Raw genomic sequence first — 72,089 nt, forward strand, 5'->3', positions numbered from 1 at the left:
TGCTGTGTGGAATTATGTGTGGAATGATGTGTGGAATGATGTGTGGAATGATGCGTGGATTGATGTGTGGAATGATGTATGAAAAGTTGTGGAATGATGTGTGGAATGATGTCTCTATTATGTGTGGAATAAAGTGTGGAATGTTGAGTGGAATGTGATGGAATGATGTGTGGAATGATGAGTTGAATGATGTATGGAATGATGTGTGGAATAATGTGTGGAATGATGTGTGGAATGATGTGTGGAATGATGTTTGAATGAGGTATGGAATGATGTGTCAATGATGTGTGGAATGACGTGTGTAATGATGTGTGGAATGTTATGGAATGATGTTTGGAATGAGGTGTGGAATGATGTTTATATGAAATGTGGAATGAGGTGTGGAATGATGTGTGGAATGTTGTGTGCAATGATGTGTGGAATGCTGTGTGGAATGATGTGTGGAATGATGTATTGAATGATGTGTGGAATGAGGTGTGGAATGAGGTGTGGAATGATGTGTGGAATGATGTGTATAATGATGCGTGGATTGATGTGTGGAATGATGTATGAAAAGTTGTGGAATGATGTGTGGAATGATGTCTCTATTATGTGTGGAATAATGTGTGGAATGTTGAGTGGAATGTGATGGAATGATGTGTGGAATGATGAGTTGAATGATGTATGGAATGATGTGTGTAATAATGTGTGGAATGATGTGTGGAATGAGGTGTGGAATGATGTGTAAATTAAATGTGGAATGAGATGTGGAATGATGTGTGGAATGTTGTATGCAATGATGTGTGGAATGCTGTGTGGAATGATGTGTGGAATGATGTGTGGAATGATGTGTGGAATGATGTTTGGAATGAGGTATGGAATGATGTGTGGAATGATGTGTGGAATGATGTGTGGAATGATGTTTGGAGTGAGGTATGGAATGATGTGTCATTGATGTGCGGAATGATGTGTGTAATGATGTGTGGAATGTTATGGAATGATGTGTGGAATGAGGTGTGGAATGATGTGTAAATGATATGTGGAATGATGTTTGGAATGATGTGTGGAATGATGTGTGGAATGAGGTGAAGAATGAGGTATGGACTGATGTGTGGAATGAAGTGTGGAATGTTGTGGCATGATGTGTGGAATGATGTGTGGAATGAGGTGTGGAATGAGGTGTGGAATGAGGTGTGGAATGAGGTGTGGAATGAGGTGTGGAATGATGTGTGGAATGATGTGTGGAATGATGCGTGGAATGAGGTGTGGAATCATATGTGGAATGAGGTGTGGAATTATGTGTGGACTGATGTGTGAAATGCTGTGTGGAATGAGATTTGGAATGATGCATGGAATGATATGTGGAATGAGGAGTGGATGATATTTGGAATGTTGTATGGAATGATGTGTTGAATGAAGTGTGGAATGAGGTGTGGAATGAGGAGTGGATGATATTTGGAATGTTGTATGGAATGATGTGTTGAATGAAGTGTGGAATAATGTGTGGAATGTTGAGTCGAATGTGATGGAATGATGTGTGGAATGATGAGTTGAATGATGTATGGAATGATGTGTGTAATAATGTGTGGAATGATGTGTGGAATGATGTGTGGAATGATGTTTGGAATGAGGTATGGAATGATGTGTCAATGATGTGTGGAATGACGTGTGTAATGATGTGTGGAATGTTATGGAATGATGTGTGGAATGAGGTGTGGAATGATGTGTAAATGAAATGTGGAATGAGATGTGGAATGATGTGTGGAATGTTGTGTGCAATGATGTGTGGAATGCTGTGTGGAATGATGTGTGGAATGATTTGTGGAATGATGTGTGGAATGATGTTTGGAATGAGGTATGGAATGATGTGTGGAATGATGTGTGGAATGATGTGTGGAATTATGTTTGGAGTGAGGTATGGAATGATGTGTCATTGATGTGCGGAATGATGTGTGTAATGATGTGTGGAATGTTATGGAATGATGTGTGGAATGAGGTGTGGAATGATGTGTAAATGATATGTGGAATGATGTTTGGAATGATGTGTGGAATGATGTGTGGAATGAGGTGAAGAATGAGGTATGGACTGATGTGTGGAATGAAGTGTGGAATGTTGTGGAATGATGTGTGGAATGATGTGTGGAATGAGGTGTGGAATGAGGTGTGGAATGAGGTGTGGAATGAGGTGTGGAATGAGTTGTGGAATGATGTGTGGAATGATGTGTGGAATGATGCGTGGAATGAGGTGTGGAATCATATGTGGAATGAGGTGTGGAATTATGTGTGGACTGATGTGTGAAATGCTGTGTGGAATGAGATTTGGAATGATGCGTGGAATGATATGTGGAATGAGGAGTGGATGATATTTGGAATGTTGTATGGAATGATGTGTTGAATGAAGTGTGGAATGAGGTGTGGAATGAGGAGTGGATGATATTTGGAATGTTGTATGGAATGATGTGTTGAATGAAGTGTGGAATGAGGTGTGGAATGATGTGTGCAATGATGTGTGGAATGTTGTGTGGAATGATGTGTGGAATGATGTGTGGAATGCTATGTGGAATGATGTATTGAATGATGTGTGGAATGAGGTGAGGAATGATGTGTGGAATGAAGTGTGGAAAGATGTGTGGAATGATGTGTCGAATGACATTTGGAATGATATATGGAATGATGTGTGGAATGATGTATGGAATGTTGCGTGGAATGTTATGTGGAATGTGATTTAGAATGAAAATTGGAATGATATGTGGAATGATGTGTGGAATGATGTGTGGAATGAGTTCTTCAATGACGTGTGGAATGAGGGATGGAATGACGTGTGGATTGATGTGTGGAATGATGTGTTGAATGTTGTGGAATGATTTGTGGAATGAGGTGTGTGGAATGATGTGTGTAATGAGGTTTTCAAGGAAGTGTGGAATGAGGGATGGAATGAAGTTTGGATTATGTGTGGAATTATGTGTTGAATGTTGTGGAATGATACGTGGAATGATGTGTGGAATGGCGTGTGGAATGATGTGTGGAATGATATGTGCAATGATGTATGCAATGATGTGTGGAATGTGGTGTGGAATGAAGTCTGGAATGAGGTGTGGAATGATGTGTGGATTATGTGTGGAATGATGTGTGGAATGATGTGTTGAATGAGTTGTGGAATGAGGTGTGGAATGATGCGTGGAATGATGAGTGGAATGAGGTGTGGAATGTTGTTTGGAATAATGTGTGGAATGATGTGTGGAATGATGTCTGGAATGATGTGTTGAATGAGTTGTGGAATGATGTGTGGAATGATGCGTGGAATGATGAGTGGAATGATGTGTCGAATGACATTTGGAATGATATATGGAATGACGTGTGGAATGATGTGTGGAATGTTGCATGGAATGTTATGTGGAATGTGATGCAGAATGAAAATTGGAATGATGTGTGGTATGATGTGTGGAATGATGTGTGGAATGAGTTCTTCAATGACGTGTGGAATGAGGGATGGAATGATGTGTGAATTGATGTGTGGAATGATGTGTTGAATGTTGTGGAATGATTTGTGGAATGAGGTGTGGAATGATATGTGGAATGATGTGTGGAATGATGTGTGGAATGAGTTCTTCAATGACGTGTGGAATGAGGGATGGAATGATGTGTGGATTGATGTGTGGAATGATGTGTTGAATGTTGTGGAATGATTTGTGGAATGAGGTGTGTGGAATGATGTGTGTAATGAGGTTTTCAAGGAAGTGTGGAATGAGGGATGGAATGAAGTTTGGATTATGTGTGGAATTATGTGTTGAATGTTGTGGAATGATACGTGGAATGATGTGTGGAATGGCGTGTGGAATGATGTGTGGAATGATATGTGCAATGATGTATGCAATGATGTGTGGAATGTGGTGTGGAATGAAGTCTGGAATGAGGTGTGGAATGATGTGTGGATTATGTGTGGAATGATGTGTGGAATGATGTGTTGAATGAGTTGTGGAATGAGGTGTGGAATGATGCGTGGAATGATGAGTGGAATGAGGTGTGGAATGTTGTTTGGAATAATGTGTGGAATGATGTGTGGAATGATGTGTGGAATGATGTCTGGAATGATGTGTGGAATGATGTGTGGAATGATGTATGGAATGACGTGCGGAATGATGTGTGGAATGATGTGTGGAATTAGATGTGGAATGATGCGTGGAATGATATGTGGAATGAGGTGTGGAATGAGGTATGCAATGATGTGTGGAATGATGTGTGGAATGATGTATGGAATGACGTGCGGAATGATGTGTGGAATGATGTGTGGAATTAGATGTGGAATGATGCGTGGAATGATATGTGGAATGAGGTGTGGAATGAGGTATGCAATGATGTGTCAATGATGTGTGGAATGATGTGTTGAATGATGTATGGAATGAGGTGTGGAATAATGTTTGGAATGATGTGTGGAATGATGTGTGGAATTATCTGTGGAATGATGTGTTGAATGAGTTGTGGAATGAGGTGTGGAATGATGCGTGGAATGATGAGTGGAATGAGGTGTTTAAATGACGTGTGGAATGATTTGTGGAATGATGTATGGAATGATGTTTGGAATGATGTGTGCAATGATGTGTGGAATGATGTGTGGAATGAGGTGTGGAATGAGGTGTGGAATGAGATGTGAATTGATGTGAAGAATGATGTGTGTAATGCTGTGTGGAATGACACGTGGAATTAAGTGTGGAATGATGTGTGGAATGAGGTGTGGAATGAGGTGTGGAATGATATTTGGAATGCTGTGTGGAATGATGTGTGGAATGATGTGTGGAATGACGTGAGGAATGAGGTGTGGAATGATGTGTGGAATGATGTGTGGAATGAGATGTGGAATGATGCGTGGAATGATATGAGGAATGAGGATTGGATGTTTTTTGAATGTTGTGTGGAATGATGTGTGGAATGCTGTGTGGAATGATGTGTGGAATGAGGTGTGGAATGAGGTGTGGTATGATGTGTGCAATGATGTTTGGAATGCTGTGTGGAATTATGCGTGGAATGATGTGTGGAATGATGTGTGGAATGATGCGTGGATTGATGTGTGGAATGATGTATGAAAAGTTGTGGAATGATGTGTGGAATGATGTCTCTATTATGTGTGGAATAAAGTGTGGAATGTTGAGTGGAATGTGATGGAATGATGTGTGGAATGATGAATTGAATGATGTATGGAATGATGTGTGGAATAATGTGTGGAATGATGTGTGGAATGATGTGTGGAATGATGTTTGAATGAGGTATGGAATGATGTGTCAATGATGTGTGGAATGACGTGTGTAATGATGTGTGGAATGTTATGGAATGATGTTTGGAATGAGGTGTGGAATGATGTGTATATGAAATGTGGAATGAGGTGTGGAATGATGTGTGGAATGTTGTGTGCAATGATGTGTGGAATGCTGTGTGGAATGATGTGTGGAATGATGTATTGAATGATGTGTGGAATGAGGTGTGGAATGAGGTGTGGAATGATGTGTGGAATGATGTGTATAATGATGCGTGGATTGATGTGTGGAATGATGTATGAAAAGTTGTGGAATGATGTGTGGAATGATGTCTCTATTATGTGTGGAATAATGTGTGGAATGTTGAGTGGAATGTGATGGAATGATGTGTGGAATGATGAGTTGAATGATGTATGGAATGATGTGTGTAATAATGTGTGGAATGATGTGTGGAATGATGTGTGGAATGAGGAGTGGATGATATTTGGAATGTTGTATGGAATGATGTGTTGAATGAAGTGTGGAATGAGGTGTGGAATGATGTGTGCAATGATGTGTGGAATGTTGTGTGGAATGATGTGTGGAATGATGTGTGGAATGCTATGTGGAATGATGTATTGAATGATGTGTGGAATGAGGTGAGGAATGATGTGTGGAATGAAGTGTGGAAAGATGTGTGGAATGATGTGTCGAATGACATTTGGAATGATATATGGAATGATGTGTGGAATGATGTATGGAATGTTGCGTGGAATGTTATGTGGAATGTGATTTAGAATGAAAATTGGAATGATATGTGGAATGATGTGTGGAATGATGTGTGGAATGAGTTCTTCAATGACGTGTGGAATGAGGGATGGAATGATGTGTGGATTGATGTGTGGAATGATGTGTTGAATGTTGTGGAATGATTTGTGGAATGAGGTATGGAATGATGTGTCAATGATGTGTGGAATGACGTGTGTAATGATGTGTGGAATGTTATGGAATGATGTGTGGAATGAGGTGTGGAATGATGTGTAAATGAAATGTGGAATGAGATGTGGAATGATGTGTGGAATGTTGTGTGCAATGATGTGTGGAATGCTGTGTGGAATGATGTGTGGAATGATGTGTGGAATGATGTGTGGAATGATGTTTGGAATGAGGTATGGAATGATGTGTGGAATGATGTGTGGAATGATGTGTGGAATGATGTTTGGAGTGAGGTATGGAATGATGTGTCATTGATGTGCGGAATGATGTGTGTAATGATGTGTGGAATGTTATGGAATGATGTGTGGAATGAGGTGTGGAATGATGTGTAAATGATATGTGGAATGATGTTTGGAATGATGTGTGGAATGATGTGTGGAATGAGGTGAAGAATGAGGTATGGACTGATGTGTGGAATGAAGTGTGGAATGTTGTGGAATGATGTGTGGAATGAGGTGTGGAATGAGGTGTGGAATGAGGTGTGGAATGAGGTGTGGAATGAGGTGTGGAATGATGTGTGGAATGATGTGTGGAATGATGCGTGGAATGAGGTGTGGAATCATATGTGGAATGAGGTGTGGAATTATGTGTGGACTGATGTGTGAAATGCTGTGTGGAATGAGATTTGGAATGATGCGTGGAATGATATGTGGAATGAGGAGTGGATGATATTTGGAATGTTGTATGGAATGATGTGTTGAATGAAGTGTGGAATGAGGTGTGGAATGATGTGTGCAATGATGTGTGGAATGTTGTGTGGAATGATGTGTGGAATGATGTGTGGAATGCTATGTGGAATGATGTATTGAATGATGTGTGGAATGAGGTGAGGAATGATGTGTGGAATGAAGTGTGGAAAGATGTGTGGAATGATGTGTCGAATGACATTTGGAATGATATATGGAATGATGTGTGGAATGATGTATGGAATGTTGCGTGGAATGTTATGTGGAATGTGATTTAGAATGAAAATTGGAATGATATGTGGAATGATGTGTGGAATGATGTGTGGAATGAGTTCTTCAATGACGTGTGGAATGAGGGATGGAATGATGTGTGGATTGATGTGTGGAATGATGTGTTGAATGTTGTGGAATGATTTGTGGAATGAGGTGTGTGGAATGATGTGTGTAATGAGGTTTTCAAGGAAGTGTGGAATGAGGGATGGAATGAAGTTTGGATTATGTGTGGAATTATGTGTTGAATGTTGTGGAATGATACGTGGAATGATGTGTGGAATGGCGTGTGGAATGATGTGTGGAATGATATGTGCAATGATGTATGCAATGATGTGTGGAATGTGGTGTGGAATGAAGTCTGGAATGAGGTGTGGAATGATGTGTGGATTATGTGTGGAATGATGTGTGGAATGATGTGTTGAATGAGTTGTGGAATGAGGTGTGGAATGATGCGTGGAATGATGAGTGGAATGAGGTGTGGAATGTTGTTTGGAATAATGTGTGGAATGATGTGTGGAATGATGTCTGGAATGATGTGTTGAATGAGTTGTGGAATGATGTGTGGAATGATGCGTGGAATGATGAGTGGAATGATGTGTCGAATGACATTTGGAATGATATATGGAATGACGTGTGGAATGATGTGTGGAATGTTGCATGGAATGTTATGTGGAATGTGATGTAGAATGAAAATTGGAATGATGTGTGGTATGATGTGTGGAATGATGTGTGGAATGAGTTCTTCAATGACGTGTGGAATGAGGGATGGAATGATGTGTGAATTGATGTGTGGAATGATGTATTGAATGTTGTGGAATGATTTGTGGAATGAGGTGTGGAATGGGGTGTGGAATGATGTGTGTGGAATGATGTGTGTAATGAGGTTTTCAAGGAAGTGTGGAATGAGGGATGGAATGAAGTTTGGATTATGTGTGGAATTATGTGTTGAATGTTGTGGAATGATATGTGCAATGATGTGTGGAATGGCGTGTGGAATGATGTGTGGAATGATATGTGCAATGATGTATGCAATGATGTGTGGAATGTGGTGTGGAATGAGGTCTGGAATGAGGTGTGGAATGATGTGTGGAATTATGTGTGGAATGATGTGTGGAATGATGTGTTGAATGAGTTGTGGAATGAGGTGTGGAATGATGCGTGGAATGATGAGTGGAATGAGGTGTGGAATGTTGTTTGGAATAATGTGTGGAATGATGTGTGGAATGATGTGTGCAATGATGTCTGGAATGATTTGTTGAATGAGTTGTGGAATGAGGTGTGGAATGATCTGTGGAATGATGTATGGAATGATGTTTGGAATGATGTGTGCAATGATGTGTGGAATGATGTGTGGAATGAGGTGTGGAATGAGGTGTGGAATGAGGTGTGAAATGATGTGAAGAATGATGTGTGCAATGCTGTGTGGAATGACGCGTGGAATTACGTGTGGAATGATGTGTGGAATGAGGTGTGGAATGAGGTGTGGAATGATATTTGGAATGCTGTGTGGAATGATGCGTGGAATGATGTGTGGAATGACGTGTGGAATGAGGTGTGGAATGATGTGTGGAATGATGTCTGGAATGAGATGTGGAATGATGCGTGGAATGATATGAGGAATGATGATTGGATGATATTTGGAATGTTGTGTGGAATGATGTGTGGAATGCTGTGTGGAATGATGTGTGGAATGAGGTGTGGAATGAGGTGTGGAATGATGTGTGCAATGATGTGTTGAATGCTGTGTGGAATGCTGTGTGGAATGATGTGTGGAATGATGTGTGGAATGAGATGTGGAATGATGCGTGGAATGATATGAGGAATGAGGATTGGATGATATTTTGAATGTTGTGTGGAATGATGTGTGGAATGCTGTGTGGAATGATGTGTGGAATGAGGTGTGGAATGATTTGTGGAATGATGTATTGAATGATGTGTGGAATGATGTGTGGAATGAGGTGTGGAATGATGTGTGGAAAGATGTGTGGAATGATGTATGAAATGTTGTGGAATGATGTGTGGAATGATGTGTGGAATGATGTCTCTATGATGTGTGGAATAATGTGTGGAATGTTGAGTGGAATGTGATGGAATGATGTGTGGAATGAGGTCTGCAATGATGTGTCAATGATGTGTGGAATGATGTGTTGAATGATGTATGGAATGATGTGTGGAATAATGTGTGCAATGATGTGTGGAATGATGTGTGGAATGATGTTTTTAATGAGGTATGGAATGATGTGTCAATGATGTGTGGAATGATGTGTGTAATGATTTGTGGAATGTTATGGAATGATGTGTGGAATGATGTGTGGAATGTTGTGTGCAATGATGTGTGGAATGCTGTGTGGAATGATATGTGGAATGCTGTGTGGAATGATGTGTGGAATGATGTATGGAATGACGTGCGGAATGATGTGTGGAATGATGTGTGGAATTAGATGTGGAATGATGCGTGGAATGATAAGTGGAATGAGGTGTGGAATGAGTTACGAAATGATGTGTCAATGATGTGTGGAATGATGTGTTGAATGATGTATGGAATGAGGTGTGGAATAATGTGTGGAATGATGTGTGGAATGATGTGTGTCATGATGTGTGGAATGTTATGGAATGATGTGTGGAATGAGGTGTGGAATGATGTGTAAATGATATGTGTAATGATGTTTGGAATGATGTGTGGAATTATGTGTGGAATGAGGTGAAGAATGAGGTATGGACTGATGTGTGGAATGAAGTGTGGAATGAGGTATGGAATGAGGTATGCAATGATGTGTCAATGATGTGTGGAATTATGTGTTGAATGATGTATGAAATGAGGTGTGGAATAATATGTGGAATGATGTGTGGAATGATGTGTGGAATGAAGTTTGGAATGAAGTATGGAATGATGTGTCAATGATGTGTGGAATGATGTGTGTAATGACGTGTGGAATGTTATGGAATGATTTGTGGAATGAGGTGTGGAATGATGTGTAAATGATATGTGGATGATGTTGGAATGATGTGTGGATTGATGTGTGGAATGATGTGTTGAATGTTGTGGAATGATTTGTGTAATGAGGTGTGGAATGAGGCGTGGAATGATGTCTGGAATGATGTGTGTAATGAGGTTTCCAGGAGGTGTGGAATGAGGGATGGAATGAAGTTTGGATTGATGTGTGGAATTATGTGTTGAATGTTGTGGAATGATACGTGGAATGAGGTGTGGAATGGCGTGTGGAATGATGTGTGGAATGATATGTGCAATGATGTATGCAATGATGTGTGGAATGAGGTGTGGAATGAGGTCTGGAATGAGCTGTGGAATGAGGGATGGACTGATGTGTGGAATGATATGTGGAATGATATGTGGAATGATGTGTGGAATGATGTATGGAATGATGTGTGGAATGATGCGTGGAATGATATGTGGAATGAGGTGTGGAATGTTGTTTGGAATAATGTGTGGAATGATGTGTGGAATGATGTGTGGAATGATGTGTGGAATGAGGTGTTTAAATGATGTGTGGAATGATTTGTGGAATTATGTATGGAATGATGTTTGGAATGATGTGTGCAATGATGTGTGGAATGATGTATGGAATGAGGTGTGGAATGAGGTGTGGAATGAGGTGTGGAATGATGTGTAAAATGATGCGTGGATTGATGTGTGGAATGTTGCATGAAAAGTTGTGTAATGATGTGTGGAATGATGTCTCTATTATGTGTGGAATAATGTGTGGAATGTTGAGTGGAATGTGATGGAATGATGTGTGGAATGATGAGTTGATTGATGTATGGAATGATGTGTGGAATAATGTGTGGAATGATGTGTGGAATGATGTGTGGAATGAGGTGTGGAATGAGGTGTGGAATGATGTGTGCAATGATGTGTGGAATGCTGTGTGGAATTATGTGTGGAATGATGTTTGGAATGATGTGTGGAATGATATGTGGAATGATGTATTGAATGATGTGTGGAATGATGTGTGGAATGAGGTGTGGAATGATGTGTGGACTGATGTGTGGAATGATGCGTGGATTGATGTGTGGAATGATGTATGAAAAGTTGTGGAATGATGTGTGGAATGATGTCTCTATGATGTGTGGAATAATGTGTGGAATGTTGAGTGGAATGTGATGGAATGATGTGTGGAATGATGAGTTGAATGATGTATGGAATGATGTGTGGAATAATGTGTGGAATGATGTGTGGAATGATGTGTGGAATGATGTTTGGAATGAGTTATGGAATAATGTGTCAATGATGTGTGGAATGATGTGTGGAATGTTGTTTGGAATGAGTTATGGAATGATGTGTCAATGATGTGTGGAATGATGTATTGAATGATGTGTGGAATGAGGTGAGAAATGATGTGTGGAATGAAGTGTGGAAAATGTGTGGAATGATGTGTCGAATGACATTTGGAATGATATATGGAATGATGTGTGGAATGATGTATGGAATGTTGCGTGGAATGTTATTTGGAATGTGATTTAGAATGAAAATTGGAATGATATGTGGAATGATGTGTGGAATGATGTGTGGAATGAGTTTTTCAATGACGTGTGGAATGAGGGATGGAATGATGTGTGGATTGATGTGTGGAATGATGTGTTGAATGTTGTGGAATGATTTGTGGAATGAGGTGTGTGGAATGATATGTGTAATGAGGTTTTCAAGCAAGTGTGGAATGAGGGATGGAATGAAGTTTGGATTATGTGTGGAATTATGTGTTGAATGATGTGTGGAATGATGTGTTGAATGAGTTGTGGAATGAGGTGTGGAATGATGCGTGGAATGATGAGTGGAATGAGGTGTGGAATGTTGTTTGGAATAATGTGTGGAATGATGTGTGGAATGATGTGTGGAATGATGTCTGGAATGATGTGTTGAATGAGTTGTGGAATGAGGTGTGGAATGATGCGTGGAATGATGAGTGGAATGAGGTGTTTAAATGACGTGTGGAATGTTTTGTGGAATGATGTATGGAATGATGTTTGGAATGATGTGTGCAATGATGTGTGGAATGATGTGTGGAATGAGGTGTGGAATGAGGTGTGGAATGAGGTGTGAATTGATGTGAAGAATGATGTGTGTAATGCTGTGTGGAATGACGCGTGGAATTACGTGTGGAAGGATGTGTGGAATGAGGTGTGGAATGAGGTGTGGAATGATATTTGGAATGCTGTGTGGAATGATGTGTGGAATGATGTGTGGAATGACGTGTGGAATGAGGTGTGGAATGAGGTGTGGAATGTTGTGTGCAATGATGTGTTGAATGCTGTGTGGAATGCTGTGTGGAATGATGTGTGGAATGAAGTGTGGAATGATATGTGGAATGATGCATTGAATGATGTGTGGAATGATGTGTGGAATGAGGTGTGGAATGATGTGTGGAATGATGTGTGGAATGATGTGTGGATTGATGTGTGGAATGATGTGTGAAATGTTGTGGAATGATGTGTGCAATGAGGTGTGAAATGATGTATGGAATGATGTGTGGAATGATGTGTGGAATGATGTCTCAATGATGTGTGGAATAATGTGTGGAATGTTGAGTGGAATGTTAAGGAATGATGTGTGGAATGAGGTATGCAATGATGTGTCAATGATGTGTGGAATGATGTGTTGAATGATGTATGGAATGACGTGTGGAATAATGTGTGGAATGATGTGTGGAATGATGTGAAGAATGAGGTATGGACTGATGTGTGGAATGAAGTGTGGAATGTTGTGGAATGATGTGTGGAATGATGTGTGGAATGAGGTGTGGAATGAAGTGTGGAATGAGGTGTGGAATGAGGTGTGGAATGAGGTGTGGAATGATGTGTGGAATGATGTGTGGAATGATGCGTGGAATGAGGTGTGGAATGATATGTGTAATGAGGTGTGGAATTATGTGTGGACTGATGTGTGAAATGCTGTGTGGAATGAGATTTGGAATGATGCGTGGAATGATATGTGGAATGAGGAGTGGATGATATTTGGAATGTTGTATGGAATGATGTGTTGAATGAAGTGTGGAATGAGGTGTGGAATGATGTGTGCAATGATGTGTGGAATGTTGTGTGGAATGATGTGTGGAATGATGTGTGGAATGCTATGTGGAATGATGTATTGAATGATGTGTGGAATGAGGTGAGGAATGATGTGTGGAATGAAGTGTGGAAAGATGTGTGGAAAGATGTGTCGAATGACATTTGGAATGATATATGGAATGATGTGTGTAATGATGTGTGGAATGTTATGGAATGATGTGTGGAATGAGCTGTGGAATGATGTGTAAATGATATGTGGAATAATGTTTGGAATGATGTGTGGAATGATGTGTGGAATGAGGTGAAGAATGAGGTATGGACTGATGTGTGGAATGAAGTGTGGAATGTTGTGAAATGATGTGTGGAATGATGTGTGGAATGAGGTGTGGAATGAGGTGTGGAATGAGGTGTGGAATGAGGTGTGGAATGAGGAGTGGAATGACATGTGGAATGATGTGTGGAATGATGCGTGGAATGAGGTGTGGAATGATATGTGGAATGAGGTGTGGAATTATGTGTGGATTGATGTGTGAAATGCTGTGTGGAATGAGATTTGGAATGATGCGTGGAATGATGTGTGGAATGATGTGTGGAATGATGTGTTGAATGAGTTGTGGAATGAGGTGTGGAATGATGCGTGGAATGATGTGTGGAATGAGGTGTTTAAATGACGTGTAGAATGATTTGTGGAATGATGTATGGAATGATGTTTGGAATGATGTCTGCAATGATGTTTGGAATGATGTTTGAAATGATGTGTGGAATGATGTGTGGAATGAGGTGTGGAATGAGGTCTGGAATGAGGTGTGAATTGATGTGAAGTATGATGTGTTTAATGCTGTGTGGAATGACGCGTGGAATTACGTGTGGAATGATGTGTAATGATTTGTGGAATGAGGTGTGGAATGATATTTGGAATGCTGTGTGGAATGATGTGTGGAATGATGTGTGGAATGACGTGTGGAATGACGTGTGGAATGATGTGTGGAATGATGTGTGGAATGAGATTTGGAATGATGCGTGGAATGATATGTGGAATGAGGAGTGGATGATATTTGGAATGTTGTGTGGAATGATGTGTTGAATGATGTGTGGAATGAGGTGTGGAATGATGTGTGCAATGATGTGTGGAATGTTGTGTGGAATGATGTGTGGAATGATGTGTGGAATGGTATGTGGAATGATGTATTGAATGATGTGTGGAATGAGGTGAGGAATGATGTGTGGAATGAAGTGTGGAAAGATGTGTGGAATGATGTGTCGAATGACATTTGGAATGATATATGGAATGATGTGTGGAATGATGTGTGGAATGTTGCGTGGAATGTTATGTGGAATGTGATGTTGAATGAAAATTTAAATGATGTGTGGAATGATGTGTGGAATGATGTGTGGAATGAGTTGTTCAATGACGTGTGGAATGAGGGATGGAATGATGTGTGGATTGATGTGTGGAATGATGTGTTGAATGTTGTGGAATGATTTGTGGAATGAGGTGTGGAATGGGGTGTGGAATGATGTATGGAATGATGTGTGTAATGAGGTTTTCAAGGAGGTGTGGAATGAGGGATGGAATGAAGTTTGGATTGATGTGTGGAATTATGTGTTGAATGTTGTGGAATGATACGTGGAATGTTGTGTGGAATGATATGTGCAATGATGTATGCAATGATGTGTGGAATGAGGTGTGGAATGAGGTCTGGAATGAGGTGTGGAATGATGTGTGGAATGATGTGTGGAATGATGTGTGGAATGATGTGTTGAATGAGTTGTGGAATGAGGTGTGGAATGATGCGTGGAATGATGAGTGGAATGAGGTGTGGAATGATGTTTGGAATAATGTGTGGAATGATGTGTGGAGTGACGTATGGAATGATGTGTGGAATGATGTGTTGAATGAGTTGTGGAATGAGGTGTGGAATGATGCGTGGAATGATGAGTGGAATGAGGTGTTTAAATGATGTGTGGAATGATTTGTGGAATGATGTATGGAATGATGTTTGGAATGATGTGTGCAATGATGTGTGGAATGATGTGTGGAATGAGGTGTGGAATGAGGTGTGGAATGAGGTGTGAATTGATGTGAAGAATGATGTGTGTAATGCTGTGTGGAATGACGCGTGGAATTACGTGAGGAATGATGTGTGGAATGAGGTGTGGAATGAGGTGTGGAATGATATTTGGAATGCCGTGTGGACTGATGTGTGGAATGATGTGTGGAATGACGTGTGGAATGAGGTGTGGAATGATGTGTGGAATGATGTCTGGAATGAGATGTGGAATTATGCGTGGAATGATATGAGGAATGATGATTGGATGATATTTGGAATGTTGTGTGGAATGATGTGTGGAATGCTGTGTGGAATGATGTGTGGAATGAGGTGTGGAATGAGGTGTGGAATGATGTGTGCAATGATGTGTGGAATGCTGTGTAGAATGTTGTGTGGAATGATGTGTGGAATGATGTGTGGAATGATATGTCGAATGATGTATTGAATGATGTGTGGAATGATGTGTGGAATGAGGTGTGGAATGATGTGTGGAATGATGTGTGGAATGATGTGAGGATTGATGTGTGGAATGATGTGTGAAATGTTGTGGAATTATGTGTGGAATGAGGTGTGAAATGATGTGTGGAATGATGTGTGTAATGATGTGTGGAATGATGTCTCAATGATGTGTGGAATAACGTGTGGAATGTTGAGTGGAATGTTAAGGAATGATGTGTGGAATGAGGTAGGCAATGATGTGTCAATGATGTGTGGAAAGATGTGTTGAATGATGTATGGAATGACGTGTGGAATAATGTGTGGAATGATGTGTGGAATGATGTGTGGAATGATGTTTGGAATGAGGTATGCAATGATGTGTCAATGATGTGTGGAATGATGTGTGTAATGATGTGTGGAATGTTATGGAATGATGTGTGGAATGAGGTGTGGAATGATGTGTAAATGAAATGTGGAATGAGGTGTGGAATGATGTGTGGCATGTTGCGTGCAATGATGTGTGGAATGCTGTGTGGAATGATGTGTGGAATGCTGTGTGGAATGATGTGTGGAATGATGTATGGAATGACGTGCGAAATGAAGTGTGGAATGATGTGTGGAATTTGATGTGGAATGATGCGTGGAATGATATGTGGAATGAGGTATGGAATGAGGTATGCAATGATGTGTCAATGATGTGTGGAATGATGTGTTGAATGATGTATGAAATGAGGTGTGGAATAATGTGTGGAATGATGTGTGGAATGATGTGTGGAATGATGTTTGGAATGAGGTATGGAATGATGTGTCAATGATGTGTGGAATGATGTGTTTAATGATGTGTGGAATGTTATGGAATGATGTGTGGAATGAAGTGTGGAATTGTTGTAGAGAGTAGATATATATAGACTTAGGCATTAGGCACCTGCTGGATATTTAAAACTCACATAAGCTTAAATGGACACACACATAAAATGGCTGCCCAGGCATGATGGGAAACCAGGTAGTCAAGCTGTGAACTGTTGAACGTTCACTGACCGAGCAATAACCCTGTGAGGCCCACTGTAGGAATGCCTGGGAAGACAGAGATAAGAAGGAAACCATCTCCTGTGAACAAGGCCATAAACCAATTAATTCCCCAGGAAGAAAGATAAGAGGGAAACCATTTGCTGTAAACAAGGCTACAAACCAATTATTTCTCCCAGATGAAAGAACTAGGGAGAGAACATATAAAGTCATCAATCAGCCCAAATTGACAATGGTTCCCTGGTTACTAGGAGAATTCTATTGGATTAAAAGAACCTATATGTAATCTATAATCGTTATGATTGGCTTGTGTCCAGCCGTGATGGGCTGTGTAACTGTAGGAAACCGTTTTGTAACTGTTGGAAAACATATAAAGGTACATGTAACTCTTTGTTCTGTGAAGAGAAACCTGGATACGGTCCTGAGTTTTTCCTTCCCGCTGAGCGTAATAAAAGCTGCTTCAGCATTGGAACCGACCCTGAGTGTTGAGTGATTCTTCTAAGAAAACACTAACGCTAACAATGGCGTAGTCGACGGGATTTCCCGGAGTCGCTGGACGCCCTTGGAAAAAAACCCGGGTGAGTATAAAAAACAAGTATAAAGGGTGCGGAAGGTGGAAGCTGGTTGATCGACATGAGGAGACGGTCTCATATCTCAAACGCCTAGCCTGAGCCTGAATTAAGAGGACTTTTGTCCCACGTGACGGCCAGGAACCAAGTAGGCGTAGGGAACACACTTAGACCGTGGGATCGTGATACCGAGAGACATCTTCCGGACCCAGTAGTGTAATTTGAAATACCCCGGGATAGAACCATGCGGTGTACAGCGGCTAACGGAATCCAAACCTGTGAATCCAAAACAGCGGTGGTAGGTAGTCGTTAAGGATACGTAGAGCACTGCGGGAATTGCTTAAACGCGTTTTTAAGAATTGTATAAGTTTGTGTAACAGCAGAACTTGTGACCTGACAGTAGCCAAGAGACAGTTTACTACAAGTCGCGCTAGAAAGAAAGCGGACCGCTGAGAGTAGATTCCTAACGATACCAGTCCTACCCAGGAATGGCCATGAAAACAAGTAAACTCGAGTGGGGACCAGAAGGGTCGCTTACCCGCCACCTGGCGGAAAAACAAAAGAAGCTAATTGAAAAAATGATTAAAGCAGGGTGGAATCCTCAGGAATTAGTTATGTGAGGAATTATTTAGATAAAACTACGAATTCCCTGAAAGGTCATGGATCCAAAAATAGAGCCGGCCAAAACAAGAAGAGAGACTGTTGTAAATGTCTGATCGTTGAGTGAGAAGTGTCTGTGTGATTTTTGACTGCAGAATGAATTTTTGTTTTATGTTTTCATGTTCCGAAAGCCTGGTTGGAAGAGGAATGCAAGTGTCTGTTTATTTTAGAAACAGAGTGAAAGTCTTTTTTTTAAACCCTTTGTAATGTTGTCCTGTATGTGGGAAGTTTTAAGACATTTAAGTTAGAAACGCAGGTGTGGATTTATTCGGATGATAAGTTACGGAGCTAGGAGAATAAACAAATAAAGAATAGGTTTGTTGAGCAAAATATTTATTTGACATGCTCACTTACTTGCCGAAAGAAAACATGCAATGATTAATTGGGTTGAAAGACATAAATTTAGTCTCGGAATGAGATAAAGAATGCTTTAAAAAAAAAGAGCTTCTAAAAAAAAAAGTTTTAAATAAAGATTGAAATTACAAAGTTTGAATTGGGATTTTGAGATATTCAGAGAAGGCACAGGAAATACTGAGGTGGATTTAAAAAAAAAGATTAAATTAAATCTGATCAGGTCAAACTCCTGGGCAAGTGGCGAGCTATCTGCGAAGGTGTAAAAGGAACTTTTGGAAAATGTTAAAAAACAGCAAGCTTTAGTAACGGCTTTGAAACTGGAGCATTTTGAGATAACGAAAGGCAGCACTCAAACTCTCAAAGCTGGTCTCCATTCCAGTTATGGAGAAAAAGAAAAAGATAAAGACGCCACTTTGAAAGTAAACAAATTAACAACTTTATGGAGTTACGAACCCTCCGTGTAAAATACAAAACCTAATTTGAAGAAAGAAAAAAAAAAAGATGTAACGGACTAAATGGAAAAAGACATAACTTACTAAATACTAGTTGATGTTTGCTGTGAAAAAGATATTGGTTGAATTAGAAGAGAAAAAAAAATAATTGGAATAAGTAAAAAACACTCTACATGGATTCGAATTTTCAAAAGTTTCAATGCAGTTTGAAAAGATTTCTAAAATGGACAGTGTTTATCAAAAATGTCCCGAACAGTCTAAACAAGCAGGAGGGTTTTGAAGATAACGAGGAGAAAGAGAGAAATAAAAAAAAAAAAACAGAATTGAATTTCAGTAAACAAAATCGCTATTGTATGTGTGGTCTTGTTTAAAAACAATTAAAAAAAAAAATTCTTTGGCAAGTACTTGAATTAGAAGTTAAGAAAACATTGGAGTTTACTCTAATGATTTATGCTGTTTTTAACGGATTCCTAATTTCGAAGCCAGTTTTGAAGGCACAAAGACTTTTTTTTCAGATGATTACGTGAAGTCACGTAATGACATCAGGTCTTCTTACAAACCTGGAAAGGAGTTAACCCTTTCCATTGACAGCCGTTTTATACTGAACATTATTAATTTGGATTTCTTAATAGGAAAAAAAAAACTCACCTAACAGGAAACAAAAATAAAAACAGAACTAGCTTATGTAATAATACTTGCCTGATACAATAAAGAAATAGATATTCAATAAAACAAATTGAAGAGTTAAAAGCTAAGATAAACAGGCTGGAAGAGATAACGGGACTAGACGGATAGTGCAGTGCGCAGCCATAGCACCATCACCTCTGGCAATAGAGCCAATGTACCCCACAGTGGGTAGGTGTAGTCCACAAACCCAACCTAACGGTAAAGCAGACAGCGATGTTTGGAGGAATAGCTTTGGCCTTGGTCATAGGAGTTTGGGTAATATTTAAGTGGGTAAAGACACGGGCGCACGCCCTACAGATTCAGCTCGAAATGGTTCGATTATAACCTTGTGCTTCTGATTTTGCAGGGTGACAGGGACACTCGTAGAGCAAAAAAACTTAACCCCTGGTGACGACCAGGCCGTCTGTTTAAAATTACAGATAATACTTACCGGAATGGGAATACGAACGGCGCTACTCGTAATATGGATAGCCCTGCGACATGCACGTACCCTGGGCAACACCGACGGACAGCAGAGCACGCTGGAAATAAACAACTATATGAACTATGGAGTCTTGTTTAATTTAACGGACGGAATGTGCATTCCAGCAGCCAAGGACTGGAGCAAGGACAGGACTTATTTTAATGCATGGTTACAAGTGAACCCTAATAAGAATAAGGGTATGTGTACAGTGCTCCACGGGTATAAGGAGCAGATGCATTAAACGGAGGGATGTCAAAGGGCCTGATGAATGTACTTTCGGCATAATTTGTGCTCCTCCGGGACAATCCCAGCAATCAGTCATCCGCAAGAAGGGAATGGGGCTGTGTGGGTATTACGAGGAGGCGGGGGCGGCTGCAATATCATTGTATGTATGTTTCTCACCCCCTCCGACACCGCGCCCCATAAGAATCACTACATTGCCCGAGGAACTGCCTTGCCCCATAACTACGAAGGGACCAGAGAATGGGATTGTAATGTACAGCGAGGGGGAACTGTTGTATGATAATGTTAAACATGAAATTGTGCCTGTTCTGATCAATATTTCAGGCATCTAGATGCCGGAATATTGTACCGAACAGTCAAGGAAGATGTACAATGTATTAAGTAAAGTCGTAATGCAGCAGGCTGCCGATGCAATGGGTGCCAGTAAGTTCCGGGGACAGGGGTTAGCCCCCAGGATGAAGAGGGAAATAGTAAATGATGTTGCTACCGTTTTCAATACAGGAACCTCCGTAGTGAACTCGATAGACATACAAGGGCTAAATGAGAGGGTAGAACAGCTTAAAGGGGTGATGAAGGGGTTATTGGAGAGGGTGGAGCAAAACCAGGAAGACCAGGCCATCCTAGGAAAGGAGGGTGTCGAAATCCAGCTGGATGGCATCTCAGTCCTGGAAGCTCACGCTAAAACCATCAATCACCTCATTGATAGAGAACAAGAAGATACAATAAAGCAAAGACAGGGGCAACTCTGTCATGCTTATGGTCTGTGGATGGTGGGACAGATCCGCCACAACCTCGACCAGATCCAACGCGGGGAAGTACCCGATTGGATAGACAGTTCACATTTAGCTCAGTTGGCGAACCAAAGGGGGACACTGGATAATTGTACTCTGAAGGGACTGACCCGAGTATACCCCGCAATTCTAGATTGCCAGATGGGTAGGACTACCGGGATAGGGATAGTCCTGTTGATCCCTATAGCAACGCCGGACTCAGGGCCGTTCCCCTTATACCAACTAGAGAATATCGGAGTAATACGGGAAAATGTCTCCATACGCTACTACCTAACCACCACCTCTGCCGTTCGTCGAAACAACATACTTACCGGGATTTCCCTAGCAGATTGCAAGCAAAGGGGGGAAATCACAGTATGCCCTCACCCGGTGGGCCGAGGCGAACTAGACGAGTGCGGGTTTAACCGAACCAATGGGTGTGTACTAGAAATAGTGCCCGCACACATGCACTTCGCGAGGGCAGGCTACGGAGGGAGGGGAAGATACTGCGTCTCTACCACAGAGCGTTCATACCAGTACAATGACCTACAGTGCCCTATACCGCAGCCAAACATTTGCTTTACACCACTACGACCTGCCGCGATCGGGCAAGCGCATATCACCCAGGTTAGGCGCCGGAAGTCCGAAGTTATTGAAGTAACTGATCAGCTCCATGATCATTGGCAGGATTATGACGAGCCAGAGCAAGTCCCTATCCCACATCTAACCGAGGTATTACGGGAGTTAAGGCTCAGAGTGGGGCAATCCGTAAAACTCTATCACCAGATACAAACTAAAATTAAAGAACTGGAAGAAGATACCGAGGTAGACTTACAAAGTCAGAGTTGGTGGAGAAAAGTCTGGGACTGGGGAATAAATGTGAACATCCACCCATGGATCCGAATTATTTCACACACACTGGTCGGAATACAATTAATCTTAGCAATAACATGGGGCGTGATGGCCTGCCAAGTATGCAGGCGCCCCAAACGGCGGAAACGGACCAATCACCGTTCCCTGGATATTAAACAAGCCTGTTTGATAAGGGGACGGGAGGAGCTAGCCTTTGTTAATTTGATCTAAGCAACCGGGACTCCTGAAACCGCGTGACTGGCCAGCACGTTGAGGCAAGGAATACCGGGCCGTGCACAAATATCAGATAAAGGCAGTACGGTCGGTTAAAAGGGGACTAGGACTAGTCTCTTTACCGAAAGGGGGGAATTGTTGTAGAGAGTAGATATATATAGACTTAGGCATTAGGCACCTGCTGGATATTTAAAACTCACATAAGCTTAAATGGACACACACATAAAATGGCTGCCCAGGCATGATGGGAAACCAGGTAGTCAAGCTGTGAACTGTTGAACGTTCACTGACCGAGCAATAACCCTGTGAGGCCCACTGTAGGAATGCCTGGGAAGACAGAGATAAGAAGGAAACCATCTCCTGTGAACAAGGCCATAAACCAATTAATTCCCCAGGAAGAAAGATAAGAGGGAAACCATTTGCTGTAAACAAGGCTACAAACCAATTATTTCTCCCAGATGAAAGAACTAGGGAGAGAACATATAAAGTCATCAATCAGCCCAAATTGACAATGGTTCCCTGGTTACTAGGAGAATTCTATTGGATTAAAAGAACCTATATGTAATCTATAATCGTTATGATTGGCTTGTGTCCAGCCGTGATGGGCTGTGTAACTGTAGGAAACCGTTTTGTAACTGTTGGAAAACATATAAAGGTACATGTAACTCTTTGTTCTGTGAAGAGAAACCTGGATACGGTCCTGAGTTTTTCCTTCCCGCTGAGCGTAATAAAAGTTGCTTCAGCATTGGAACCGACCCTGAGTGTTGAGTGATTCTTCTAAGAAAACACTAACGCTAACAGAATGATGTGTAAATGAAATGTGGAATGATGTGTGGAATGATGTGTGGAATGTTGTGTGCAATGATGTGTGGAATGTTGTGTGGAATGATGTGTGGAATGCTATGTGGAATGATGTGTGTAATGATGTATGGAATGACGTGCGGAATGATGTGTGGAATGATGTGTGGAATTAGATGTGGAATGATGCGTGGAATGATATGTGGAATGATGCGTGGAATGATATGTGGAATGAGGTGTGGAATGAGGTATGCCATGATGTGTCAATGATGTGTGGAATGATGTGTTGAATGATGTATGGAATGAGGTGTGGAATAATGTGTGGAATGATGTGTGGAATGATGTGTGGAATGATGTTTGGAATGAGGTACGGAATGATGTGTCAATGGTGTGTGGAATGATGTTTGCAATAATGTGTGGAATGATGTGTGGAATGAGGTGAAGAATGAGGTATGGACTGATGTGTGGAATGAAGTGTGGAATGTTGTGGAGTGACGTGTGGAATGATGTGTGGAATGAGGTGTGGAATGAGGTGTGGAGTGAGGTATGGAATGAGGTGTGGAATGAGGTGTGGAATGATGTGTGGAATGATGTGTGGAATGATGCGTGGAATGAGGTGTGGAATGATATGTGGATTGAGGTGTGGAATTATGTGTGGACTGATGTGTGAAATGCTGTGTGGAATGAGATTTGGAATGATGCGTGGAATGATATGTGGAATGAGGAGTGGATGATATTTGGAATGTTGTGTGGAATGATGTGTTGAATGATGTGTGCAATGAGGTGTGGAATGATGTGTGCATTGATGTGTGGAATGTTGTGTGGAATGATGTGTGGTATGATGTGTGGAATGATATGTGGAATGATGTATTGAATGATGTGTGGAAAGATGTGTGGAATGATGTGTGGAATGAAGTGTGGAAAGATGTGTGGAATGATGTGTCGAATGACATTTGGAATGATATATGGAATGATGTGTGGAATGATGTTTGGAATGATGTGTGGAATGATGCGTGGAATGTTATGTGGAATGTGATGTAGAAAGAAAATTGGAATGATGTGTGGAATGAAGTGAGGAATGATGTGTGGAATGAAGTGTGGAAAGATGTGTGGAATGATGTGTCGAATGACATTTGGAATGATATATGGAATGATGTGTGGAATGATGTGTGGAATGTTGCGTGGAATGTTATGTGGAATGTGATGTAGAATGAAAATTTAAATGATGTGTGGAATGATGTGTGGAATGATGTGTGGAATGAGTTGTTCAATGACGTGTGGAATGAGGGATGGAATGATGTGTGGATTGATGTGTGGAATGATGTGTTGAATGTTGTGGAATGATTTGTGGAATGAGGTGTGGAATGGGGTGTGGAATGAGGTATGGAATGATGTGTGTAATGAGGTTTTCAAGGAGGTGTGGAATGAGGGATGGAATGAAGTTTGGATTGATGTGTGGAATTATGTGTTGAATGTTGTGGAATGATACGTGGAATGTTGTGTGGAATGATATGTGCAATGATGTATGCAATGATGTGTGGAATGAGGTCTGGAATGAGGTCTGGAATGAGGTGTGGAATGATGTGTGGAATGATGTGTGGAATGATGTGTGGAATGATGTGTTGAATGAGTTGTGGAATGAGGTGTGGAATGATGCGTGGAATGATGAGTGGAATGAGGTGTGGAATGATGTTTGGAATAATGTGTGGAATGATGTGTGGAGTGACGTGTGGAATGATGTGTGGAATGATGTGTTGAATGAGTTGTGGAATGAGGTGTGGAATGATGCGTGGAATGATGAGTGGAATGAGGTGTTTAAATGACGTGTGGAATGATTGTGGAATGATGTATGGAATGATGTTTGGAATGATGTGTGCAATGATGTGTGGAATGATGTGTGGAATGAGGTGTGGAATGAGGTGTGGAATGAGGTGTGAATTGATGTGAAGAATGATGTGTGTAATGCTGTGTGGAATGACGCGTGGAATTACGTGAGGAATGATGTGTGGAATGAGGTGTGGAATGAGGTGTGGAATGATATTTGGAATGCCGTGTGGACTGATGTGTGGAATGATGTGTGGAATGACGTGTGGAATGAGGTGTGGAATGATGTGTGGAATGATGTCTGGAATGAGATGTGGAATGATGCGTGGAATGATATGAGGAATGATGATTGGATGATATTTGGAATGTTGTGTGGAATGATGTGTGGAATGCTGTGTGGAATGATGTGTGGAATGAGGTGTGGAATGAGGTGTGGAATGATGTGTGCAATCATGTTTGGAATGCTGTGTAGAATGTTGTGTGGAATGATGTGTGGAATGATGTGTGGAATGATATGTGGAATGATGTATTGAATGATGTGTGGAATGATGTGTGGAATGAGGTGTGGAATGATGTGTGGAATGATGTGTGGAATGATGTGTGGATTGATGTGTGGAATGATGTGTGAAATGTTGTGGAATTATGTGTGGAATGAGGTGTGAAATGACGTGTGAAATTATGTGTGTAATGATGTGTGGAATGATGTCTCAATGATGTGTGGAATAACGTGTGGAATGTTGAGTGGAATGTTAAGGAATGATGTGTGGAATGAGGTATGCAATGATGTGTCAATGATGTGTGGAATGATGTCTTGAATGATGTATGGAATGACGTGTGGCATAATGTGTGGAATGATGTGTGGAATGATGTGTGGAATGATGTTTGGAATGAGGTATGGAATGATGTCTCAATGATGTGTGGAATGATGTGTGTAATGATGTGTGGAATGTTATGGAATGATGTGTGGAATGAGGTGTGGAATGATGTGTAAATGAAATGTGGAATGAGGTGTGGAATGATGTGTGGAATGTTGTGTGCAATGATGTGTGGAATGCTGTGTGGAATGATGTGTGGAATGCTGTGTGGAATGATGTGTGGAATGATGTATGGAATGACGTGCGGAATGATGTGTGGAATGATGTGTGGAATTAGATGTGGAATGATGCGTGGAATGATATGTCGAATGAGGTATGGAATGAGGTATGCAATGATGTGTCAATGATGTGTGGAATGATGTGTTGAATGATGTCTGAAATGAGGTGTGGAATAATGTGTGGAATGATGTGTGGAATGATGTGTGAAATGATGTTTGGAATGAGGTATGGAATGATGTGTCAATGATGTGTGGAATGATGTGTTTAATGATGTGTGGAATGTTATGGAATGATGTGTGGAATGAAGTGTGGAATGATGTGTAAATGAAATGTGGAATGAGGTGTGGAATGATGTGTGGAATGTTGTGTGCAATGATGTGTGGAATGTTGTGTGGAATGATGTGTGGAATGCTATGTGGAATGATGTGTGGAATGATGTATGGAATGACGTGCGGAATGATGTGTGGAATGATGTGTGGAATTAGATGTGGAATGATGCGTGGAATGATATGTGGAATGAGGTGCGGAATGACGTATGCAATGATGTGTCAATGATGTGTGGAATGATGTGTTGAATGATGTATGGAATGAGGTGTGGAATAATATGTGGAATGATGTGTGGAATGATGTGTGGAATTATGTTTGAAATGAGGTATGGAATGATGTGTCAATGATGTGTGGAATGATGTGTGTAATGATGTGTGGAATGTTATGGAATGATGTGTGGAATGAGGTGTGGAATGATGTGTAAATGATATGTGGAATGATGTTTGGAATGATGTGTGGACTGATGTGTGGAATGAAGTGCGGAATGTTGTGGAATGATGTGTGGAATGATGTGTGGAATGAGGTGTGGAATGAGGTGTGGAATGAGGCGTGGAATGAGTTGTGGAATAAGGTGTGGAATGAGGAGTGGATGATATTTGGAATGTTGCGTGGAATGAGGTGTGGAATGATATGTGGAATGAGGTGTGGAATGATGTGTGGACTGATGTGTGAAATGCTGTGTGGAATGAGATTTGGAATGATGCGTGGAATGGTATGTGGAATGATGTATTGAATGATGTGTGGAATGAGGTGAGGAATGATGTGTGGAATGAAGTGTGGAAAGATGTGTGGAATGATGTGTCGAATGACATTTGGAATGATATATGGAATGATGTCTGGAATGATGTTTGGAATGATGTGTGGAATGATGCGTGGAATGTTATGTGGAATGTGATGTAGAATGAAAATTGGAATGATGTGTGGAATGATGTGTGGAAAGATGTTTGGAATGATGTTTGGAATGAGGTGTGGAATGAGGTGTGGAATGAGTTGTTCAATGACGTGTGGAATAAGTGATGGACTGATGTGTGGAATGGTGTGTGGCATGATGTGTGGCATGATGTGTGGAATGAGTTGTTTAATGACGTGTGGAATGAGGGATGGAATGATGTGTGGATTGAAGTGTGGAATGATGTGTTGAATGTTGTGGAAAGATTTGTGGAATGAGGTGTGGAATTTGGTGTGGAATGATGTGTGGAATGATGTATGTAATGAGGTTTTCAAGGAGGTGTGAAATGAGGGATGGAATGCAGATTGGATTTATGTGTGGAAGTATGTGTTGAATGTTGTGGAATGATACGTGGAATGAGGTGTGGAATGGCGTGTGGAATGATGTGTGGAATGATATGTGCAATGATGTATGCAATGATGTGTGGAATGAGGTGTGGAATGAGGTCTGGAATGAGCTGTGGAATGAGGGATGGACTGATGTGCGGAATGATATGTGGAATGATATGTGGAATGATGTGTGGAATGATGTGTGGAATGATGTGTGGAATGATGCGTGGAATGATATGTGGAATGAGGTGTGGAATGATGTTTGGAATAATGTGTGGAATGATGTGTGGAATGATGTATGGAATGATGTGTGGAATGATGAGTGGAATGAGGTGTTTAAATGATGTGTGGAATGATTTGTGGAATGATGTATGGAATGATGTTTGGAATGATGTGTGCAATGATGTGTGGAATGATGTGTGGAATGAGGTGTGGAATGAGGTGTGGAATGAGTTGTGAATTGATGTGAAGAATGATGTGTGTAATGCTGTGTGGAATGACGCGTGGAATTACGTGTGGAATGATGTGTGGAATGATGTGTGGAATGAGGTGTGGAATGTTATTTGGAATGCTGTGTGGAATGATGTGTGGAATGATGTGTGGAATGGCGTGTGGAATGAGGTGTGGAATGATGTGTGGAATGATGTGTGGAATGAGATGTGGATTGATGCGTGGAATGATATGATGAATAAGGTTTGGATGATATTTGGAATGTTGTGTGGAATGATGTGTGGAATGCTGTGTGGAATGAGGTGTGTAATGAGGTGTGGAATGAGGTGTGGAATGATGTGTGGAATGATGTGTGGAATGATGCGTGGAATGAGGTGTAGAATGATATGTGGAATGAGGTGTGGAATGATATTTGGACTGATGTGTGAAATGCTGTGTGGAATGAGATTTGGAATGATGCATGGAATGATATGTGGAATGGGGAGTGGATGATATTTGGAAAGTTGTGTGGAATGACGTGTTGAATGATGTGTGGAATGAGGTGTGGAATGATGTGTGCAATGATGTGTGGAATGTTGTGTGGAATGATGTGTGGAATGATGTGTGGAATGGTATGTGGAATGATGTATTGAATGATGTGTGGAATGAGGTGAGGAATAATGTGTGGAATGATGTGTGGAATGATGTGTGGAATGATGTTTGGAATGAGGTATGGAATGATGTGTCAATGATGTGTGGAATGATGTGTGTAATGATGTGTGGAATGGTATGGAATGATGAGTGGAATGAGGTGTGGAATGATGTGTAAATGATATGTGGAATGATATTTGGCATGATGTGTGGAATGATGTGTGTAATGAGGTGAAGAATGAGGTATGGACTGATGTGTGGAATGAAGTGTGGAATGTTGTGGAATGATGTGTGGAATGATGTGTGGAATGAGGTGTGGAATGAGGTGTGGAATGAGGTGTGGAATGAGTTGTGGAATGAGGTGTGGAATGATGTGTGGAATGATGTGTGGAATGATGCGTGGAATGAGGTGTGGAATGATATGTGGAATGAGGTGTGGAATGATGTGTGGACTGATGTGTGAAATGCTGTGTGGAATGAGATTTGGAATGATGCGTGGAATGATATGTGGAATGAGGACTGGATGATATTTGGAATGTTGTGTGGAATATAGTTTTGAATGATGTGTTGAATGAGGTGTACAATGATGTGTGCAATGATGTGCGGAATGTTGTGTGGAATGATGTGTGGAATGATGTGTGGAATGGTATGTGGAATGATGTATTGAATGATGTGTGGAATGAGGTGAGGAATGATGTGTGGAATGAAGTGTGGAAAGATGTGTGGAATGATGTGTCGAATGACATTTGGAATGATATATGGAATGATGTGTGGAATGATGTTTGGAATCATGTGTGGAATGATGCGTGGAATGTTATGTGGAATGTGATGTAGAAAGAAAATTGGAATGATGTGTGGAATGATGTGTGGAATGATGTGTGGAATGATGTGTGGAATGAGGTGTGGAATGAGGTGTGGAATGTGGTTTGGAATGAGGTATGGACTGATGTGTGGAATGATGTGTGGCATGATGTGTGGAATGATGTGTGGAATGATGTGTGGAATGATGTGTGGAATGAGTTGTTCAATGACGTGTGGAATATGTGATGGACTGATGTGTGGAATGGTGTGTGGCATGATGTGTGGCATGATGTTTGGAATGAGTTGTTCAATGACGTGTGGAATGAGGGATGGAATGATGTGTGGATTGATGTGTGGAATGATCTGTGGAATGAGTTGTTCAATGACGTGAGGAATGAGGGATGGAATGACGTGTGGATTGATGTGTGGAATGATGTGTTGAATGTTGTGGAATGATTTGTGGAATGAGGTGTGGAATGAGGTGTGGAATGAGGAGTGGAATGATGTGTGTAATGAGGTTTTCAATGAGGTGTGGAATGAGGGATGGAATGAAGTTTGGATTGATGTGTGGAATTATGTGTTCAATGTTGTGGAATGATACGTGGAATGAGGTGTGGAATGGCGTGTGGAATGATGTGTGGAATGATATGTGCAATGATGTATGCAATGATGTGTGGAATGAGGTGTGGAAAGATGTGTGGAATGAGGTGTGGAATGAGGTGTGGAATGAGGTGTGAATTGATGTGAAGAATGATGTGTGTAATGCTGTGTGGAATGACGCGTGGAATTACGTGTGGAATGATGTGTGGAATGAGGTGTGGAATGAGGTGTGGAATGATATTTGGAATGCTGTGTGGAATGATGTGTGGAATGATGTGTGGAATGACGTGTGGAATGAGGTGTGGAATGATGTGTGGAATGATGTGTGGAATGAGATGTGGAATGATGCTTGGAATGATATGAGGAATGAGGATTGGATGATATTTGGAATGTTGTGTGGAATGATGCGTGGAATGCTGTGTGGAATGATGTGTGGAATGAGGTGTGGAATGAGGTGTGGAATGATGTGTGCAATGATGTGTGGAATGCTGTGTAGAATTATGTGTGGAATGATGTGTGGAATGATGTGTGGAATGATATGTGGAATGATGTATTAAATGATGTGTGGAATGATGCGTGGAATGAGGTGTGGAATGATGTGTGGAATGTTGTGTGGAATGATGTGTGGAATGTTGTTTGCAATGATGTGTGGAATGTTGTGTGGAATGATGTGTGGAATGCTGTGTGGAATGATGTGTGGAATGATGTATGGAATGACGTGCGGAATGATGTGTGGAATGATGTGTGGAATTAGATGTGGAATGATGCATGGAATGAAATGTGGAATCAGGTGCGGAATGACGTATTCAATGATGTGTCAATGATGTGTGGAATGATGTTTGGAATGATGTATGGAATGAGGTGTGGAATAATGTGTGGAATGATGTGTGGAATGATGTGTGGAATGATGTTTGGAATGAGGTATGGAATGATGTGTCAATGATGTGTGGAATGATGTGTGTAATGATGTGTGGAATGGTATGGAATGATGAGTGGAATGAGGTGTGGAATGATGTGTAAATGATATGTGGAATGATATTTGGCATGATGTGTGGAATGATGTGTGTAATGAGGTGAAGAATGAGGTATGGACTGATGTGTGGAATGAAGTGTGGAATGTTGTGGAATGATGTGTGGAATGAGGTGTGGAATGAGGTGTGGAATGAGGTGTGGAATGAGTTGTGGAATGAGGTGTGGAATGATGTGTGGAATGATGTGTGGAATGATGCGTGGAATGAGGTGTGGAATGATATGTGGAATGAGGTGTGGAATGATGTGTGGACTGATGTGTGAAATGCTGTGTGGAATGAGATTTGGAATGATGCGTGGAATGATATGTGGAATGAGGAGTGGATGATATTTGGAATGTTGTGTGGAATAATGTTTTGAATGATGTGTTGAATGATATGTGGAATGATGTATTGAATGATGTGTGGAATGAGGTGAGGAATGATGTGTGGAATGAAGTGTGGAAAGATGTGTGGAATGATGTGTCGAATGACATTTGGAATGATATATGGAATGATGTGTGGAATGATGTTTGGAATGATGTGTGGAATGATGCGTGGAATGTTATGTGGAATGTGATGTAGAAAGAAAATTGGAATGATGTGTGGAATGATGTGTGGAATGATGTGTGGAATGATGTGTGGAATGAGGTGTGGAATGAGCTGTGGAATGTGGTTTGGAATCAGGTATGGACTGATGTGTGGAATGATGTGTGGCATGATGTGTGGAATGATGTGTGGAATGATGTGTGGAATGATGTGTGGAATGAGTTGTTCAATGACGTGTGGAATATGTGATGGACTGATGTGTGGAATGGTGTGTGGCATGATGTGTGGCATGATGTTTGGAATGAGTTGTTCAATGACGTGTGGAATGAGGGATGGAATGATGTGTGGATTGATGTGTGGAATGATGTGTTGAATGTTGTGGAAAGATTTGTGGAATGAGGTGTGGAATGGGCTGCGGAATGATGCGTGGAATGATGTGTGTTATGAGGTTTTCAAGGAGGTGTGAAATGAGGAATGGAATGAAGTTTGGATTGATGTGTGGAATTATGTGTTGAATGTTGTGGAATGATACGTGGAATGAGGTGTGAAATGGCGTGTGGAATGATGTGTGGAATGATATGTGCAATGATGTATGCAATGATGTGTGGAATGAGGTGTGGAATGAGGTCTGGAATGAGCTGTGGAATGAGGGATGGACTGATGTGTGGAATGATATGTGGAATGATATGTGGAATGATGTGTGGAATGATGTGTGGAATGATGTGTGGAATGATGCGTGGAATGATATGTGGAATGAGGTGTGGAATGATGTTTGGAATAATGTGTGGAATGATGTGTGGAATGATGTGTGGAATGATGTGTGGAATGATGTGTTGAATGAGTTGTGGAATGAGGTGTGGAATGTTGCGTGGAATGAAGAGTGGAATGAGGTGTTTAAATGACGTGTGGATTGATTTGTGGAATGATGTATGGAATGATGTTTGGAATGATGTGTGCAATGATGTCTGGAATGATGTGTGGAATGAGGTGTGGAATGAGGTGTGGAATGATGTGTGGAATGATGTGTGGAATGAGATGTGGAATGATGCTTGGAATGATATGAGGAATGAGGATTGGATGATATTTGGAATGTTGTGTGGAATGATGCGTGGAATGCTGTGTGGAATGATGTGTGGAATGAGGTGTGGAATGAGGTGTGGAATGATGTGTGCAATGATGTGTGGAATGCTGTGTGGAATTATGTGTGGAATGATGTGTGGAATGATGTGTGGAATGATATGTGGAATGATGTATTGAATGATGTGTGGAATGATGCGTGGAATGAGGTGTGGAATGATGTGTGGAATGTTGTGTGGAATGATGTGTGGAATGTTGTTTGCAATGATGTGTGGAATGTTGTGTGGAATGATGTGTGGAATTAGATGTGGAATGATGCATGGAATGAAATGTGGAATGAGGTGCGCAATGACGTATGCAATGATGTGTCAATGATGTGTGGAATGATGTTTGGAATGATGTATGGAATGAGGTGTGGAATAATGTGTGGAATGATGTGTGGAATGATGTGTGGAATGATGTTTGGAATGAGGTATGGAATGATGTGTCAATGATGTGTGGAATGATGTGTGTAATGATGTGTGGAATGGTATGGAATGATGAGTGGAATGAGGTGTGGAATGATGTGTAAATGATATGTGGAATGATATTTGGCATGATGTGTGGAATGATGTGTGTAATGAGGTGAAGAATGAGGTATGGACTGATGTGTGGAATGAAGTGTGGAATGTTGTGGAATGATGTGTGGAATAATGTGTGGAATGAGGTGTGGAATGAGGTGTGGAATGAGGTGTGGAATGAGTTGTGGAATGAGGTGTGGAATGATGTGTGGAATGATGTGTGGAATGATGCGTGGAATGAGGTGTGGAATGATATGTGGAATGAGATTTGGAATGATGCGTGGAATGATATGTGGAATGAAGTGTGGAAAGATGTGTGGAATGATGTGTCGAATGACATTTGGAATGATATATGGAATGATGTGTGGAATGATGTTTGGAATGATGTGTGGAATGATGCGTGGAATGTTATGTGGAATGTGATGTAGAAAGAAAATTGGAATGATGTGTGGAATGATGTGTGGAATGATGTGTGGAATGATGTGTGGAATGAGGTGTGGAATGAGGTGTGGAATGTGGTTTGGAATGAGGTATGGACTGATGTGTGGAATGATGTGTGGCATGATGTGTGGAATGATGTGTGGAATGATGTGTGGAATGATGTGTGGAATGAGTTGTTCAATGACGTGTGGAATATGTGATGGACTGATGTGTGGAATGGTGTGTGGCATGATGTGTGGCATGATGTTTGGAATGAGTTGTTCAATGACGTGTGGAATGAGGGATGGAATGATGTGTGGATTGATGTGTGGAATGATGTGTTGAATGTTGTGGAAAGATTTGTGGAATGAGGTGTGGAATGGGCTGCGGAATGATGCGTGGAATGATGTGTGTTATGAGGTTTTCAAGGAGGTGTGAAATGAGGAATGGAATGAAGTTTGGATTGATGTGTGGAATTATGTGTTGAATGTTGTGGAATGATGCGTGGAATGAGGTGTGAAATGGCGTGTGGAATGATGTGTGCAATGATGTGTGGAATGATGTGTGGAATGATGTGTGGAATGATGTGTGGAATGATGTGTGGAATGAGGTGTGGAATGAGGTGTGGAATGAGGTCTGGAATGAGCTGTGGAATGAGGGATGGACTGATGTGTGGAATGATATGTGGAATGATATGTGGAATGATGTGTGGAATGATGTGTGGAATGATGTGTGGAATGATGCGTGGAATGATATGTGGAATGAGGTGTGGAATGATGTTTGGAATAATGTGTGGAATGATGTGTGGAATGATGTGTGGAATGATGTGTGGAATGATGTGTTGAATGAGTTGTGGAATGAGGTGTGGAATGTTGCGTGGAATGAAGAGTGGAATGAGGTGTTTAAATGACGTGTGGATTGATTTGTGGAATGATGAATGGAATGATGTTTGGAATGATGTGTGCAATGATGTCTGGAATGATGTGTGGAATGAGGTGTGGAATGAGGTGTGGAATGAGGTGTGAATTGATGTGAAGAATGATGTGTGTAATGCTGTATGGAATGACGCGTGGAATTACGTGTGGAATGATGTGTGGAATGAGGTGTGGAATGAGGTGTGGAATGATATTTGGAATCCTGTGTGGAATGATGTGTGGAATGATGTGTGGAATGACGTGTGGAATTAGGTGTGGAATGATGTGTGGAATGATGTGTGGAATGAGATGTGGAATGATGCGTGGAATGATATGAGGAATGAGGATTGGAAGATATTTGGAATGTTGTGTGGAATGATGTGTGGAATGCTGTGTGGAATGATGTGTGGAATGAGGTGTGGAAGTAGGTGTGGAATGATGTGTGCAATGATGTGTGGAATGCTGTGTGGAATGCTGTGTGGAATGATGTGTGGAATGATGTTTGGAATGACATGTGGAATGATGTGTTGAATGATGTGTGGAATGATGTGTGGAATGAGGTGTGGAATGATGTGTGGAATGATGTGTGGAATGATGTGTTGATTGATGTGTGGAATGACGTGTGAAATGTTGTGGAATGATGTGTGCAATTAGGTGTGAAATGATGTGTGGAATGATGTGTGTAATGATGTGTGGAATGATGTCTCAATGATGTGTGGAATAATGTGTGGAATGTTGAGTGGAATGTTATGGAATGATGTGTGGAATGAGGTATGCAATGATGTATCAATGATGTGTGGAATGATGTGTGGAATGCTTTGTGGAATGATGTGTGGAATGATGTATGGAATGACGTGCGGAATGATGTGTGGAATGATGTTTGGAATTAGATGTGGAATGATGCGTGGAATGATATGTGGAATGAGGTGTGGAATGAGGTATGCAATGATGTGTCAATGATGTGTGGAATGATGTGTTAAATGATGTATGGAATGAGGTGTGGAATAATGTGTGGAATGATGTGTGGAATGATGTGTGGAATGATGTTTGGAATGAGGTATGGAATGACATGTGGAATGATGTGTTGAATGATGTGTGGAATGATGTGTGGAATGAGGTGTGGAATGATGTGTGGAATGATGTGTGGAATGATATGTGGATTGATGTGTGGAATGACGTGTGAAATGTTGTGGAATGATGTGTGCAATGAGGTGTGAAATGATGTGTGGAATGATGTGTGGAATGCTGTGTGGAATGATGTCTCAATGATGTGTGGAATAATGTGTGGAATGTTGAGTGGAATGTTATGGAATGATGTGTGGAATGAGGTATGCAATGATGTATCAATGATGTGTGGAATGATGTGTGGAATGTTGCGTGCAATGATGTGTGTAATGCTGTGTGGAATGATGTGTGGAATGCTGTGTGGAATGATGTGTGGAATGATGTATGGAATGACGTGCGGAATGATGTGTGGAATGATGTTTGGAATTAGATGTGGAATGATGCGTGGAATGATATGTGGAATGAGGTGTGGAATGAGGTATGCAATGATGTGTCAATGATGTGTGGAATGATGTGTTAAATGATGTATGGAACGAGGTGTGGAATAATGTGTGGAATGATGTGTGGAATGATGTTTGGAATGAGGTATGGAATGATGTTTCAATGATGTGTGGAATGATGTATGTAATGATGTGTGGAATGTTATGGAATGATGTGTGGAATGAGGTGTGGAATGATGTGTAAATGATATGTGGAATGAAGTTGGAATGATGTGTGGAATGATGTGTGGAATGAGGTGAAGAAGGAGGTATGGACTGATGTGTGGAATGAAGTGTGGAATGTTGTGGAATGATGTGTGGAATGATGTGTGGAATGAGGTGTGGAATGAGGTGTGGAATGAGGTGTGGAATGAGGTGTGGAATGAGGTGTGGAATGATGTGTGGAATGATATGGGAATGAGGTGTGGAATGATATTTGGACTGATGTGTGAAATGCTGTGTGGAATGAGATTTGGAAAGATGCGTGGAATGATATGTGGAATGAGGAGTGGATGATATTTGGAATGTTGTGTGGAATGATGTTTTGAATGATGTGTTGAATGAGGTGTGGAATGATGTGTGCAATGATGTGTGGAATGTTGTGTGGAATGATTTGTGGAATGATGTGTGGAATGATTTGTGGAATGATGTGTGGAATGAGGTGAGGAATGATGTGTGGAATGAAGTGTGGAAAGATGTGTGGAATGATGTGTCGAATGATGTTTGCGATGATGTGTGGAATGATGCGTGGAATGTTACGTGGAATGTGATGTAGAATGAAAATTGGAATGATGTGTGGAATGATGTGTGGAATGATGTGTGGAATGATGTGTGGAATGATGTATGGAATGATGTTTGGAATGATGTGTGCAATGATGTGTGGAATGATGTGTGGAATGAGGTGTGGAATGAAGTGTGGAATGAGGTGTGAATTGATGTGAAGAATGATGTGTGTAATGCTGTGTGGAATGACGCGTGGAATTACGTGTGGAACGATGTGTGGAATGAGATTTGGAATGAGGTGTGGAATGATATTTGGAATCCTTTGTGGAATGATGTGTGGAATGATGTGTGGAATGACGTGTGGAATTAGGTGTGGAATGATGTGTGGAATGATGTGTGGAATGAGATGTGGAATGATGCGTGGAATGATATGAGGAATGAGGATTGGAAGATATTTGGAATGTTGTGTGGAATGATGTGTGGAATGCTGTGTGGAATGATGTGTGGAATGAGGTGTGGAATGAGGTGTGGAATGATGTGTGCAATGATGTGTGGAATGCTGTGTGGAATGCTGTGTGGAATGATGTGTGGAATGATGTTTGGAATGACATGTGGAATGATGTGTTGAATGATGTGTGGAATGATGTGTGGAATGAGGTGTGGAATGATGTGTGGAATGATGTGTGGAATGATGTGTGGATTGATGTGTGGAATGACGTGTGAAATGTTGTGGAATGATGTGTGCAATGAGGTGTGAAATGATGTGTGGAATAATGTGTGGAATGTTGAGTGGAATGTTATGGAATGATGTGTGGAATGAGGTATGCAATGATGTGTCAATGATGTGTGGAATGATGTGTGGAATGTTGTGTGCAATGATGTGTGGAATGCTGTGTGGAATGATGTGTGGAATGCTGTATGGAATGATGTGTGGAATGATGTATGGAATGACGTGCGGAATGATGTGTGGAATGATGTTTGGAATTAGATGTGGAATGATGCGTGGAATGATATGTGGAATGAGGTGTGGAATGAGGTATGCAATGATGTGTCAATGAAGTGTGGAATGATGTGTTAAATGATGTATGGAATGAGGTGTGGAATAATGTGTGGAATGATGTGTGGAATGATGTGTAGAATGATGTTTGGAATGAGGTATGGAATGATGTGTCAATGATGTATGGAATGATGTGTGTAATGATGTGTGGAATGTTATGGAATGATGTGTGGAATGAGGTGTGGAATGATGTGTAAATGATATGTGGAATGATGTTGGAATGATGTGTGGAATGATGTGTGGAATGAGTTGAAGAAGGAGGTGTGGACTGATGTGTGGAATGAAGTGTGGAATGTTGTGGAATGATGTGTGGAATGATGTGTGGAATGAGGTGTGGAATGAGGTGTGGAATGAGGTGTGGAATGAGGTGTGGAATGATGTGTGGAATGATATGTGGAATGAGGTGTGGAGTGATATTTGGACTGATGTGTGAAATGCTGTGTGGAATGAGATTTGGAAAGATGCGTGGAATGATATGTGGAATGAGGAGTGGATGATATTTGGAATGTTGTGTGGAATGATGTTTTGAATGATGTGTTGAATGAGGTGTGGAATGATGTGTGCAATGATGTGTGGAATGTTGTGTGGAATGATTTGTGGAATGATGTGTGGAATGATATGTGGAATGATGTATTGAATGATGTGTGGAATGAGGTGAGGAATGATGTGTGGAATGATGTGTCGAATGACATTTGGAATGATATATGGAATGATGTGTGGAATGATGTTTGGAATGATGTGTGGAATGATGCGTGGAATGTTATGTGGAATGTGATGTAGAATGAAAATTGGAATGATGTGTGGAATGATGTGTGGAATGGTGTGTGGAATGATGTGTGGAATGAGGTGTGGAATGAGGTGTGGAATGTGGTTTGGAATGAGGTATGGACTGATGTGTGGAATGATGTGTGGCATGATGTGTGGAATGATATGTGGAATGATGTGTGGAATGATGTGTGGAATGAGTTGTTCAATGACGTGTGGAATGAGGGATGGAATGATGTGTGGATTGATGTGTGGAATGATGTGTTGAATGTTGTGGAAAGATTTGTGGAATGAGGTGTGGAATGGGGTGTGGAATGATGCGTGGAATGATGTGTGTAATGAGGTTTTCAAGGACGTGTGAAATGAGGAATGGAATGAAGTTTGGATTGATGTGTGGAATTATGTGTTGAATGTTGTGGAATGATACGTGGAATGAGGTGTGGAATGGCGTGTGGAATGATGTGTGGAATGATATGTGCAATGATGTATGCAATGATGTGTGGAATGAGGTGTGGAATGAGGTCTGGAATGAGCTGTGGAATGAGGGATGGACTGATGTGTGGAATGATATGTGGAATGATACGTGGAATGATGTGTGGAATGATGTGTGGAATGATGTGTGGAATGATGCGTGGAATGATATGTGGAATGAGGTGTGGAATGATGTTTGGAATAATGTGTGGAATGATGTGTGGAATGATGTGTGGAATGATGTGTGGAATGATGTGTTGAATGAGTTGTGGAATGAGGTGTGGAATGATGCGTGGAATGATGAGTGGATTGAGGTGTTTAAATGACGTGTGGAATGATTTGTGGAATGATATATGGAATGATGTTTGGAATGATGTGTGCAATGATGTGTGGAATGATGTGTGGAATGAGGTGTGGAATGAGGTGTGGAATGAAGTATGAATTGATGTGAAGAATGATGTGTGTAATGCTGTGTGGAATGACGCGTGGAATTACGTGTGGAATGATGTGTGGAATGAGGTGTGGAATGCTGTGTGGAATGATATTTGGAATGCTGTGTGGAATGATGTGTGGAATGATGTGTTGAATGATGTGTGGAATGATGTGTGGAATGAGGTGTGGAATGATGTGTGGAATGATGTGTGGAATGATGTGTGGATTGATGTGTGGAATGACGTGTGAAATGTTGTGGAATGATGTGTGCAATGAGGTGTGAAATGATGTGTGGAATGATGTGTGGAATGATGTGTGGAATGATGCGTGGAATGATATGTGGAATGACGTGTGCAATGAGATGTGGAATGAGGTTCGAATGATGTGTGGAATGATGTGTGCAATGATGCGTGGAATGTTGTGTGGAATGATGTGTGGAATGATGTGTGGAATGATGTGTGGAATGTTGTGTGCAATGAGGTGTGGAATGCTGTGTGGAATGATGTGTGGAATGCTGTGTGGAATGATGTGTGGAATGATGTATGGAATGACGTGCGGAATGATGTGTGGAATGATGTTTGGATTTAGATGTGGAATGATGCGTGGAATGATATGTGGAATGAGGTGTGGAATGAGGTATGCAATGATGTGTCAATGATGTGTGGAATGATGTGTTAAATGATGTATGGAATGAGGTGTGGAATAATGTGTGGAATGATGTGTGGAATGATGTGTGGAATGAGTTGTTCAATGACGTGTGGAATGAGGGATGGAATGATGTGTGGATTGATGTGTGGAATGATGTGTTGAATGTTGTGGAAAGATTTGTGGAATGAGGTGTGGAATGGGGTGTGGAATGATGCGTGGAATGATGTGTGTAATGAGGTTTTCAAGGAGGTGTGAAATGAGGAATGGAATGAAGTTTGGATTGATGTGTGGAATTATGTGTTGAATGTTGTGGAATGATACGTGGAATGAGGTGTGGAATGGCGTGTGGAATGATGTGTGGAATGATATGTGCAATGATGTATGCAATGATGTGTGGAATGAGGTGTGGAATGAGGTCTGGAATGAGCTGTGGAATGAGGGATGGACTGATGTGTGGAATGATATGTGGAATGATATGTGGAATGATGTGTGGAATGATGTGTGGAATGATGTGTGGAATGATGCGTGGAATGATATGTGGAATGAGGTGTGGAATGATGTTTGGAATAATGTGTGGAATGATATGTGGAATGATGTGTGGAATGATGTGTGGAATGATGTGTTGAATGAGTTGTGGAATGAGGTGTGGAATGATGCGTGGAATGATGACTGGAATGAGGTGTTTAAATGACGTGTGGAATGATTTGTGGAATGATGTATGGAATGATGTTTGGAATGATGTGTGCAATGATGTGTGGAATGATGTGTGGAATGAGGTGTGGAATGAGGTGTGGAATAAGGTATGAATTGATGTGAAGAATGATGTGTGTAATGCTGTATGGAATGACGCGTGGAATTACGTGTGGAATGATGTGTGGAATGAGGTGTGGAATGAGGTGTGGAATGATATTTGAATGCTGTGTGGAATGATGTGTGGAATGATGTGTGGAATGACGTGTGGAATGAGGTGTGGAACGATGTTTGGAATGCTGTGTGGAATGATGTGTGGAATGATGTGTGGAATGACGTGTGGAATGAGGTGTGGAATGATGTGTGCAATGATGTGTGGAATGCTGTGTGGAATGCTATGTGGAATGATGTGTGGAATGATGTTTATAATGACATGTGGAATGATGTATTGAATGATGTGGGGAATGATGTGTGGAATGAGGTGTGGAATGATGTGTGGAATGATGTGTGGAATGATGTGTGGATTGATATGTGGAATGATGTGTGAAATGTTGTGGAATGATGTGCGCAATAAGGTGTGAAATGATGTGTGGAATGATGTGTGGAATGATGTGTGGAATGATGTCTCAATGATGTGTGGAATAACGTGTGGAATGTTGAGTGGAATGTTATGGAATGATGTGTGGAATGAGGTCTGCAATGATGTGTCAATGATGTGTGGAATGATGTGTGGAATGTTGTGTGCAATGATGTGTGGAATGCTGTGTGGAATGATGTGTGGAATGCTGTGTGGAATGATGTGTGGAATGATGTATGGAATGACGTGCGGAATGATGTGTGGAATGATGTTTGGAATTAGATGTGGAATGATGCGTGGAATGATATGTGGAATGAGGTGTGGAATGAGGTATGCAATGATGTGTCAATGATGTGTGGAATGATGTGTTAAATGATGTATGGAATGAGGTGTGGAATAATGTGTGGAATGATGTGTGGAATGAGTTGTTCAATGACGTGTGGAATGAGGGATGGAATGATGTGTGGATTGATGTGTGGAATGATGTGTTGAATGTTGTGGAAAGATTTGTGGAATGAGGTGTGGAATGGGGTGTGGAATGATGCGTGGAATGATGTGTGTAATGAGGTTTTCAAGGAGGTGTGAAATGAGGAATGGAATGAAGTTTGGATTGATGTGTGGAATTATGTGTTGAATGTTGTGGAATGATACGTGGAATGAGGTGTGGAATGGCGTGTGGAATGATGTGTGGAATGATATGTGCAATGATGTATGCAATGATGTGTGGAATGAGGTGTGGAATGAGGTCTGGAATGAGCTGTGGAATGAGGGATGGGGTGATGTGTGGAATGATATGTGGAATGATATGTGGAATGATGTGTGGAATGATGTGTGGAATGATGTGTGGAATGATGCGTGGAATGATATGTGGAATGAGGTGTGGAATGATGTTTGGAATAATGTGTGGAATGATATGTGGAATGATGTGTGGAATGATGTGTGGAATGATGTGTTGAATGAGTTGTGGAATGAGGTGTGGAATGATGCGTGGAATGATGACTGGAATGAGGTGTTTAAATAACGTGTGGAATGATTTGTGGAATGATGTATGGAATGATGTTTGGAATGATGTGTGCAATGATGTGTGGAATGATGTGTGGAATGAGGTGTGGAATGAGGTGTGGAATAAGGTATGAATTGATGTGAAGAATGATGTGTGTAATGCTGTATGGAATGACGCGTGGAATTACGTGTGGAATGATGTGTGGAATGAGGTGTGGAATGAGGTGTGGAATGATATTTGAATGCTGTGTGGAATGATGTGTGGAATGATGTGTGGAATGACGTGTGGAATGAGGTGTGGAACGATGTTTGGAATGCTGTGTGGAATGATGTGTGGAATGATGTGTGGAATGACGTGTGGAATGAGGTGTGGAATGATGTGTGCAATGATGTGTGGAATGCTGTGTGGAATGCTGTGTGGAATGATGTGTGGAATGATGTTTATAATGACATGTGGAATGATGTATTGAATGATGTGGGGAATGATGTGTGGAATGAGGTGTGGAATGATGTGTGGAATGATGTGTGGAATGATGTGTGGATTGATATGTGGAATGATGTGTGAAATGTTGTGGAATGATGTGCGCAATAAGGTGTGAAATGATGTGTGGAATGATGTGTGGAATGATGTGTGGAATGATGTCTCAATGATGTGTGGAATAACGTGTGGAATGTTGAGTGGAATGTTATGGAATGATGTGTGGAATGAGGTCTGCAATGATGTGTCAATGATGTGTGGAATGATGTGTGGAATGTTGTGTGCAATGATGTGTGGAATGCTGTGTGGAATGATGTGTGGAATGCTGTGTGGAATGATGTGTGGAATGATGTATGGAATGACGTGCGGAATGATGTGTGGAATGATGTTTGGAATTAGATGTGGAATGATGCGTGGAATGATATGTGGAATGAGGTGTGGAATGAGGTATGCAATGATGTGTCAATGATGTGTGGAATGATGTGTTAAATGATGTATGGAATGAGGTGTGGAATAATGTGTGGAATGATGTGTGGAATTAGGTGTGGAATAATGTGTGGAATGATGTGTGGAATGAGATGTGGAATGATGCGTGGAATGATATGAGGAATGAGGATTGGAAGATATTTGGAATGTTGTGTGGAATGATGTGTGGAATGCTGTGTGGAATGATGTGTGGAATGAGGTGTGGAATGAGGTGTGGAATGATGTGTGCAATGATGTGTGGAATGCTGTGTGGAATGCTGTGTGGAATGATGTGTGGAATGATGTTTGGAATGACATGTGGAATGATGTGTTGAATGATGTGTGGAATGATGTGTGGAATGAGGTGTGGAATGATGTGTGGAATGAAGTGTGGAATGATGTGTGGATTGATGTGTGGAATGACGTGTGAAATGTTGTGGAATGATGTGTGCAATGAGGTGTGAAATGATGTGTGGAATAATGTGTGGAATGTTGAGTGGAATGTTATGGAATGATGTGTGGAATGAGGTATGCAATGATGTGTCAATGATGTGTGGAATGATGTGTGGAATGTTGTGTGCAATGATGTGTGGAATGCTGTGTGGAATGATGTGTGGAATGCTGTATGGAATGATGTGTGGAATGATGTATGGAATGACGTGCGGAATGATGTGTTGAATGATGTTTGGAATTAGATGTGGAATGATGCGTGGAATGATATGTGGAATGAGGTGTGGAATGAGGTATGCAATGATGTGTCAATGATGTGTGGAATGATGTGTTAAATGATGTATGGAATGAGGTGTGGAATAATGTGTGGAATGATGTGTGGAATGATGTGTAGAATGATGTTTGGAATGAGGTATGGAATGATGTGTCAATGATGTGTGGAATGACGTGTGTAATGATGTGTGGAATGTTATGGAATGATGTGTGGAATGAGGTGTGGAATGATGTGTAAATGATATGTGGAATGATGTTGGAATAATGTGTGGAATGATGTGTGGAATGAGTTGAAGAAGGAAGTGTGGACTGATGTGTGGAATGAAGTGTGGAATGTTGTGGAATGATGTGTGGAATGATGTGTGGAATGAGGTGTGGAATGAGGTGTGGAATGAGGTGTGGAATGAGGTGTGGAATGATGTGTGGAATGATATGTGGAATGAGGTGTGGAGTGATATTTGGACTGATGTGTGAAATGCTGTGTGGAATGAGATTTGGAAAGATGCGTGGAATGATATGTGGAATGAGGAGTGGATGATATTTGGAATGTTGTGTGGAATGATGTTTTGAATGATGTGTTGAATGAGGTGTGGAATGATGTGTGCAATGATGTGTGGAATGTTGTGTGGAATGATTTGTGGAATGATGTGTGGAATGATATGTGGAATGATGTATTGAATGATGTGTGGAATGAGGTGAGGAATGATGTGTGGAATGATGTGTCGAATGACATTTGGAATGATATATGGAATGATGTGTGGAATGATGTTTGGAATGATGTGTGGAATGATGCGTGGAATGTTATGTGGAATGAGGTGTGGAATGAGGTATGCAATGATGTGTCAATGATGTGTGGAATGATGTGTTAAATGATGTATGGAATGAGGTGTGGAATAATGTGTGGAATGATGTGTGGAATGATGTGTAGAATGATGTTTGGAATGAGGTATGGAATGATGTGTCAATGATGTATGGAATGATGTGTGTAATGATGTGTGGAATGTTATGGAATGATGTGTGGAATGAGGTGTGGAATGATGTGTAAATGATATGTGGAATGATGTTGGAATGATGTGTGGAATGATGTGTGGAATGAGTTGAAGAAGGAGGTGTGGACTGATGTGTGGAATGAAGTGTGGAATGTTGTGGAATGATGTGTGGAATGATGTGTGGAATGAGGTGTGGAATGAGGTGTGGAATGAGGTGTGGAATGAGGTGTGGAATGATGTGTGGAATGATATGTGGAATGAGGTGTGGAGTGATATTTGGACTGATGTGTGAAATGCTGTGTGGAATGAGATTTGGAAAGATGCGTGGAATGATATGTGGAATGAGGAGTGGATGATATTTGGAATGTTGTGTGGAATGATGTTTTGAATGATGTGTTGAATGAGGTGTGGAATGATGTGTGCAATGATGTGTGGAATGTTGTGTGGAATGATTTGTGGAATGATGTGTGGAATGATATGTGGAATGATGTATTGAATGATGTGTGGAATGAGGTGAGGAATGATGTGTGGAATGATGTGTCGAATGACATTTGGAATGATATATGGAATGATGTGTGGAATGATGTTTGGAATGATGTGTGGAATGATGCGTGGAATGTTATGTGGAATGTGATGTAGAATGAAAATTGGAATGATGTGTGGAATGATGTGTGGAATGGTGTGTGGAATGATGTGTGGAATGAGGTGTGGAATGAGGTGTGGAATGTGGTTTGGAATGAGGTATGGACTGATGTGTGGAATGATGTGTGGCATGATGTGTGGAATGATATGTGGAATGATGTGTGGAATGATGTGTGGAATGAGTTGTTCAATGACGTGTGGAATGAGGGATGGAATGATGTGTGGATTGATGTGTGGAATGATGTGTTGAATGTTGTGGAAAGATTTGTGGAATGAGGTGTGGAATGGGGTGTGGAATGATGCGTGGAATGATGTGTGTAATGAGGTTTTCAAGGACGTGTGAAATGAGGAATGGAATGAAGTTTGGATTGATGTGTGGAATTATGTGTTGAATGTTGTGGAATGATACGTGGAATGAGGTGTGGAATGGCGTGTGGAATGATGTGTGGAATGATATGTGCAATGATGTATGCAATGATGTGTGGAATGAGGTGTGGAATGAGGTCTGGAATGAGCTGTGGAATGAGGGATGGACTGATGTGTGGAATGATATGTGGAATGATACGTGGAATGATGTGTGGAATGATGTGTGGAATGATGTGTGGAATGATGCGTGGAATGATATGTGGAATGAGGTGTGGAATGATGTTTGGAATAATGTGTGGAATGATGTGTGGAATGATGTGTGGAATGATGTGTGGAATGATGTGTTGAATGAGTTGTGGAATGAGGTGTGGAATGATGCGTGGAATGATGAGTGGATTGAGGTGTTTAAATGACGTGTGGAATGATTTGTGGAATGATATATGGAATGATGTTTGGAATGATGTGTGCAATGATGTGTGGAATGATGTGTGGAATGAGGTGTGGAATGAGGTGTGGAATGAAGTATGAATTGATGTGAAGAATGATGTGTGTAATGCTGTGTGGAATGACGCGTGGAATTACGTGTGGAATGATGTGTGGAATGAGGTGTGGAATGCTGTGTGGAATGATATTTGGAATGCTGTGTGGAATGATGTGTGGAATGATGTGTTGAATGATGTGTGGAATGATGTGTGGAATGAGGTGTGGAATGATGTGTGGAATGATGTGTGGAATGATGTGTGGATTGATGTGTGGAATGACGTGTGAAATGTTGTGGAATGATGTGTGCAATGAGGTGTGAAATGATGTGTGGAATGATGTGTGGAATGATGTGTGGAATGATGCGTGGAATGATATGTGGAATGACGTGTGCAATGAGATGTGGAATGAGGTTCGAATGATGTGTGGAATGATGTGTGCAATGATGCGTGGAATGTTGTGTGGAATGATGTGTGGAATGATGTGTGGAATGATGTGTGGAATGTTGTGTGCAATGAGGTGTGGAATGCTGTGTGGAATGATGTGTGGAATGCTGTGTGGAATGATGTATGGAATGATGTATGGAATGACGTGCGGAATGATGTGTGGAATGATGTTTGGATTTAGATGTGGAATGATGCGTGGAATGATATGTGGAATGAGGTGTGGAATGAGGTATGCAATGATGTGTCAATGATGTGTGGAATGATGTGTTAAATGATGTATGGAATGAGGTGTGGAATAATGTGTGGAATGATGTGTGGAATGATGTGTGGAATGAGTTGTTCAATGACGTGTGGAATGAGGGATGGAATGATGTGTGGATTGATGTGTGGAATGATGTGTTGAATGTTGTGGAAAGATTTGTGGAATGAGGTGTGGAATGGGGTGTGGAATGATGCGTGGAATGATGTGTGTAATGAGGTTTTCAAGGAGGTGTGAAATGAGGAATGGAATGAAGTTTGGATTGATGTGTGGAATTATGTGTTGAATGTTGTGGAATGATACGTGGAATGAGGTGTGGAATGGCGTGTGGAATGATGTGTGGAATGATATGTGCAATGATGTATGCAATGATGTGTGGAATGAGGTGTGGAATGAGGTCTGGAATGAGCTGTGGAATGAGGGATGGACCGATGTGTGGAATGATATGTGGAATGATATGTGGAATGATGTGTGGAATGATGTGTGGAATGATGTGTGGAATGATGCGTGGAATGATATGTGGAATGAGGTGTGGAATGATGTTTGGAATAATGTGTGGAATGATATGTGGAATGATGTGTGGAATGATGTGTGGAATGATGTGTTGAATGAGTTGTGGAATGAGGTGTGGAATGATGCGTGGAATGATGACTGGAATGAGGTGTTTAAATGACGTGTGGAATGATTTGTGGAATGATGTATGGAATGATGTTTGGAATGATGTGTGCAATGATGTGTGGAATGATGTGTGGAATGAGGTGTGGAATGAGGTGTGGAATAAGGTATGAATTGATGTGAAGAATGATGTGTGTAATGCTGTATGGAATGACGCGTGGAATTACGTGTGGAATGATGTGTGGAATGAGGTGTGGAATGAGGTGTGGAATGATATTTGAATGCTGTGTGGAATGATGTGTGGAATGATGTGTGGAATGACGTGTGGAATGAGGTGTGGAACGATGTTTGGAATGCTGTGTGGAATGATGTGTGGAATGATGTGTGGAATGACGTGTGGAATGAGGTGTGGAATGATGTGTGCAATGATGTGTGGAATGCTGTGTGGAATGCTGTGTGGAATGATGTGTGGAATGATGTTTATAATGACATGTGGAATGATGTATTGAATGATGTGGGGAATGATGTGTGGAATGAGGTGTGGAATGATGTGTGGAATGATGTGTGGAATGATGTGTGGATTGATATGTGGAATGATGTGTGAAATGTTGTGGAATGATGTGCGCAATAAGGTGTGAAATGATGTGTGGAATGATGTGTGGAATGATGTGTGGAATGATGTCTCAATGATGTGTGGAATAACGTGTGGAATGTTGAGTGGAATGTTATGGAATGATGTGTGGAATGAGGTCTGCAATGATGTGTCAATGATGTGTGGAATGATGTGTGGAATGTTGTGTGCAATGATGTGTGGAATGCTGTGTGGAATGATGTGTGGAATGCTGTGTGGAATGATGTGTGGAATGATGTATGGAATGACGTGCGGAATGATGTGTGGAATGATGTTTGGAATTAGATGTGGAATGATGCGTGGAATGATATGTGGAATGAGGTGTGGAATGAGGTATGCAATGATGTGTCAATGATGTGTGGAATGATGTGTTAAATGATGTATGGAATGAGGTGTGGAATAATGTGTGGAATGATGTGTGGAATTAGGTGTGGAATAATGTGTGGAATGATGTGTGGAATGAGATGTGGAATGATGCGTGGAATGATATGAGGAATGAGGATTGGAAGATATTTGGAATGTTGTGTGGAATGATGTGTGGAATGCTGTGTGGAATGATGTGTGGAATGAGGTGTGGAATGAGGTGTGGAATGATGTGTGCAATGATGTGTGGAATGCTGTGTGGAATGCTGTGTGGAATGATGTGTGGAATGATGTTTGGAATGACATGTGGAATGATGTGTTGAATGATGTGTGGAATGATGTGTGGAATGAGGTGTGGAATGATGTGTGGAATGAAGTGTGGAATGATGTGTGGATTGATGTGTGGAATGACGTGTGAAATGTTGTGGAATGATGTGTGCAATGAGGTGTGAAATGATGTGTGGAATAATGTGTGGAATGTTGAGTGGAATGTTATGGAATGATGTGTGGAATGAGGTATGCAATGATGTGTCAATGATGTGTGGAATGATGTGTGGAATGTTGTGTGCAATGATGTGTGGAATGCTGTGTGGAATGATGTGAGGAATGCTGTATGGAATGATGTGTGGAATGATGTATGGAATGACGTGCGGAATGATGTGTTGAATGATGTTTGGAATTAGATGTGGAATGATGCGTGGAATGATATGTGGAATGAGGTGTGGAATGAGGTATGCAATGATGTGTCAATGATGTGTGGAATGATGTGTTAAATGATGTATGGAATGAGGTGTGGAATAATGTGTGGAATGATGTGTGGAATGATGTGTAGAATGATGTTTGGAATGAGGTATGGAATGATGTGTCAATGATGTGTGGAATGACGTGTGTAATGATGTGTGGAATGTTATGGAATGATGTGTGGAATGAGGTGTGGAATGATGTGTAAATGATATGTGGAATGATGTTGGAATAATGTGTGGAATGATGTGTGGAATGAGTTGAAGAAGGAAGTGTGGACTGATGTGTGGAATGAAGTGTGGAATGTTGTGGAATGATGTGTGGAATGATGTGTGGAATGAGGTGTGGAATGAGGTGTGGAATGAGGTGTGGAATGAGGTGTGGAATGATGTGTGGAATGATATGTGGAATGAGGTGTGGAGTGATATTTGGACTGATGTGTGAAATGCTGTGTGGAATGAGATTTGGAAAGATGCGTGGAATGATATGTGGAATGAGGAGTGGATGATATTTGGAATGTTGTGTGGAATGATGTTTTGAATGATGTGTTGAATGAGGTGTGGAATGATGTGTGCAATGATGTGTGGAATGTTGTGTGGAATGATTTGTGGAATGATGTGTGGAATGATATGTGGAATGATGTATTGAATGATGTGTGGAATGAGGTGAGGAATGATGTGTGGAATGATGTGTCGAATGACATTTGGAATGATATATGGAATGATGTGTGGAATGATGTTTGGAATGATGTGTGGAATGATGCGTGGAATGTTATGTGGAATGAGGTGTGGAATGAGGTATGCAATGATGTGTCAATGATGTGTGGAATGATGTGTTAAATGATGTATGGAATGAGGTGTGGAATAATGTGTGGAATGATGTGTGGAATGATGTGTAGAATGATGTTTGGAATGAGGTATGGAATGATGTGTCAATGATGTATGGAATGATGTGTGTAATGATGTGTGGAATGTTATGGAATGATGTGTGGAATGAGGTGTGGAATGATGTGTAAATGATATGTGGAATGATGTTGGAATGATGTGTGGAATGATGTGTGGAATGAGTTGAAGAAGGAGGTGTGGACTGATGTGTGGAATGAAGTGTGGAATGTTGTGGAATGATGTGTGGAATGATGTGTGGAATGAGGTGTGGAATGAGGTGTGGAATGAGGTGTGGAATGAGGTGTGGAATGATGTGTGGAATGATATGTGGAATGAGGTGTGGAGTGATATTTGGACTGATGTGTGAAATGCTGTGTGGAATGAGATTTGGAAAGATGCGTGGAATGATATGTGGAATGAGGAGTGGATGATATTTGGAATGTTGTGTGGAATGATGTTTTGAATGATGTGTTGAATGAGGTGTGGAATGATGTGTGCAATGATGTGTGGAATGTTGTGTGGAATGATTTGTGGAATGATGTGTGGAATGATATGTGGAATGATGTATTGAATGATGTGTGGAATGAGGTGAGGAATGATGTGTGGAATGATGTGTCGAATGACATTTGGAATGATATATGGAATGATGTGTGGAATGATGTTTGGAATGATGTGTGGAATGATGCGTGGAATGTTATGTGGAATGTGATGTAGAATGAAAATTGGAATGATGTGTGGAATGATGTGTGGAATGGTGTGTGGAATGATGTGTGGAATGAGGTGTGGAATGAGGTGTGGAATGTGGTTTGGAATGAGGTATGGACTGATGTGTGGAATGATGTGTGGCATGATGTGTGGAATGATATGTGGAATGATGTGTGGAATGATGTGTGGAATGAGTTGTTCAATGACGTGTGGAATGAGGGATGGAATGATGTGTGGATTGATGTGTGGAATGATGTGTTGAATGTTGTGGAAAGATTTGTGGAATGAGGTGTGGAATGGGGTGTGGAATGATGCGTGGAATGATGTGTGTAATGAGGTTTTCAAGGACGTGTGAAATGAGGAATGGAATGAAGTTTGGATTGATGTGTGGAATTATGTGTTGAATGTTGTGGAATGATACGTGGAATGAGGTGTGGAATGGCGTGTGGAATGATGTGTGGAATGATATGTGCAATGATGTATGCAATGATGTGTGGAATGAGGTGTGGAATGAGGTCTGGAATGAGCTGTGGAATGAGGGATGGACTGATGTGTGGAATGATATGTGGAATGATACGTGGAATGATGTGTGGAATGATGTGTGGAATGATGTGTGGAATGATGCGTGGAATGATATGTGGAATGAGGTGTGGAATGATGTTTGGAATAATGTGTGGAATGATGTGTGGAATGATGTGTGGAATGATGTGTGGAATGATGTGTTGAATGAGTTGTGGAATGAGGTGTGGAATGATGCGTGGAATGATGAGTGGATTGAGGTGTTTAAATGACGTGTGGAATGATTTGTGGAATGATATATGGAATGATGTTTGGAATGATGTGTGCAATGATGTGTGGAATGATGTGTGGAATGAGGTGTGGAATGAGGTGTGGAATGAAGTATGAATTGATGTGAAGAATGATGTGTGTAATGCTGTGTGGAATGACGCGTGGAATTACGTGTGGAATGATGTGTGGAATGAGGTGTGGAATGCAGTGTGGAATGATATTTGGAATGCTGTGTGGAATGATGTGTGGAATGATGTGTTGAATGATGTGTGGAATGATGTGTGGAATGAGGTGTGGAATGATGTGTGGAATGATGTGTGGAATGATGTGTGGATTGATGTGTGGAATGACGTGTGAAATGTTGTGGAATGATGTGTGCAATGAGGTGTGAAATGATGTGTGGAATGATGTGTGGAATGATGTGTGGAATGATGCGTGGAATGATATGTGGAATGACGTGTGCAATGAGATGTGGAATGAGGTTGGAATGATGTGTGGAATGATGTGTGCAATGATGCGTGGAATGTTGTGTGGAATGATGTGTGGAATGATGTGTGGAATGATGTGTGGAATGTTGTGTGCAATGAGGTGTGGAATGCTGTGTGGAATGATGTGTGGAATGCTGTGTGGAATGATGTGTGGAATGATGTATGGAATGACGTGCGGAATGATGTGTGGAATGATGTTTGGATTTAGATGTGGAATGATGCGTGGAATGATATGTGGAATGAGGTGTGGAATGAGGTATGCAATGATGTGTCAATGATGTGTGGAATGATGTGTTAAATGATGTATGGAATGAGGTGTGGAATAATGTGTGGAATGATGTGTGGAATGATGTGTGGAATGAGTTGTTCAATGACGTGTGGAATGAGGGATGGAATGATGTGTGGATTGATGTGTGGAATGATGTGTTGAATGTTGTGGAAAGATTTGTGGAATGAGGTGTGGAATGGGGTGTGGAATGATGCGTGGAATGATGTGTGTAATGAGGTTTTCAAGGAGGTGTGAAATGAGGAATGGAATGAAGTTTGGATTGATGTGTGGAATTATGTGTTGAATGTTGTGGAATGATACGTGGAATGAGGTGTGGAATGGCGTGTGGAATGATGTGTGGAATGATATGTGCAATGATGTATGCAATGATGTGTGGAATGAGGTGTGGAATGAGGTCTGGAATGAGCTGTGGAATGAGGGATGGACTGATGTGTGGAATGATATGTGGAATGATATGTGGAATGATGTGTGGAATGATGTGTGGAATGATGTGTGGAATGATGCGTGGAATGATATGTGGAATGAGGTGTGGAATGATGTTTGGAATAATGTGTGGAATGATATGTGGAATGATGTGTGGAATGATGTGTGGAATGATGTGTTGAATGAGTTGTGGAATGAGGTGTGGAATGATGCGTGGAATGATGACTGGAATGAGGTGTTTAAATGACGTGTGGAATGATTTGTGGAATGATGTATGGAATGATGTTTGGAATGATGTGTGCAATGATGTGTGGAATGATGTGTGGAATGAGGTGTGGAATGAGGTGTGGAATAAGGTATGAATTGATGTGAAGAATGATGTGTGTAATGCTGTGTGGAATGACGCGTGGAATTACGTGTGGAATGATGTGTGGAATGAGGTGTGGAATGAGGTGTGGAATGATATTTGAATGCTGTGTGGAATGATGTGTGGAATGATGTGTGGAATGACGTGTGGAATGAGGTGTGGAACGATGTTTGGAATGCTGTGTGGAATGATGTGTGGAATGATGTGTGGAATGACGTGTGGAATGAGGTGTGGAATGATGTGTGCAATGATGTGTGGAATGCTGTGTGGAATGCTGTGTGGAATGATGTGTGGAATGATGTTTATAATGACATGTGGAATGATGTATTGAATGATGTGGGGAATGATGTGTGGAATGAGGTGTGGAATGATGTGTGGAATGATGTGTGGAATGATGTGTGGATTGATATGTGGAATGATGTGTGAAATGTTGTGGAATGATGTGCGCAATAACGTGTGAAATGATGTGTGGAATGATGTGTGGAATGATGTGTGGAATGATGTCTCAATGATGTGTGGAATAACGTGTGGAATGTTGAGTGGAATGTTATGGAATGATGTGTGGAATGAGGTCTGCAATGATGTGTCAATGATGTGTGGAATGATGTGTGGAATGTTGTGTGCAATGATGTGTGGAATGCTGTGTGCAATGATGTGTGGAATGCTGTGTGGAATGATGTGTGGAATGATGTATGGAATGACGTGCGGAATGATGTGTGGAATGATGTTTGGAATTAGATGTGGAATGATGCGTGGAATGATATGTGGAATGAGGTGTGGAATGAGGTATGCAATGATGTGTCAATGATGTGTGGAATGATGTGTTAAATGATGTATGGAATGAGGTGTGGAATAATGTGTGGAATGATGTGTGGAATTAGGTGTGGAATAATGTGTGGAATGATGTGTGGAATGAGATGTGGAATGATGCGTGGAATGATATGAGGAATGAGGATTGGAAGATATTTGGAATGTTGTGTGGAATGATGTGTGGAATGCTGTGTGGAATGATGTGTGGAATGAGGTGTGGAATGAGGTGTGGAATGATGTGTGCAATGATGTGTGGAATGCTGTGTGGAATGCTGTGTGGAATGATGTGTGGAATGATGTTTGGAATGACATGTGGAATGATGTGTTGAATGATGTGTGGAATGATGTGTGGAATGAGGTGTGGAATGATGTGTGGAATGATGTGTGGAATGAGGTGTGGAATGAGGTGTGGAATGAGGTGTGGAATGAGGTGTGGAATGATGTGTGGAATGATATGTGGAATGAGGTGTGGAGTGATATTTGGACTGATGTGTGAAATGCTGTGTGGAATGAGATTTGGAAAGATGCGTGGAATGATATGTGGAATGAGGAGTGGATGATATTTGGAATGTTGTGTGGAATGATGTTTTGAATGATGTGTTGAATGAGGTGTGGAATGATGTGTGCAATGATGTGTGGAATGTTGTGTGGAATGATTTGTGGAATGATGTGTGGAATGATATGTGGAATGATGTATTGAATGATGTGTGGAATGAGGTGAGGAATGATGTGTGGAATGATGTGTCGAATGACATTTGGAATGATATATGGAATGATGTGTGGAATGATGTTTGGAATGATGTGTGGAATGATGCGTGGAATGTTATGTGGAATGAGGTGTGGAATGAGGTATGCAATGATGTGTCAATGATGTGTGGAATGATGTGTTAAATGATGTATGGAATGAGGTGTGGAATAATGTGTGGAATGATGTGTGGAATGATGTGTAGAATGATGTTTGGAATGAGGTATGGAATGATGTGTCAATGATGTATGGAATGATGTGTGTAATGATGTGTGGAATGTTATGGAATGATGTGTGGAATGAGGTGTGGAATGATGTGTAAATGATATGTGGAATGATGTTGGAATGATGTGTGGAATGATGTGTGGAATGAGTTGAAGAAGGAGGTGTGGACTGATGTGTGGAATGAAGTGTGGAATGTTGTGGAATGATGTGTGGAATGATGTGTGGAATGAGGTGTGGAATGAGGTGTGGAATGAGGTGTGGAATGAGGTGTGGAATGATGTGTGGAATGATATGTGGAATGAGGTGTGGAGTGATATTTGGACTGATGTGTGAAATGCTGTGTGGAATGAGATTTGGAAAGATGCGTGGAATGATATGTGGAATGAGGAGTGGATGATATTTGGAATGTTGTGTGGAATGATGTTTTGAATGATGTGTTGAATGAGGTGTGGAATGATGTGTGCAATGATGTGTGGAATGTTGTGTGGAATGATTTGTGGAATGATGTGTGGAATGATATGTGGAATGATGTATTGAATGATGTGTGGAATGAGGTGAGGAATGATGTGTGGAATGATGTGTCGAATGACATTTGGAATGATATATGGAATGATGTGTGGAATGATGTTTGGAATGATGTGTGGAATGATGCGTGGAATGTTATGTGGAATGTGATGTAGAATGAAAATTGGAATGATGTGTGGAATGATGTGTGGAATGGTGTGTGGAATGATGTGTGGAATGAGGTGTGGAATGAGGTGTGGAATGTGGTTTGGAATGAGGTATGGACTGATGTGTGGAATGATGTGTGGCATGATGTGTGGAATGATATGTGGAATGATGTGTGGAATGATGTGTGGAATGAGTTGTTCAATGACGTGTGGAATGAGGGATGGAATGATGTGTGGATTGATGTGTGGAATGATGTGTTGAATGTTGTGGAAAGATTTGTGGAATGAGGTGTGGAATGGGGTGTGGAATGATGCGTGGAATGATGTGTGTAATGAGGTTTTCAAGGACGTGTGAAATGAGGAATGGAATGAAGTTTGGATTGATGTGTGGAATTATGTGTTGAATGTTGTGGAATGATACGTGGAATGAGGTGTGGAATGGCGTGTGGAATGATGTGTGGAATGATATGTGCAATGATGTATGCAATGATGTGTGGAATGAGGTGTGGAATGAGGTCTGGAATGAGCTGTGGAATGAGGGATGGACTGATGTGTGGAATGATATGTGGAATGATACGTGGAATGATGTGTGGAATGATGTGTGGAATGATGTGTGGAATGATGCGTGGAATGATATGTGGAATGAGGTGTGGAATGATGTTTGGAATAATGTGTGGAATGATGTGTGGAATGATGTGTGGAATGATGTGTGGAATGATGTGTTGAATGAGTTGTGGAATGAGGTGTGGAATGATGCGTGGAATGATGAGTGGATTGAGGTGTTTAAATGACGTGTGGAATGATTTGTGGAATGATATATGGAATGATGTTTGGAATGATGTGTGCAATGATGTGTGGAATGATGTGTGGAATGAGGTGTGGAATGAGGTGTGGAATGAAGTATGAATTGATGTGAAGAATGATGTGTGTAATGCTGTGTGGAATGACGCGTGGAATTACGTGTGGAATGATGTGTGGAATGAGGTGTGGAATGCAGTGTGGAATGATATTTGGAATGCTGTGTGGAATGATGTGTGGAATGATGTGTTGAATGATGTGTGGAATGATGTGTGGAATGAGGTGTGGAATGATGTGTGGAATGATGTGTGGAATGATGTGTGGATTGATGTGTGGAATGACGTGTGAAATGTTGTGGAATGATGTGTGCAATGAGGTGTGAAATGATGTGTGGAATGATGTGTGGAATGATGTGTGGAATGATGCGTGGAATGATATGTGGAATGACGTGTGCAATGAGATGTGGAATGAGGTTGGAATGATGTGTGGAATGATGTGTGCAATGATGCGTGGAATGTTGTGTGGAATGATGTGTGGAATGATGTGTGGAATGATGTGTGGAATGTTGTGTGCAATGAGGTGTGGAATGCTGTGTGGAATGATGTGTGGAATGCTGTGTGGAATGATGTGTGGAATGATGTATGGAATGACGTGCGGAATGATGTGTGGAATGATGTTTGGATTTAGATGTGGAATGATGCGTGGAATGATATGTGGAATGAGGTGTGGAATGAGGTATGCAATGATGTGTCAATGATGTGTGGAATGATGTGTTAAATGATGTATGGAATGAGGTGTGGAATAATGTGTGGAATGATGTGTGGAATGATGTGTGGAATGAGTTGTTCAATGACGTGTGGAATGAGGGATGGAATGATGTGTGGATTGATGTGTGGAATGATGTGTTGAATGTTGTGGAAAGATTTGTGGAATGAGGTGTGGAATGGGGTGTGGAATGATGCGTGGAATGATGTGTGTAATGAGGTTTTCAAGGAGGTGTGAAATGAGGAATGGAATGAAGTTTGGATTGATGTGTGGAATTATGTGTTGAATGTTGTGGAATGATACGTGGAATGAGGTGTGGAATGGCGTGTGGAATGATGTGTGGAATGATATGTGCAATGATGTATGCAATGATGTGTGGAATGAGGTGTGGAATGAGGTCTGGAATGAGCTGTGGAATGAGGGATGGACTGATGTGTGGAATGATATGTGGAATGATATGTGGAATGATGTGTGGAATGATGTGTGGAATGATGTGTGGAATGATGCGTGGAATGATATGTGGAATGAGGTGTGGAATGATGTTTGGAATAATGTGTGGAATGATATGTGGAATGATGTGTGGAATGATGTGTGGAATGATGTGTTGAATGAGTTGTGGAATGAGGTGTGGAATGATGCGTGGAATGATGACTGGAATGAGGTGTTTAAATAACGTGTGGAATGATTTGTGGAATGATGTATGGAATGATGTTTGGAATGATGTGTGCAATGATGTGTGGAATGATGTGTGGAATGAGGTGTGGAATGAGGTGTGGAATAAGGTATGAATTGATGTGAAGAATGATGTGTGTAATGCTGTATGGAATGACGCGTGGAATTACGTGTGGAATGATGTGTGGAATGAGGTGTGGAATGAGGTGTGGAATGATATTTGAATGCTGTGTGGAATGATGTGTGGAATGATGTGTGGAATGACGTGTGGAATGAGGTGTGGAACGATGTTTGGAATGCTGTGTGGAATGATGTGTGGAATGATGTGTGGAATGACGTGTGGAATGAGGTGTGGAATGATGTGTGCAATGATGTGTGGAATGCTGTGTGGAATGCTGTGTGGAATGATGTGTGGAATGATGTTTATAATGACATGTGGAATGATGTATTGAATGATGTGGGGAATGATGTGTGGAATGAGGTGTGGAATGATGTGTGGAATGATGTGTGGAATGATGTGTGGATTGATATGTGGAATGATGTGTGAAATGTTGTGGAATGATGTGCGCAATAACGTGTGAAATGATGTGTGGAATGATGTGTGGAATGATGTGTGGAATGATGTCTCAATGATGTGTGGAATAACGTGTGGAATGTTGAGTGGAATGTTATGGAATGATGTGTGGAATGAGGTCTGCAATGATGTGTCAATGATGTGTGGAATGATGTATGGAATGTTGTGTGCAATGATGTGTGGAATGCTGTGTGGAATGATGTGTGGAATGCTGTGTGGAATGATGTGTGGAATGATGTATGGAATGACGTGCGGAATGATGTGTGGAATGATGTTTGGAATTAGATGTGGAATGATGCGTGGAATGATATGTGGAATGAGGTGTGGAATGAGGTATGCAATGATGTGTCAATGATGTGTGGAATGATGTGTTAAATGATGTATGGAATGAGGTGTGGAATAATGTGTGGAATGATGTGTGGAATTAGGTGTGGAATAATGTGTGGAATGATGTGTGGAATGAGATGTGGAATGATGCGTGGAATGATATGAGGAATGAGGATTGGAAGATATTTGGAATGTTGTGTGGAATGATGTGTGGAATGCTGTGTGGAATGATGTGTGGAATGAGGTGTGGAATGAGGTGTGGAATGATGTGTGCAATGATGTGTGGAATGCTGTGTGGAATGCTGTGTGGAATGATGTTTGGAATGATGTTTGGAATGACATGTGGAATGATGTGTTGAATGATGTGTGGAATGATGTGTGGAATGAGGTGTGGAATGATGTGTGGAATGATGTGTGGAATGATGTGTGGATTGATGTGTGGAATGACGTGTGAAATGTTGTGGAATGATGTGTGCAATGAGGTGTGAAATGATGTGTGGAATAATGTGTGGAATGTTGAGTGGAATGTTATGGAATGATGTGTGGAATGAGGTATGCAATGATGTGTCAATGATGTGTGGAATGATGTGTGGAATGTTGTGTGCAATGATGTGTGGAATGCTGTGTGGAATGATGTGTGGAATGCTGTATGGAATGATGTGTGGAATGATGTATGGAATGACGTGCGGAATGATGTGTTGAATGATGTTTGGAATTAGATGTGGAATGATGCGTGGAATGATATGTGGAATGAGGTGTGGAATGAGGTATGCAATGATGTGTCAATGATGTGTGGAATGATGTGTTAAATGATGTATGGAATGAGGTGTGGAATAATGTGTGGAATGATGTGTGGAATGATGTGTAGAATGATGTTTGGAATGAGGTATGGAATGATGTGTCAATGATGTGTGGAATGATGTGTGTAATGATGTGTGGAATGTTATGGAATGATGTGTGGAATGAGGTGTGGAATGATGTGTAAATGATATGTGGAATGATGTTGGAATAATGTGTGGAATGATGTGTGGAATGAGTTGAAGAAGGAGGTGTGGACTGATGTGTGGAATGAAGTGTGGAATGTTGTGGAATGATGTGTGGAATGATGTGTGAAATGAGGTGTGGAATGAGGTGTGGAATGAGGTGTGGAATGAGGTGTGGAATGATGTGTGGAATGATATGTGGAATGAGGTGTGGAGTGATATTTGGACTGATGTGTGAAATGCTGTGTGGAATGAGATTTGGAAAGATGCGTGGAATGATATGTGGAATGAGGAGTGGATGATATTTGGAATGTTGTGTGGAATGATGTTTTGAATGATGTGTTGAATGAGGTGTGGAATGATGTGTGCAATGATGTGTGGAATGTTGTGTGGAATGATTTGTGGAATGATGTGTGGAATGATATGTGGAATGATGTATTGAATGATGTGTGGAATGAGGTGAGGAATGATGTGTGGAATGATGTGTCGAATGACATTTGGAATGATATATGGAATGATGTGTGGAATGATGTTTGGAATGATGTGTGGAATGATGCGTGGAATGTTATGTGGAATGTGATGTAGAATGAAAATTGGAATGATGTGTGGAATGATGTGTGGAATGGTGTGTGGAATGATGTGTGGAATGAGGTGTGGAATGAGGTGTGGAATGTGGTTTGGAATGAGGTATGGACTGATGTGTGGAATGATGTGTGGCATGATGTGTGGAATGATATGTGGAATGATGTGTGGAATGATGTGTGGAATGATGTGTAGAATGATGTTTGGAATGTTATGGAATGATGTGTGGAATGAGGTGTGGAATGATGTGTAAATGATATGTGGAATGATGTTGGAATGATGTGTGCAATGATGTGTGGAATGAGGTGAAGAAGGAGGTATGGACTGATGTGTGGAATGAAGTGTGGAATGTTGTGGAATGATGTGTGGAATGATGTGTGGAATGAGGTGTGGAATGAGGTGTGGAATGAGGTGTGGAATGAGGTGTGGAATGATGTGTGGAATGATATGTGGAATGAGGTGTGGAATGATATTTGGACTGATGTGTGAAATGCTGTGTGGAATGAGATTTGGAAAGATGCGTGGAATGATATGTGGAATGAGGAGTGGATGATATTTGGAATGTTGTGTGGAATGATGTTTTGAATGATGTGTTGAATGAGGTGTGGAATGATGTGTGCAATGATGTGTGGAATGTTGTGTGGAATGATTTGTCGAATGATGTGTGGAATGATATGTGGAATGATGTATTGAATGATGTGTGGAATGAGGTGAGGAATGATGTGTGGAATGAAGTGTGGAAAGATGTGTGGAATGATGTGTCGAATGACATTTGGAATGATATATGAAATGATGTGTGGAATGATGTTTGGAATGATGTGTGGAATGATGCGTGGAATGTTATGTGGAATGTGATGTAGAATGAAAATTGGAATGATGTGTGGAATGATGTGTGGAATGATGTGTGGAATGATGTGTGGAATGAGGTGTGGAATGAGGTGTGGAATGTGGTTTGGAATGAGGTATGGACTGATGTGTGCAATGATGTGTGGCATGATGTGTGGAATGATATTTGAAATGATGTGTGGAATGATGTGTGGAATGAGTTGTTCAATGACGTGTGGAATAAGTGATGGACTGATGTGTGGAATGGTGTGTGGCATGATGTGTGGCATGATGTGTGGAATGAGTTGTTCAATGACGTGTGGAATGAGGGATGGAATGAGGTGTGGATTGATGTGTGGAATGATGTGTTGAATGTTGTGGAAAGATTTGTGGAATGAGGTGTGGAATAGGGTGTGGAATGATGCGTGGAATGATGTGTGTAATGAGGTTTTCAAGGAGGTGTGAAATGAGGAATGGAATGAAGTTTGGATTGATGTGTGGAATTATGTGTTGAATGTTGTGGAATGATACGTGGAATGAGGTGTGGAATGGCGTGTGGAATGATGTGTGGAATGATATGTGCAATGATGTATGCAATGATGTGTGGAATGAGGTGTGGAATGAGGTCTGGAATGAGCTGTGGAATGAGGGATGGACTGATGTGTGGAATGATATGTGGAATGATATGTGGAATGATGTGTGGAATGATGTGTGGAATGATGTGTGGAATGATGCGTGGAATGATATGTGGAATGAGGTGTGGAATGATGTTTGGAATAATGTGTGGAATGATGTGTGGAATGATGTGTGGAATGAAGTGTGGAATGATGTGTTGAATGAGTTGTGGAATGAGGTGTGGAATGATGCGTGGAATGATGAGTGGAATGAGGTGTTTAAATGACGTGTGGAATGATTTGTGGAATGATGTATGGAATGATGTGTGGAATGATGTGTGGAATGAGGTGTGGAATGAGGTGTGGAATGAGGTATGAATTGATGTGAAGAATGATGTGTGTAATGCTGTGTGGAATGACGCGTGGAATTACGTGTGGAATGATGTGTGGAATGAGGTGTGGAATGAGGTGTGGAATGATATTTGGAATGCTGTGTGGAATGATGTGTGGAATGATGTGTGGAATGACGTGTGGAATGACGTGTGGAATGATGTTTGGAATGCTGTGTGGAATGATGTGTGGAATGATGTGTGGAATGGCGTGTGGAATGAGGTGTGGAATGATGTGTGCAATGATGTGTGGAATGCTGCGTGGAATGCTGTGTGGAATGATGTGTGGAATGATGTTTGGAATGACATGTGGAATGATGTATTGAATGATGTGGGGAATGATGTGTGGAATGAGGTGTGGAATGATGTGTGGAATGATGTGTGGAATGATGTGTGGATTGATATGTGGAATGATGTGTGAAATGTTGTGGAATGATGTTTGCAATAAGGTGTGAAATGATGTGTGGAATGATGTGTGGAATGATGTGTGGAATGATGTCTCAATGATGTGTGGAATAATGTGTGGAATGTTGAGTGGAATGTTATGGAATGATGTGTGGAATGAGGTCTGCAATGATGTGTCAATGATGTGTGGAATTATGTGTGGAATGTTGTGTGCAATGATGTGTGGAATGCTGTGTGGAATGATGTGTGGAATGCTGTGTGGAATGATGTGTGGAATAATGTATGGAATGACGTGCGGAATGATGTGTGGAATGATGTTTGGAATTAGATGTGGAATGATGCGTGGAATGATATGTGGAATGAGGTGTGGAATGAGGTATGCAATGATGTGTCAATGATGTGTGGAATGATGTGTTAAATGATGTATGGAATGAGGTGTGGAATAATGTGTGGAATGATGTGTGGAATGATGTGTGGAATGAAGTTTGCAATGAGATATGGAATGATGTGTGTAATGATATGTGGAATGTTATGGAATGATGTGTGGAATGACGTGTGGAATGATGTGAAAATGATGTGTGGAATGATGTTGGAATGATGTGTGGAATGATGTGTGGAATGAGGTGAAGAATGAGGTATGGACTGATGTGTGGAATGAAGTGTGGAATGTTGTGGAATGATGTGTGGAATGAGGTGTGGAATGAGGTGTGGAATGAGGTGTGGAATGAGGTGTGGAATGATGTGTGGAATGATATGTGGAATGAGGTGTGGAATGATATTTGGACTGATGTGTGAAATGCTGTGTGGAATGAGATTTGGAAAGATGCGTGGAATGATATGTGGAATGAGGAGTGGATGATATTTGGAATGTTGTGTGGAATGATGTTTTGAATGATGTGTTGAATTAGGTGTGGAATGATGTGTGCAATGATGTGTGGAATGTTGTGTGGAATGATTTGTGGAATGAAGTGTGGAATGATATGTGGAATGATGTATTGAATGATGTGTGGAATGAGGTGAGGAATGATGTGTGGAATGAAGTGTGGAAAGATGTGTGGAATGATGTGTCGAATGATGTTTGGAATGATGTGTGGAATGATGCGTGGAATGTTATGTGGAATGTGATGTAGAATGAAAATTGGAATGATGTGTGGAATGATGTGTGGAATGATGTGTGGAATGATGTGTGGAATGAGGTGTGGAATGAGGTGTGCAATGAGGTTTGGAATGAGGTATGGACTGATGTGTGGAATGATGTGTGGAATGATGTGTGGAATGATATGTGGAATGATGTGTGGAATGATGTGTGGAATGAGTTGTTCAATGACGTGTGGAATAAGGGATGGACTGATGTGTGGAATGACGTGTGGCATGATGTGTGGCATGATGTGTGGAATGAGTTGTTCAATGACGTGTGGAATGAGGGATGGAATGACGTGTGGATTGATGTGTGGAATGATGTGTTGAATGTTGTGGCATGATTTGTGGAATGAGGTGTGGAATGTGGTGTGGAATGATGTGTGGAATGATGTGTGTAATGAGGTTTTCAAGGAGGTGTGGAATGAGGGATGGAATGAAGTTTGGATTGATGTGTGGAATTATGTTTTGAATTTTGTTTAATGATACGTGGAATGAGGTGTATAATGGCGTGTGGAATGATGTGTGGAATGATATGTGCAATGATGTATGCAATGATGTGTGGAATGAGGTGTGGAATGAGGTGTGGAATGATATTTGGAAAGCTGTGTGGAATGATGTGTGGAATGATGTGTGGAATGACGTGTGGAATGAGGTGTGGAATGATGTTTGGAATTATGTGTGGAATGAGATGTGGAATGATGCGTGGAATGATATGAGGAATGAGGATTGGATGATATTTGGAATGTTGTGTGGAATGATGTGTGGAATGCTGTGTGGAATGATGTGTGGAATGAGGTGTGGAATGAGGTGTGGACTGATGTGTGCAATGTTGTGTGGAATGCTGTGTGGAATGCTGTGTGGAATGCTGTGTGGAATGATGTGTGGAATGCTGTGTGGAATGATGTGTGGAATGATGTATGGAATGACGTGTGGAATGATGTGTGGAATGATTTGTGGAATGAGCTGAAGAATGAGGTATGGACTGATGTGTGGAATGAAGTGTGGAATGTTGTGGAATGATGTGTGGAAATATGTGTGGAATGAGGTGTGGAATGAGGTGTGGAATGAGGTGTGGAATGAGGTGTGGAATGAGGTGTGGAATGATGTGCGGAATGAGATGTGGAATGAGGTGTGGAATGATGTGTGGACTGATGTGTGAAATGCTGTGTGGAATGAGATTTGGAATGATGCGTGGAATGATATGTGGAGTGAGGAGTGGATGATATTTGGAATGTTGTGTGGAATGATGTGTGGAATAATGTGTTAAATGTGTTGTGGAATGAGGTGTGGAATGATGCGTGGAATGATGAGTGGAATGAGGTGCTTAAATGACGTATGGAATGATTATGGAATGATGTATGGAATGATGTTTGGAATGATGTGTGCAATGATGTGTGGAATGATGCGTGGAATGATATGTGGAATGAGGTGTGGAATGATGTTTGGAATAATGTGTGGAATGATGTGTGGAATGATGTGTGGAATGATGTGTGGAATGATGTGTTGAATGAGTTGTGGAATGAGGTGTGGAATGATGCGTGGAATGATGAGTGGAATGAGGTGTTTAAATGACGTGTGGAATGATTATGGAATGATGTATGGAATGATGTTTGGAAAGATGTGTGCAATGATGTGTGGAATGATGTGTGGAATGAGGTGTGGAATGAGGTGTGGAATGAGGTGTGAATTGATGTGAAGAATGATGTGTGTAATGCTGTGTGGAATGAGGTGTGGAATGATATTTGGAATACTGTGTGGAATGATGTGTGGAATGATGTGTGGAATGACGTGTGGAATGAGGTGTGGAATGATGTGTGGAATGATGTGTGGAATGAGATGTGGAATGATGCGTGGAATGATATGAGGAAGGAGGATTGGATGATATTTGGAATGTTGTGTGGAATGATGTGTGCAATGATGTGTGGAATGCTGTGTGGAATTATGTATGGAATGATGTGTGCAATGATGTGTGGAATGATATGTGGAATGATGTATTGAATGACGTGTGGAATGATGTGTGGAATGAGGTGTGGAATGATGTGTGGAATGATGTGTGGATTGATGTGTGGAATGATATGTGAAATGTTGTGGAATGATGTGTGGTATGAGGTGTGAAATGATGTGTGGAATGATGTGTGGAATGATGTCTCAATGATGTGTAGAATAATGTGTGGAATGTTGAGTGGAATGTTGTGGAATGATGTGTGGAATGAGGTATGCAATGATGTGACAATGATGTGTGGAATGATGTGTTGAATGATGTATGGAATGATGTGTGGAATAATGTGTGGAATGATGTGTGGAATGATGTGGAATGATGTTTGGAATGAGGTATGGAATAATGTGTCAATGATGTGTGTAATGATGTGTGTAATGATGTGTGGAATGTTATGGAATGATGTGTGGAATGAGGTGTGGAATGATGTGTAAAAGAAATGTGGAATGAGGTGTGGAATGATGTGTGGAATGTTGTGTGCAATGATGTGTGGAATACTGTGTGGAATGATGTCTGGAATGTTGTGTGGAATGATGTGTGGAATGATGTGTGGAATGACGTGCGGAATGATGTGTGGAATGATGTGTGGAATTAGATGCGGAATGATGCGTGGAATGATATGTGGAATGAGGTATGCAATGATGTGTCAATGATGTGTGGAATGATGTGTTGAATGATGTATGGAATGAGGTGTGGAATAATGTGTGGAATGATGTGTGGAATGATGTGTGGAATGATGTTTGGAATGAGGTATAGAATGAGGTGTCAATGATGTGTGGAATGATGTGTGTAATGATGTGTGGAATGTTGTGGAATAATGTGTGGAATGAGGTGTGGAATGATGTGTAAATGATATGTGGAATGATGTTTGGAATGATGTGTGGAATGATGTGTGGAAAGAGGTGAAGAATGAGGTATGGGCTGATGTGTGGAATGAAGTGTGGAATGTTGTGGAATGATGTTTGGAATGATGTGTGGAATGAAGTGTAGAATGAGGTGTGGAATAAGGTGTGGAATGAGGTGTGGAATGATGTGTGGAATGATGTGTGGAATGATGCATGGAATGTGATGTGGAATGATATGTGGAATTAGGTGTGGAATGATATGTGGAATGAGGAGTGGATGATATTTGGAATGTTGTGTGGAATGATGTGTTGAATGATGTGTGGAATGAGGTGTGGACTGATGTGTGCAATGATGTGTGGAATGTTGTGTGGAATGATGTGTTAAATGATGTGTGGAATGATATGTGGAATGATGTATTGAATGATGTGTGGAATGAGGTGTGGAATGATGTGTGGAATGAAGTGTGGAAAGATGTGTGGAATGATGTGTCGAATGACATTTGGAATGATATATGGAATGATGTGTGGAATGATGTTTGGAATGATGTGTGGAATGATGCGTGGAATGTTAAGTGGAATGTGATGTAGAATGAAAATTGGAATGATGTGTGGAATGATGTGTGGAATGATGTGTGAAATGATGTGTGGAATGATGTGTGGAATGATGTGTTGAATGAGTTGTGGAATGAGGTGTGGAATGATGCGTGGAATGATGAGTGGAATGAGGTGTGGAATGTTGTTTGGAATAATGTGTGGAATGATGTGTGGAATGATGTGTGCAATGATGTCTGGAATGATTTGTTGAATGAGTTGTGGAATGAGGTGTGGAATGATGTGTGGAATGATGTATGGAATGATGTTTGGAATGATGTGTGGAATGATGAGTTGATTGATGTATGGAATGATGTGTGGAATAATGTGTGGAATGATGTGTGGAATGATGTGTGGAATGAGGTGTGGAATGAGGTGTGGAATGATGTGTGCAATGATGTGTGGAATGCTGTGTGGAATTATGTGTGGAATGATGTATTGAATGATGTGTGGAATGTGGTGTGGAATGAGGTCTGGAATGAGGTGTGGAATGATGTGTGGAATTATGTGTGGAATGATGTGTGGAATGATGTGTTGAATGAGTTGTGGAATGAGGTGTGGAATGATGCGTGGAATGATGAGTGGAATGAGGTGTGGAATGTTGTTTGGAATAATGTGTGGAATGATGTGTGGAATGATGTGTGCAATGATGTCTGGAATGATTTGTTGAATGAGTTGTGGAATGAGGTGTGGAATGATGTGTGGAATGATGTATGGAATGATGTTTGGAATGATGTGTGCAATGATGTGTGGAATGATGTGTGGAAAGAGGTGTGGAATGAGGTGTGGAATGAGGTTTGAATTGGTGTGAAGAATGATGTGTGTAATGCTGTGTGGAATGACGCGTGGAATTACGTGTGGAATGATGTGTGGAATGTGGTGTGGAATGAGGTGTGGAATGATATTTGGAATGCTGTGTGGAATGATGTGTGGAATGATGTGTGGAATGTCGTGTGGAATGAGGTGCGGAATGATGTGTGGAATGATGTGTGGAATGAGATGTGGAATGATGCGTGGAATGATATGAGGAATGAGGATTGGATGATATTTGGAATGTTGTGTGGAATGATGTGTGGAATACTGTGTGGAATGATGTGTGGAATGTTGTGTGGAATGATGTGTGGAATGATGTGTGGAATGACGTGCGGAATGATGTGTGGAATGATGTGTGGAATTAGATGCGGAATGATGCGTGGAATGATATGTGGAATGAGGTGTGGAATGAGGTATGCAATGATGTGTCAATGATGTGTGGAATGATGTGTTGAATGATGTATGGAATGAGGTGTTGAATAATGTGTGGAATGATGTGTGGAATGCTGTGTGGAATGATGTGTGGAATGAGGTGTGGAATGAGGTGTGGAATGATGTGTGCAATGATGTGTGGAATGCTGTGTGGAATGCTGTGTGCAATGATGTGTGGAATGATGTGTGGAATGATATGTGGAATGATGTATTGAATGATGTGTGGAATGATGTGTGGAATGAGGTGTGGAATGATGTGTGGAATGATGTGTGGAATGATGTGTGGATTGATGTGTGGAATGATGTGTGAAATGTCGTGGAATGATGTGTGCAATGAGGTGTGAAATGATGTGTGGAATGATGTGTGGAATGTTGTCTGGAATGATGTCTCAATGATGTGTGGAATAATGTGTGGAATGTTGAGTGGAATGTTATGGAATGATGTGTGGAATGAGGTATGCAATGAAATGTCAATGATGTGTGGAATGATGTGTTGAATGATGTATGGAATGACGTGTGCAATAATGTGTGGAATGATGTGTGGAATGATGTGTGGAATGATGTTTGGAATGAGGTATGGAATGATGTGTCAATGATGTGTGGAATGATATGAGGAATGAGGATTGGATGATATTTGGAATGTTATGTGGAATGATGTGTGGAATGCTGTGTGGAATGATGTGTGGAATGAGGTATGGACTGATGTGTGGAATGAAGTGTGGAATGTTGTGGAATGATGTGTGGAATGATGTGTGGAATGAGGTCTGCAATGATGTGTCAATGATGTGTGGAATGATGTGTGGAATGTTGTGTGCAAAGATGTGTGGAATGCTGTGTGGAATGATGTGTGGAATGCTGTGTGGAATGATGTGTGGAATGATGTATGGAATGACGTGCGGAATGATGTGTGGAATGATGTTTGGAATTAGATGTGGAATGATGCGTGGAATGATATGTGGAATGAGGTGTGGAATGAGGTATGCAATGATGTGTCAATGATGTGTGGAATGATGTGTGGATTGATGTGTGGAATGATATGTGAAATGTTGTGGAATGATGTGTGGTATGAGGTGTGAAATGATGTGTGGAATGATGTGTGGAATGATGTCTCAATGATGTGTAGAATAATGTGTGGAATGTTGAGTGGAATGTTGTGGAATGATGTGTGGAATGAGGTATGCAATGATGTGACAATGATGTGTGGAATGATGTGTTGAATGATGTATGGAATGATGTGTGGAATAATGTGTGGAATGATGTGTGGAATGATGTGGAATGATGTTTGGAATGAGGTATGGAATAATGTGTCAATGATGTGTGTAATGATGTGTGTAATGATGTGTGGAATGTTATGGAATGATGTGTGGAATGAGGTGTGGAATGATGTGTAAAAGAAATGTGGAATGAGGTGTGGAATGATGTGTGGAATGTTGTGTGCAATGATGTGTGGAATACTGTGTGGAATGATGTGTGGAATGTTGTGTGGAATGATGTGTGGAATGATGTGTGGAATGACGTGCGGAATGATGTGTGGAATGATGTGTGGAATTAGATGCGGAATGATGCGTGGAATGATATGTGGAATGAGGTATGCAATGATGTGTCAATGATGTGTGGAATGATGTGTTGAATGATGTATGGAATGAGGTGTGGAATAATGTGTGGAATGATGTGTGGAATGATGTGTGGAATGATGTTTGGAATGAGGTATAGAATGAGGTGTCAATGATGTGTGGAATGATGTGTGTAATGATGTGTGGAATGTTGTGGAATAATGTGTGGAATGAGGTGTGGAATGATGTGTAAATGATATGTGGAATGATGTTTGGAATGATGTGTGGAATGATGTGTGGAAAGAGGTGAAGAATGAGGTATGGGCTGATGTGTGGAATGAAGTGTGGAATGTTGTGGAATGATGTTTGGAATGATGTGTGGAATGAAGTGTAGAATGAGGTGTGGAATAAGGTGTGGAATGAGGTGTGGAATGATGTGTGGAATGATGTGTGGAATGATGCGTGGAATGTGATGTGGAATGATATGTGGAATTAGGTGTGGAATGATATGTGGAATGAGGAGTGGATGATATTTGGAATGTTGTGTGGAATGATGTGTTGAATGATGTGTGGAATGAGGTGTGGACTGATGTGTGCAATGATGTGTGGAATGTTGTGTGGAATGATGTGTTAAATGATGTGTGGAATGATATGTGGAATGATGTATTGAATGATGTGTGGAATGAGGTGTGGAATGATGTGTGGAATGAAGTGTGGAAAGATGTGTGGAATGATGTGTCGAATGACATTTGGAATGATATATGGAATGATGTGTGGAATGATGTTTGGAATGATGTGTGGAATGATGCGTGGAATGTTAAGTGGAATGTGATGTAGAATGAAAATTGGAATGATGTGTGGAATGATGTGTGGAATGATGTGTGAAATGATGTGTGGAATGAGGTGTGGAATGAGGTGTGGAATGTTGTTTGGAATGAGGTATGGACTGATGTGTGGAATGATGTGTGGAATGATGTGTGGAATGATGTGTGGAATGATGTGTGGAATGAGTTGTTCAATGACGTGTGGAATAAGGGTTGGACTGATGTTTGGAATGGTGTGTGGCATGATGTGTGGCATGATGTGTGGAATGAGTTGTTCAATGACGTGTGGAATGAGGGATGGAATGATGTGTGGATTGATGTGTGGAATGATGTGTTGAATGTTGTGGAATGATTTGTGGAATGAGATGTGGAATGGGGTGTGGAATGATGTGTGGAATGATGTGTGTAATGAGGTTTTCAAGGAGGTGTGAAATGAGGGATGGAATGAAGTTTGGATTGATGTGTGGAATTATGTGTTGAATGTTGTGGAATGATACGTGGAATGAGGTGTGGAATGGCATGTGGAATGATGTGTGGAATGATATGTGCAATGATGTATGCAATGATGTATGCAATGAGGTGTGGAATGAGGTCTGGAATGAGGTGTGGAATGAGGGATGGACTGATGTGTGGAATGATATGTGGAATGATATGTGGAATGATGTGTGGAATGATGTGTGGAATGATGTGTGGAATGATGCTTGAAATGATATGTGGAATCATGTGTGGAATGATGTTTGGAATAATGTGTGGAATCATGTGTGGAATGATGTGTGGAATGATGTGTGGAATGATGTGTTGAATGAGTTGTGCAATGAGGTGTGGAATGATGCGTGGAATGATGAGTGGAATGAGGTGTTTAAATGACGTGTGGAATGATTTATGGAATGATGTATGGAATGATGTTTGGAATGATGTGTGCAATGATGTGTGGAATGATGTGTGGAAAGAGGTGTGGAATGAGGTGTGGAATGAGGTTTGAATTGGTGTGAAGAATGATGTGTGTAATGCTGTGTGGAATGACGCGTGGAATTACGTGTGGAATGATGTGTGGAATGAGGTGTGGAATGAGGTGTGGAATGATATTTGGAATGCTGTGTGGAATGATGTGTGGAATGATGTGTGGAATGTCGTGTGGAATGAG

Source organism: Pristiophorus japonicus, chromosome 29 (genome assembly GCF_044704955.1).
Source record: "Pristiophorus japonicus isolate sPriJap1 chromosome 29, sPriJap1.hap1, whole genome shotgun sequence".
In the NCBI taxonomy this organism is placed as follows: Eukaryota; Metazoa; Chordata; class Chondrichthyes; family Pristiophoridae; genus Pristiophorus; species Pristiophorus japonicus.